This window comes from Macrobrachium rosenbergii, chromosome 17 (genome assembly GCF_040412425.1).
Source record: "Macrobrachium rosenbergii isolate ZJJX-2024 chromosome 17, ASM4041242v1, whole genome shotgun sequence".
Taxonomy (NCBI): Eukaryota; Metazoa; Arthropoda; class Malacostraca; order Decapoda; family Palaemonidae; genus Macrobrachium; species Macrobrachium rosenbergii.
The window spans coordinates 27,124,114-27,196,202 of NC_089757.1; the positions used below are offsets into that span (position 1 = coordinate 27,124,114).

At 35.4% G+C, this 72,089-nt stretch overlaps 1 protein-coding gene across 1 annotated transcript; it reads left to right on the top strand.

Annotated features, from left to right (window-relative positions):
• The first annotated feature begins 4,017 nt into the window (after positions 1 to 4,017).
• On the top strand, positions 4,018 to 40,666 carry LOC136847593 (uncharacterized). The gene is made up of 3 exons (XM_067119311.1): positions 4,018 to 4,218; positions 5,359 to 5,483; positions 40,246 to 40,666. Exons 1-3 carry the CDS (start codon positions 4,051 to 4,053, stop codon positions 40,358 to 40,360), a joined length of 408 nt encoding a protein of 135 aa, XP_066975412.1. The 5' UTR covers positions 4,018 to 4,050; the 3' UTR covers positions 40,361 to 40,666.
• Positions 40,667 to 72,089: the final 31,423 nt, after the last annotated feature.

The following is a 72,089-nucleotide window of genomic DNA, read 5'->3' on the forward strand; positions in this document are numbered from 1 at the left end:
AGGTAAAAGACGACCATGTTATCCCTAATCACATCTTTTGAAAGAAGGAAAATGATCACTAGTCTGGGAAAACAAAAGAGCGGGATAGAACACCAGGGCTGCCCCCTTTCGAACTCAATTTCCTTCCGTTCAGCACAAGGCTGTGATATGTTAAACGAGGAAATCTCATTAAGGAAAATAGAGTCTAAGGTGCGAATTGAAAGTTTTTTGTAATCAGTGTCTATTTTTTGCTAACGTATCCAGTAACGAATGATTACGAAGTTTATACTGATTCCAAATCCACTTATAGCAATTAAGAAACGAAACATAACATGCATTTTCGTTGACTGTAGTCTTCCTTGTATTGATGAGGAAATATAAATTTCTTAATTGGTTACCATTACTTCGCCAAATGATGCTCTCCTTTTATTCTCCCCTTTGTCAAAAAGGCGAACCAAAAGCCTCTTAATTTTCGGACAACCAAGTTACTCTGTTCAGATGAACCGAGCCTTCATTTGCCTTATGACACATGTAAACGAAATAATCAGACAGATAATCCTGCAAACTGTGAACATGAGAGGTAAATAAACTAGTCATTTTTCCCTTCCGACAATTTGGAACTTTTCTCCAGTACTTCAGAAATACTGTAACATTCAACAGTTCAATGGCAGGCCTTTTCTGCAACATACGGTAAGCTTCTATTATTTTCAGCGAAATCATCAGCAGAGCATCCCTGAAGCAAAGATCTGTCGATTCCATCGGCCTTCACGTTAAAAAAAGCTACAGTGTGCACGAAGAGGACGCGAGGGAGATACATTTGTGTTATCTGCGTCGTAAAATCGCAATGCACGTCGAAGTGCAAGCAATAATGTCTGAAAATCTGGGTACGTAAGTGAAAACGCACCGATTCCAAGTCCTCTCAAAGATAGCGTTCTATCTAAGACGCACTTCCACGTGTACCTTTTGATAAGAGCATCCTGCGTCCGAGTTATTCTCAGACACACCTGCTGAGTCCTAATGGTAAACGCAATTCGCATCCTTATTTCGCGGTAGAGTGTCAGGCTGGAAAGAGGAAGATTCGTGGTTGTCATGCAGAGGAAATGACGTAATGTCCAGATTTCCTCCTGGAAACCCCCAGCGTGCGTGAGGTTCCACGATGAATAGAACCAGCCAATCTTAGACTTCCTAAGATTAATCTCCTTCTTGGAAGTTATATGGACTTCAGAGTCGCAACAAGCCCCACGTCATACGCATCTTGACGTCGGAAGCAATACTTTTGGAAGGCGAAGAGCGTTGAAAATTGCACCATCTTTATACAGTCACAGTAACAGTAATATACATCTGAATTTTCAGCTGTACGTTACTTTTGCAAACTATAATTTTGCCGGAGAATAAATGTGACTTGGCGTAGCGGCGAGCTTCTTGTCAAAATGAATTATGGAACACCTTTGTTTTTGTATCTCGGCCACATCAGCTGTTAGTTCTTGGCTTTTCTGCGATTTTGTCTCGCTCAGAGTCAGATTAGCGGACAGACGAAACGCCGGAAAGATAAAATGACACGGCGTTCCTTAAAAGGCATATGTTTCTTTTAATGGTTAAAAATGATTTGGTCCAAGACTCACTTTGTGAATTTGTTTTACGTGGCCCTTATCACTGATGGCCCTCTACCCTGTCTAAAAGTCAGAGGTAAGCCTTCTTGAGACAACACAAAATACTGATTTTATGTGTATTTAAACCGACTAAGGCATACTCAGAAGAACCTGGGTTTTATGTAGTTTTAATTCTTGAACAATTTTATGCAATAAACGCCAAACACTAAAATTTACAATTGGGAGGAGTCGAAGTCTTTAGCCCTTTGAATCCCACATTTTTCAGTGTTAATTAAATAATAAATCGTCTTTACGGTCATGACACACTAAAATTCTTAATCAAGATTAAATGAGGATAATCTGGAAAAGTTGTCAATTTAAATCTTGTACAGAGGAGACTTGTGTTCATCGAACATGAGACTTTCCCAGCAATGTCGGTAACTCAGAAGTAGTATGAAATAATGACTGATAAACAAAGTTCATTTGCGAAATGAACTCAAAACATCAAGAAGAAAACACGACATTACCCAGATGGTTATAAAAAGAAAAACGTTCCAAAGAAAACGACCAACCTCAGAAAAAAAAGTCACACCTTGTTCTTCAACTAGGTCCTTCCTAAAGCTGCCACGATCTATTATTCCAGCTTAAATTGCTCTGCATACAATATCACCTACAACCATTCACGAGGGAAAAGAAAATATCATAGCAGCTAAGCTTTCGAAGCATTTCCTGTCCAGGGAGTAACTGACATATTTGAACACTCCAGTTATTCCATCAACCTAATTTTTTTGTAAACACTAAAAGAAAATACTGTTAGGTGTAAACTGAGTTTACTGACATTGATTCCTGCTTTGTTTTTATGCAGATTCAAACGATCACGGCTTGAATTTACTGTTATGATGTGTATATATATGTATAGCCTATATATACTACATATATATATATATATATATATATATATATATATATATATATATATACAGTGTATATATATATATATACAGTGTATATATATATATATATTTATATATACACATCATAATAATAAATTCAAGCAGTAAGCGTTTGCCTTTTGTATAAAAACACACACACACATATATGTATCTATTTATACATATATATTACATATGTATATATATATACATACATACATGTTATATATATATATATATATATATATATATATATATATATATATATATATATATATATATATATATATAGAGGGAGAGAGAGAGAGAGAGAGAGAGAGAGAGAGAGAGAGAGAGAGAGAGAAATCTTGGTAGTATTAAATAAACGGAAAAATGAACGAGTTTTAGCTTAAGATGGTCATTGACCAGTGGAGCTTTTATAGGACATGATCACACAAGTATACCAGAAAAAACAAAGCTCACTCATCAAAATCTGAAACTACTCTCTTCCACACGTATTACTATGACAGTCATCAACGATGTGAATATAATTTATGAAAGAATCACATTGACATTTATTTCAAATTGCATAAATGGGTTTGCCACTTCCGTTCATCTATCGTCCTTACTAGCATTCGTTACCCGACTCACTTGGCTTCCGTTTACTTATCTTAATCTTACTCTTCAAGTAAGAAGAGGGGTCGTCGAAGAGTGTAAAATGACAGATGACTGATTGAAATGAAGGAAAACAACCAGGTAATTCTCATATCTGCACGTACACCAGACGTTGTGTATCCATCATAAGGATCATAATTGTAGATTATTTTCTGCATCATCGACCTCAATATCATCTTACAATTTTATCACGTATTCTTTTGTTTAATCTTTTTCTGTCAGGTGTATTTTGCTTGTGAATCCGCTGTTTTCACTTTACCTCGAGGCTATGGCTAAGAAGAAGACAGATTTGAGCGTGATATCTCAATTCAAGGCTCTAACGATGCCATACTTGGGCTTTAGAGGACGAAAGTCACGTCCCGTTCTTGGAGGCCGAAGCCCCAGGAGATATACTATATATATATATATATATATATATATATATATATATATATATATATATATATATACATATAAATATGTATACAATTATATATGTATATATATAATTATATATATATATATATATATATATATATATATATATATATATATATATATATATATATATATCCTGTTATTATTTTGTTTTATTGTTTGATCATTGAAGTTAATCAAAGTTAACTCTGGTCAGGTGCTCAGCACTGTAAAGAAACCGGTACAATACAAGTATTATAATGAAACGTGAGCCTTGTTACAATTGCAGACTCATCAGGCATCACCGGAGCTGCTGACGGATAAAGTATATAACAAAATTCGTTGAAATCAATGCAAAATTTTCTTGTCTGCCACAAATAAGGCAGACATTTGAATTTTGGAAAGTATCAGTCAGAACCATCAACATTATTACAAAAATAATCATTTATCCAATATTCTTGCAGATGGTGACCACCGTCGCCGGAGAGAGGTCACTCAACATGCGCACTGCAATACTGCTCTTTCTACACGTCGCCATGGCAACCGCGTCTTCCAACTCCGAGACGTCATTGTCAGAACAGAAGAACATTCAGGTGGGAAAGTCCTCCGAAGAGAGGTTGATCTACTTGCCTATCACGGATGTACTTTCTTACGGCCAAGTTGTTAAGGTAAGAAGTCTTTTCTTGGTGTTAAAAATATCTTTAGTCTTTGAGTTGATACGTATAGAAGAAGAAGAGGACGAAGAAGAAGAAGAAAAAAAAAAGGATTCCGTTACAGACTTGCATCCCTGATCCGATGTAAATATCATAGAAAAATGCACTTTGTTTATAAGTTTATATATATATATATATATATATATATATATATATATATATATATATATATATATATATATATATACTGTATATATATGCATATATATAGGTTTGATTTTAAATCACGAAAAATTAAAAATGTGATGATTATATGAACAAAGTTACAGCCAGTGTTTCCAAGTTTCTTCGTGGGTGTAACTTTCGTTCATTTATATATATATATATATATATATATATATATATATATATATATATATATATATATATATATATATATATATATATATATATATATATATATATATATATATATATATATATGTATATAATATGTAATATATATATATATATATATATATATATATATATATATATATATATATATATATATATATATATATATATATATATATATATATTCTTTCTAAAGAACACTTGCAAAAACATTAACGGTGAGGTACATACAGTTAAACTTCATCATTTCCAACTGATTCTAGTGCCGTCACATCATCTTAACAACGAAATGGTTCAATATCTTGCCATCTCGAGTAGTCTAAAGTGGATGATGTTATTTAAAAGTTCTCCATGTTTAATGTTAAACTTAAATTTTGCTGTGCAAGTAACCAAAAGAAATTTTGTAATGAAAGAGCATTAGAAAAAAATAAAATTTCCAGACAATACCATCTCGTACTTTAGCAAAGAAATAGTATCTGTTACTTTGTATAGCAAGGATTTGTTGCAAGTTCTAATAACGTATCTTGAAAGTAATTCTAAATCTAGTAATTTCTGGTTATCAATAAATAAAAAATTACTGATGTAGACATTATTATTAATAAAAACACTGTTATTTGTATATGTATATACACATAAAAAATAAATAAATAAATAAATGTAATAAATAAATATATATACAGTATATATATTATATAATATATATATATATATATATATATATATATATATATAATTACGATATTTTGTCTTTCTTTACAGTTGGGATTTCTCATCGTGCTGATCACAGTACTGTGGTCACTATGGTACAAAAAATTCGGCACCAAAGGACCAACTTTCGACGCCTCCTATTTCTTTCCCGTTAGAAGGTTTTACAATAGGAATGGGTAAGTATCTCCGGGAAATATTATTATCACCGTTTTTATTATTTCTACTGAGGCCACGTGGGGAACTTTTCCCGTGTTCCGTTATAAAGAAGGGAAGGGACTTTAGGCTAAAAATCTTGCATGTTTTATAAATTTACTTAATTATGATAATGATATTATAAAAATCTAGGACTAACTTTTAATGAAAACAAGTAAAGAATGCGCCTAAGTTTTTTTCGGCGCAATCGAGTTGGCTGTACATCGTATAATCAAGGCCACCGAAAATAGATCTATCTTTCGGTGTTCTCGGTATAATGTTGTATGAGCCAAAATAGGAATTCTTATATGTATGTCAATGCTACAGCTATATTTAACAAACCCACTCTTCATTCGGAGCGGCTGTTGAAAGACAACGCCATATTTAAATGGTTAAACATTTGTTTTACACACACACATATATATAAGTATATATATACATTTACTTGTGTGTGTATATATATATATATATATATATATATATATATATATATATATATATATATATATATATATATATATAATATAAGAAATGCAGACTCTTTGTATGATAAGATGAAAAGATAAATTATAATAAAGATAAATTATAATAATATTCTTCATAGAAAAGGAAGGAGAAGGATAATTATCATCCATGAGAACTAAGCCTAGAACCCCGGTAAAAAAAAAAAAAGCTTTTATGGTGTTTCAGCGCATAACTCTGAAAGATCAGTGCGGGAAAAAACAGGGATACTTAAAAAAAAAAATGAAAACATACAGACAAATGACAGATAATAGGTTAATGATTCCTCGGTGGTTGGTCTGAAAACCACTTAGACCGAATGATCACTGATATAGGGGTAATTGTTGGATGACGGAGCCATGTTGGTAATTCATCCTACGGGACGCATTGACTCTCTCCTCTTCTTTCCACTCAACTGATCGTAGCGGGAGTTTCCGTTTTATTATAAATATACTTTTAGTTTTCTGTAAAAGGAAACTATCCAGATGGCCACTTGTCTGTCCGTTTGCACTTTTTCTGTCCGCCCTCAGATCTTAAAAGCTATCGAGGCTAGGGGGCTGCAAATTAGTATGCTGATAATCTACCCTCCAATCATCAAACATACCAAATTGCAGCCCTCTAGCCTCAGTACTTTTTATATTATTTAAGGTTAAAGTTAGCCATGATCGTGCGTCTGGCATCGCCATAGGTGCCAACAGCACATGCCACCACCGGGTCGTGGTTGAGTTTCATGGGCCGTGGCCGAGAGTTTCATACAGCATTATACGCTGTACAGAAAACTCGATTGCGCAGAAGAAACTACGCCGAATGTTTGACATGTTTTTATCCCTGGGGACTTTACCATTCCAAATTCGCAACTGAGAGGAGCACATTCCCAAACCTTGGGCTGAGAATAGCCACTGTACCACTAATTCCACAACCTTGGGATTCAGTTCCTTTGCCTAGTAGTAGGCAAAAGTGGAGAATGCGTTCATTCACCTGTTTATTTATTTATTTTTTCCCGTTATTTCCTATCAATAACTACACTAGAATTTGATGTAGTACATGTCATTATCCATAATTAAATAACTCATTATCTATTAAATGTACTTATTTCTGTTCTTAATTTCTCCTAATATATACGTATTTCGATGTTGCTTCAAGAGTATTCAGCAAGTTCGTGGACGTTTGGCCTGCTTTACTAAGCCACAACACATTCAATTCTCGCCAGCCATGTCTGCGCAACTAATATTTCGCTTTGCCCGTTTTTGTATACAGTTAGTTTCCTTGCTCGGATGTTTATTTTGGTGATCATTTTGAAGATGAATAGTAAAGAAGTAAAAAATGCCCCGGAGTTTCTTCGGTGCAATCGAGTTTTCTGTACAGCGTATAATCAAGGCCACCGAAAATAGATCTAACTTTCGGTGGTTTCGGTATAATGCTGTATGAGCCGCAGCCCATGAAACTCAGCCAGCCATGGTGGCCTGTCCTATATCGTTGCCAGAAGCACGATTATGGCTAACTTTAACCTTAAATAAAATAAAAACTACTGAGGCTAGAGGGCTGCAATTTGGTATGTTTAATGACTGGAGGGTTGATGATCAACATACCAATTTGCAGCCCTCTACCCTCAGTAGCTTTTAAAATCTGAGAGCCGACAGAAAAAGTGGGGATAGAAAAACGTGCGGATGGACAGGCAAAGCCGGCACAATAGTTTTCTTTTATAGAAAACTAAAACTACAAAATAACAAAAACTACAGATCAACATGCCAAGCCGAAGTTAGCAAAAACCTAATAACGAGGCAAAGGATAATTTTACCATCACTTAATTCTTTGCCTACCTTCATTAACTCAAAACCAAGGAATTATACGTCATAAGTAGGATGCAACGGCAAAATTATTCAAAATTTGCCGTCATTTTTACACCACAGTCTCTCTGGTAACAAAATCAACAACAACAACAACAATAATAATAATAATAATAATAATAACATAATAATAATACATAATAATAATACAAAGTTTTTGATGGTATTGGTTAATTTACCTCATACATATATATATATAATTATATATATGTAAATATATATGTATATACATACATATACACACATATATATATGTATATACTGTATACACACATATATATATATATATATATATATATATATATATATATATATATATATATATATATATATATATATATATAAACTGTAACTGAAACAAACCAATAAACTGAACGATAGAATCCATTAATTTTCACGATGACACCGCTAATAACGGAAAAGGTAAAACATTTTTCAGGCAATAAATCTCTGTTCATCACGGCATCATTTTAACTCATAATTTAACACCAAGTTCAATTATAAACCACGAAAAGGCGTGACCATAAAGTCAACCCGAGTTACCAGCTAACATCCTCCATTAAATTCATCTGATTGTGTTCCATGTTCCATAAAAAGACAAAAAAAAAAAAAAATCACATCTCCTATTCATGCCCTGCTTCCTGAGATTGTACAGCATACGAGGTTAGTTATTTGACAATTTTTTTCATGACACCGACTACAGAAAAAATAAAGTATGTTACAGACGACTACAGAAATAAGAATGTTTCTGACAACAAACATATCAAAATCAAAATTGATTTCTTGGGTCAATCGCTTTCCTTGTAAAAGAATTATTTTCCATTGCAAATGTCAGAATCTAAAATAATAATAAAGATTTAGAGTAGGTAACCTGTGAAAACTAAAAAAATAACCATAATTTTCCAAGGTGCGTCAAGCCTTAGCATGTATTTATTGAACTTATTCGCAAACAAAATCGACCCTCAATGAGGAAATCTTTCCAAACCTGAAATTTTCACGGCGCGATTAAAATAATAATTTCAATAAATCACTATCAACCTTTTTTTTAAAGTAGATTTGATTTACAGTGGCCATCAAAACCCTCCCTAAATAAATAACAACGGGGCTTAACACGCCTTTCTCACCGTCCATCATCGAGATCCGTGGCAGCAGTGGTGTTTAGAGGAACCAGTTTATCATAATCTTTCAACCTACGATCAACAGCAACACGGGATGACAGATGATAATGTTCCTCAGTTATTACTGTTAACACGTTACACCCTATCTGCTGCCACCCATGATACAAGTCATATATAAGTATATATATATATATATATATATATATATATATATATATATATATATATATATACATATATATATATATATATATATATATATACATATATATATATATATATACATATATATATATATATATATATATATATATATATATATATATATATATATATATATATATATATATATATATATATATATATATATATATATGGGGAGAGACAGGCAGAGAGAGAGAGACTAGGGTGGTGGCAGTGTAACAGAGTGAATTGCCAGGATGAGTAAGGTTTCTTTGTAAGAGAGCAATCTTCTAAGAGAATAAGTGAGAGGAACAGTAGCATAAGTAGAAGGGCGACAGAAGAGAACGTCAGGATTATAAGGGCCTGACGTTACTTGGCATTCCAGGGAAGAAATATGGTAAAGTTTTTTTGTTTTTTGTTTTGATTGGGAACGTAAGACAAAGCTTTATAGGAAAACAGCAGTGTGGATTTAGTTAATTTAAAGAAGTTTCTTGGCAAGTTTGGTCTTGCCGAGTGAATATTTATAAAACTGTATGTGGCACAACTTAGAAGATTTTGATAAAATTTATTGGGGATGTGGATGGCAAATTCCTGAGATGTATTCTGGTATTGCACCAGCCCCGGTTTTTTTTGCCATGCCACTAGGTTAGGTTGGGTTAGATTAGGTTTGATTAGGTTAGGTAAGAATTAGGACTATCAAAAGTCATTTGGGTGTGGGAAACATAATGAGATTATTTTCAAGAAAATTCTATGGTTAGTTTTTAAGATATGGCGTCCTGCTTTTTTCAGGGAAAGGCCTCAGTGCTCGGTTACATCTTGGGAAAATGTGACCGGGAGGATAATGGCGGAGTATGGTATTGAAAGTTATAGGTTGAAAGTTATTTAAATGTTTTCAAGATAAAAGCAAAACCTTTTAAAATGCGTAGATGTGGAGTAACTATACTGATGCAAAGGGGGTGCTCAGTGAAAACTTGTCTCCACAGATGTTTAAAATATTAATGGATGGGGTGATGAGAGACTTCAGAAAAGGAAAAGAGAATTGTGAACAAGCTCCTAGGATAAGGACAGTAGTTGATATTTACAGATGGTTCAGTGCTGGTTTGTAATAATGGAGAGAAGGTATATCGACTAGTGAAAGAGTTTGTAAGCGTTTTCAGAGGAAGAAAGCTGAAGGTGAATTTTTTCAGGAGTAAGGGTATAAAGGCAAATAGACGCCACGATGACTGAAAAATGGAAAGGTTAATTCATACCGAGATTTGCGAGTAGATGTGATGTATGCATGCTGTAAGTTGACAGCAAAGTTGAAACACCGAATTTGTGAAGCAAGGCACGCAATAAGACCTTTGTAAATATTTGGAAGCGAAGAAGATGGGTTGTAGAAGAGAACGCTGGAATATCTGAAGTCTTGAAGAAAGGGCGAGGTTAGTAGAGAATTGTGATCATATGGTAAAAGGTTAGCACTGGACAAATGGAGCAGAGGGATTGGAGGTGGTTCTGTCATGTGAAGAGGAGTGACTCTAGCCTGGTGAATAGGGCAGATGATCCGTAAGTTCGTAAAAAAAGCAGCGGAAGGAGACCAAGAAAATGCTGATTGGATAGGATGAAAGATTTTCTGAAATAGAAGGGCCTCAATATCCTAGATGAACTAGACTGTGGTCTCTGAGCAGGCATGGGAAGCGACTGAAGTTGCGGGAATTTTCTGAACAGAATGACCATCAACGATTCAGTAATTCAGGATTTTAATGTAACAGTGAGTTGCCTGGTTTTTCTTTGAAGCCATCCGCAGTTTCTGGTGAAACGACCTATATTGGTGATATTATTTCTCTTTATGTACACACACACACACGCACACACACACACGCACACACGCACATACACACACACACATATATATATATATATATATATATATATATATATATATATATATATATATATATATAAGCGAATCCCACAGGAAAATGACAGGCAGAACTTCAGTACTGAACCTCTGCTTGTCATTTCCTGTGGGATTCGCTTATATACTGAAGTCACGTGCATCTACTATGAGTTTTTAAGCAGATATATATATATATATATATATATATATATATATATATATATATATATATATATATATATATATGTGTGTGTGTGTGTGTGTGTGTGTGTGTGTGTGTATACATACAGTGTGTGCGTGTGTGTGTGTACTTGCAATAATTAGAAAAACTTGATTACCAGGTCACGGACAATTATGATGGAGAATGACAGACAACTGGATGTAATCCAGACTTACAGTTAAATCCATTAGACATGGGATAGATTTGAAATCATCTCTGCAACGTTCCCGGAAGAGAATTTGAACGCACTTTCAAATACTAATGACGAACGTCTCGAAAGGCAAGTCGTTCTCTAAGTGATCACATAGTACTCATGGCATCGTGAATATCAGGTGTGACCTAGTGTGAAGGGGAGATTCAGGTCAGGCCACGAGGTGATGACAGCCAAAGTTACGAGGTCAGGTCGGTGGACAAAAATGTATTGAAATTACACAGGATAACACAGCTTTCACCTACGTCGAAATACTTAAGTACAGAAGAGAGAGAGAGAGAGAGAGAGAGAGAGAGAGAGAGAGAGAGAGAGAGAGAGAGAGAGAGAGTCAAGTTCTTGTTCAAGGTTTCACAAGAAAAAACTATTTGTATCTGATTACCATAAGATAGTTTAGTATAGTTTTCTGGCGAATATTTCTTGTAAGTAAAATCATGCACAGAATTTTGTTCTCATGAAAAAGAGAAGAAAAATGTTTATCTTTCTGAAACAGCGGCAGTCTGGAAAGTTGACATGAATAATACACACGTACGCGCGCACACACACACACACACACACACACATACATACAGTATACAGTATATAGAAATAATCAACACACAATCACGTGTGAACAGAAATAAATTTCTGACTCACATCAGGATCGAACCCAGGCCTTTCAATTGAAAGACCTGGGATCGATCCTGATGTGAGTCAGAAATTTATACATATATACATATACATATATACAATATACATATATATATATATATATATGTATGTATGTATACAGTATATACATATGTCTATGGGCCACCTGTATGAGGGGGGGATAAATCTTTCCACCCTGTTTTCCTGTTCCCTTCTGACAGTCACGTACCTCAATAATCAATCAGTTATTGCATATGAATACTGCTCGGTAACTCGATGGAAAAAGAAGTTCGTATACTTTATAAAATAACCTCCATAAAAAAAAGACCACACTCAGCATTCGTCAAGGAATAAGAATGACAGTCAAGATCATTCCAGACTGTTATTCAAAGCAATTACAGTTCTCTGGCTGTCAATCTGCTTATCTTCCGGTTCAAGAGTCTTTTTGTAATCCCTCTTGAAAAGAAAAGCCATCAACAAAGTGAAAATATGAGAATCGTAGAAAATATAGTGAAGAACAGAAAGCTTTTTTTTTTTTTTTACGATGAGCTTCTTTCTTGACCGATATGTAGGACAAGATTCAGGTGCATATACGCACACACACAAATATATACATGCAAACACACACACACACACATATATATTTATATATATATATACGTAGGTTAAAAACCAGTTGCACACACGCACATATATATATAATTATATATATATATATATATATATATATATATATATATATATATATATATATATATATATATATATATATATATACTGGTTGAGCAGAGAGAGAGAGAGAGAGAGAGAGAGAGAGAGAGAGAGAGAGAGAGAGAGAGAGAGAGAGAGAGAGAGAGAGAGAGAATATCAGTCAGTTCACATCCTGTAGTGAAATCCTTCTTCTTGATAATTCCATGAAGATTACCACCTTTGTTGGCCTTGGAGCTACAAAAAAAAAAAAAAAAAAAAAAAAACATAAAAACTGAGCCCCATAAAATAAATAGGTTCCGCCCGCAAATGCAATCCTCTCATACCAGTAGGTAATCAAAAGCAACAAATCTAAGGTTAGACCGCTGTCTTGTCTCTGTGGTTCCTTATTTACCTGTTACGTAACGTTCGTAACGGTAGACCAAACAGAAGCTTTGGTACCTAACTGTGTATGATTCCGGAAATTTTCGAAGATGGCTGCAGTTATCAACGTAATGCAGTACCCTAAAACTTGGACATGTCTGAGAGAGAGAGAGAGAGAGAGAGAGAGAGAGAGAGAGAGAGAGAGAGAGAGAGAGAGAGATCTGAGGATGGTTGGAGCTATGGACGTCATGCAGTACCCTAGAATTTAGAGACGTTTAGAGAGAAACTTGGGGAGTGGTTGGAGTTATGAACGAAATGCAGTACCTTAAAACTTCGACACGTTTGAGAGAGAGAGAGAGAGAGAGAGAGAGAGAGAGAGAGAGAGAGAGAGAGAGAGAGAGAGAGAGAGAGAGAGAGTTTTCAGTTATCCCACAGTGATATATATTTCTTATGTTCTTATAAATTATAATTTGATGTCAGCTTTTTAAATGGATTTTTCTTCGGCGAATATTATACATTTATATAAGGCTCTTCTGTGTTTTGTACTTAGCACTTATTTTCCTATAATTACTATAATTTTTAATATATCCGTGATATTTTTCTATGGATAATTAAGAAAAATTCGTGTTTCGAATATTTTGGGATCGCCATTGACTTTTTTGAACAATAAATATATTTCTATAAGTTTCTTAAAAAAATTTGTTGCCCTCAAAACCTTAGGACGTTTTTTGAGGCTTAAGAAAACATTTTCCTAAAATGAAATGTGCTTTTCCCTAAAGGGTTTAAACAATTCTTGTTTCCCCATATCACAGAATCTTTCTTTATCACCCGGACCCTGGAAAAATTTATTATTTGCCCAAATTTTGGGACCTTTCTTTTCCAAAAGAAATTAAAGATTTCTTTATCCTAAGGACTTAACATTCATTATTTTTTCCAAGGTCCTTCGAATATTGTCACCAGTATGATAGGATCTAGGAAACTAGACCTAAAACCGTGAGATCTCTTCCTTGCAGACGCTTTTGAACTTTTCCTTGTTTCCCCTAATCCAAAGGTATTGGAACCGCAAATCATTGAATAACCATATTAAGTATTGACAACTGGAATTGCGAGGAAAGTCAGAATCGTAATATTGCGCACTTTGGACAGGTATCGTTACAATGGAGCAAAAATACCTGTATCACATGTTATTCTGACTTTAGCCGCTTCCTTTTTGTAACACTACTTATATGATATTTTTACTTCACAGTACTATGGTTTATAACAAAGTGCAGTTTTGTTAAGAAAACCTACCTTTTACTTAGTTTCACAGCGATAAGATTTACGTTAAGGAGCTCTCATGGTTACGCTATGCAATAATAAGTTAGTCGTTGGTCCACCATCACCGTTAATCGTCTGTTTTCTCAAGAAAATCCCAAGTCATGTCGAAAGTTGCGGATGTCAACCGTAAAACCAAAATATATCTCAAAGACTGTACCCACGTACCTAGAGGAGATAGTGTAGAAGATAACATCCTATCCCAGACAAATGGACCACAAGAACTCCACATTTTTAAGCAGAGAGAGAGAGAGAGAGAGAGAGAGAGAGAGAGAGAGAGAGAGAGAGAGAGAGAGAGAGAGCAGTTCCGCCAAAAGACACTTTGTGTGCTTTGAGTCATCAAGCAGAACTTCAAAATGGTCACTTGCTGAGACCCAAGCGAGAGAAGTAAGTGTGTAATGATCGTAAAAATAATCTTGAACACGTCATTACATCACTCACAACTTGTTTTGACATTATTGCCGACCGTAAAAAAAAAATTCCTTTTTGGAGTACCGCGTTGCTTCGACCAAACAAAGACATAAATTTAAAAGACAATCCTTTAGACACGGGTCTTTAATCTACAGCACAGTATTTGCTTCGGGGAAATATTTCCACTTCACGCCCCTGACATAACGACTGCCAATAGCTTTTGCCCGCGAGAACAAGCGCGTTTGCGGTTAAGGGAAGATGAACGAGGATCTGGGAAGGTGTGTTTTATCCTTCACTACTTCAGAAGTTATCAAAATTACCACTGTTCTTGGGCGCTTTACCAAATGCCTTAGCAGTGAATGACGAAGGACTGGTGTAATCATAAAAACAAGTCATACAGGTAGCAACTGTAAGCTATAAACACTAATCATTATTTTGGTATTACATAAATAAGGTGTTTTAATCATCCAGCGTGATATAATAAATATATGTCATGTATGTTTGCAATTTAAGTAAATTATCCACATTTGGAAAATTTAAAAAATTTGCGTTTGACAACAACATTCTAATAATCTTTGGTGCCAGTGCAGATCGTTTAGGAAAGCAAAGCAAATATTCATGAAATTTGTGTGAATTATCTGAAAAAAATTCTTACTTGTGATATTTACAAGTCATGAAAACGGGAGAGAGAGAGAGAGAGAGAGAGAGAGAGAGAGAGAGAGAGAGAGAGAGAGAGTTGAGAAGCGTGGTCTGGGAGAGGAAGAGGCAAAGCGGCTTGGAGATGACCCATTAAAGGAACAAACTCAAAAGCACTATCATGGAAAAGGCATGGGAGGGGAATTACCCCCGATGTTGTACATTGTTTCCATAGTTGGCAGGACGACTCTCGTGCTTTCTGCATCACGAATAAAAGGAAGTTAAGAAGAGCTTATTCACCTTAATAGCAACTGTATAACAGAGTCAATTTCTTTAGAAATGAGATATCCAGGAAGCTATCACCTCGAGAGTCAAGTTACATAATATTAGATGTCATTGCAATCACGCTCTTGGAGATAATGTGCCCAGAATAACAAAATATTGCCTTTTAGTTTTCTGTAAAGGACAACTATTGTGCCGGCTCTGTCTGTCCGTCCGCACTTTTCTGTCCGCACTTTTTCTGTCCGCCCAGTTCTTAATAACCACTGAGGCTAGAGGGCAGAAAATTGGTATGTTGATCATCCGCCCTCCAGTCATCAAACATAGAGATAGGGAAATATGTAAAGAGGGGAGTTAAAAGATTAAAGAGTGGAAGATCACTACGAGTTGCTAAGCTATAGTTATGGCAGTGTATCCCAGGGGCTGACCAGGATGTGTAAGGCACTGATTTTATTTTGGAGAAGTTACAAAAGAATGGGTGATAAGAAAAACTATTATATCATATAAAGGAAACGTTGCCAGGAGATTGTGTAAATTATACAGACATTCCTGACTGATATAGAGTATCTCCTCGGAGATGCTTTCCCCACGGCTGGAGGAGCACTTGTCTAGTCTGAGAAAATCATGCTCCTCCTAAACTTGAGGCCAATTTACTCATGCTGTCTACCGCTCTGACATCTGGATCTCTTGCCTGTAGTTCGCTACCCCGTCTACGCCTTCAGAGCTAATTGCTAATTGCTTGTGTCCGTCAAAAATGACAGTACATGAAAGTTATCTTCCGAGAAAATTACAGATCACTGTCATCACTTGTCTTTTTGTGGTTCCTGATTTATAATATCTTTTTTTTTTTCCTCTGAGTCTCGTGGGATGAAAAAGTAGTATCTAGCTGTCCGATTCTTAGAGCTTTAATTATTCGGTGTAATTATGAGCTTGTTTGCGTCAGACTTAAACACTAGGATTCCCATATTAATAGACTTAGAAGTCACAGATGTTGAAAGCATAAAACAAATTATCTTTAGCCTGGAAATTAATACTTGCAGTATTAGCAGAGGTAACATGCTTACAGGGGGAAGGGATAGAGAAGAATTAAGGTAAGAAGGGAGAGGAATATTATTAAAGTATTCATGTACTCGGCCGAAAGTAACTCATTAACTTGTCCATGTTCCGTTCCATGTCTTCTCCAATTGAAATATTAAGTTTATGTCAGGAAATGAGGAAACTGAATGTCTTTTGAGTATTTCCTGACGATGCGCTGAATAAATGAAGAAATATACGAAAGAATAAAAGAAGGAAAACGTGAATAAAGAAATAAAGGGCTCCATTAGCACTTTAGAGAAAAAATCTATACAAACTACGAATGGGGAAAGTTTGGTAATAATCATAACACACATACGAACATAAAAAGACGAGCACTGGAAATCATTCCAGTTCTACCATATCCCTCAGACAGGAACCAAGCTGCTAATCACTTTAATTAATTGTCTAATTTGAGGTAATAATTCACGGTTAGGATCAGGTGTGGTGGCGACGTGAACATATCGACGTGATGAACGAGAATTCAGCCATTGTGGAAGAAAATGACTTCCTTTTATCCTCGTTGTGAAGTGGAGCGGGCCAAATAACCAACTAACAAATTGATGAGTATTTCTTTGTTTTTTTTTATTAAAAAATTTATAATTAGTTAAAAAGAAAGTAAATTTCAAGTGCTAAAATGTCATTCATGGGTCCGCAGGCCAGTCAGAGAAAAAGAGGCGTATAAATCATGTTCAGATGTATAATTTTTCAGAATTTTGAAGCAGAAGTGAATATCAGTTTCTTCATTATTAACAACAACGTATGTAATACAAGTTACATACTTTATTACCAAAACATCATGCACTTGAAACGTTACAGCATCAGCTTCCTTGGTATTACTGTAGAACCAATCAATGAATAGTAGTATTCTGAGATTTTCACACAGTAATTCTATTCGCACATAAACGACCTATATTCAGAATAAGAATACAATTAAATGATTGTATATATATATATATATATATATATATATATATATATATATATATATATATATATATATATATGTATAACTGAATCACGAAAATATGGAACGTGATGAATAGATAAATAAAGATAAAATCCACGAAGGAAACGGAAACACTGGAGTGCTGCGAGGCCTTTCGACGGTATGTCCTTTACATATACATACACATATATACATATATATACAGTATATATACTATATATATTTATTTACATATATATATATATATATACATACAGTATATATATGTATATATACATGTATATATATACATATATATATGATGTATATATAAATATATGTATATATATGTACATATATATACATATATTTATATTATAGCCGCTTTTTTGCGTTTACACTCGTCCCATCAGCAGAACGTCGACCTCCCCATGGCAAACTGGACTTACTCATCCCTTCATCTTGCGCATCCACTCACGCCCCCCTGGGACACGCGTTTTTCCATCATCTCAGAACGCTGACTCATATTTTCACTTGTGATACCTCTTGACAACACCGACGTGCATCTATATCTCTATATTTGTCACTCTTTTAACTCCTTCTACACTAAATAATTAACGTAAACCGTTTCCCTATTCTTTCTATGATATTCAGCAATTATGGTTTACTATCATAATGCTTACTTGATGAAATATGCCTTCATAAACTGTAACTTTTGTTTCTCTTGACACTTCCTTATTATGTAATCTTTAGCAGATCTCACGCTGCCATTCTTGTTTCACTTATTCCGTGATTCATTTGCAATTCCCTCTAATCTTGCCATCGTTTAATAATATACTTTAATATTCCCGCCCATCACTACCTCCTTTATTAACCACTTATTAATAATCATTAACTCATTTTTAAAGTATTTACATACCATAGAAACCTTCCTCTCGCTATCCTTCACTTTCAACTTTCACCTTGTACATTCGTTTTCAGACTTTCTTTTTGCCACTCTCTGCAATTTCTCTTCGCAGTCACCTATTCACAACATATCAATTGCAAACATCAGCCACTTCATGTTGCATTCGAGAGCCCTTCTCTTGCCTCATCATTTTGCAGTCGAAGTCATGTGCTTCCACAGGTTTCTGTCTTCGCAGTATCCTCTTAAGTAAAAGATAGTCATGTTTCTGACAGATACTTTCTTAACGTAAAGCTTGGGAAGAAGGAGGAATTCGTAAATTATCAGTGTAAAATACAGTTTTAGGCGTTGAGTACGCAAATCGTAGACCGATATAATAATTTTAGAGTAAAATTTAGGTTTAGCCTATAAGTACGCAAATCGTTCACCGATATATTAAGCGAAGAAAACAGTAACCCTTCCCTATTAATTTAAAAATCCTTTTTACCCTGACACTACGTGATCATTGTCTTTCAATAGGGACTACGTCATGTGACTCGCTTCTGAGCTGTTCAATAATGGTCAGAGTCAAATGACTCAGCGCCCTGGAAAAATTATCAGTCTATGAATGACGTCACGGGATGCTCAAGATATTGGGGTGGGTAACGGAAGGTTCGCCAACCCAACCGCTGAGCAGCGCCAATACGCCAACAGATTGTACGCCTATTCCACTTCACTAATTTTCTCCTATGACCACCCCCAACCGCAAGGTGTATGACTAGAAGAAGAAGAAGAAGAAGAAAAGAAGAAGAAAAGAAAGGACGAGATAATCTACAGAAAACATCTTTGATTAGCAAACCGTGAAATGAGATTGTCGCGAACTGGACCGAGAGATGGATGCCAAATATATTCTCTGGGTCTTCACAAGAGTGTTGGATTCTGTCGATAGCCAATTGAGCCTTGGATAGTAAAATATTCTTTAGCAGTGGTAAATGGCACACACACATACATATATATATATATATATATATATATATATATATATATATATATATATATATGTGTGTGTGTGTGTGTGTGTGTGTGTGTGTGTTTGTGTATGCGTGTGTGATCTACGAGCCAAGTCTCCTGATTGGACATCTGCAGAATCCAAGGATCCTTAGTGAATATTAAGAGAATATTTTCAGTGTGTGTTTATACATATATATATATATATAATATATATATATATATATATATATATATATATATATATATATACACATATATATACTATATATATATATATATATATATATATATATATATATATATATATATATATATATATATATATATATATATATATATATATATATTTATACACACATGTATTACAACCTTCCAGTACACCGAAACCATCTCGACTTTTTTTTTTTTTACGCACACGCGTGATCAAGGTTTCCCCAGATCCGCCGCTAAGAGTAAAAACAGAATACTGAAAATGGTCCACGCACGAGGGGCCACACGAACTCGCTTCCGTAAGCGTCGCGGCCGAATTCGGCGGTCCTGATAATCTCCTACGTGATTGACGGAAAATCCGGAGGTAAACATACCCACTTTACTAGGGCAGATTCTGAAGGATGTAACGCTCGGGCGATGAGCCTATTTGTATAATAAAAATCAACAATTATAAAAATAAACTGCATTATTTATAAGTGATGAAAGCAAAGACCTTCGATTCTTCCAGGTGTTTTAACCATGGTCTAAAGATTACTATATAGACCTTGGTTTTAATGTTATTACTGTTTTGATCTCTTATAAATAATACAATTTATCTATCTAATTGTGGATTTTTATTATACAATGGTTTTTCACGACGTTGTGAAATTCCTGGCATAAGTCTATTTATTCCGCCTGAGGCCTACGCATTACCAGAAAGAAACTCAGGGATGCCTCTATTCATATTACTTTTAATTACAGCTGGTTGGTTTTAAGCTTCCTTTTGCTGTCTTAGGAAGAGATTTTAGTGGTAATAGTATGACAATGTCTGTTACATGTACAACCTAGTAGGCCACAAGTAGAAAGTCATGCAATACAATGGGAAAATAAGTTATTTTTCGCCACGTCTGTCAACACCGGGAACAAAATTAATAACAGCTGGAATATTATAGTTAAAAATAAACAAATAATGAAACAACAATGGCATTGATGAAGTTTATATAAAAAAACCAAACTTCGTTGTAGAAATGCAAAATTTAATCTTAACCAGTTTAAATGGAAAATCAAGAAAATGCGCAATCTACAATTTTAATACTGTATATCAAATATCAGACTGAGTACTTTAGTATATAAAAACACAATGCCGTAATAGTTATTTAACACAAGATGTCCAGACGGGACGTACAGAGCGTACGTACAGTAGCTCTGTCATAAGTAGGTTGCACACGTAATTAACGCCACGCATCATAATGTACGTAATATTTAATTTTCCTCATTAAATATTGTATCTTCACTTTCAGGTTATTGTTTGGGAGTAGATTTCATATTAGTTTGTGCCGTAGCTATGGAACACCTTATTCGTTTCTAGGTCTATCGTTTCTCGTTTATTTCCATGACAAGACAATTTCAAACATTTATTACTAATAAATATTTGAAATTGTTGTCATGACGTAGTGTCTGACCTCAACTGATTTTTCGAATCTGACCTCAACTGATTTTTCGAATCGTATCTTGATTTGTTCAGAATTCCGAAGGTCTTTAAACTTATTTCTGTCTTTGTCTAAGCCTTCTTTGTATCCATTTCTATTATTGTATGATTTTTTCTTTACTTTAAATTAAAACACATTATTCACATTTGGTTTGGGAAAAGCTGCCTAGCATATAAGCCCGTACTCTGGTGCTAGAAAATTAGGATTCAGTATTAAGTAAGCAAAGTATCATTAAGTATTTTTTCAAAACATTAAATAGAAAAGAAAATTTTACACTGTCTCTTCAGTATCAGATTATCTCCTAAAGATCCAGGTAGACTGATCCACAACTGGTCAGGTGTATCGGGCAGAATTGATCTAAGTGGCGTGATAGATGATTTCCCAGGTAAGAAAACAAGAAGAGAGCAGATCTGTTTTAAGACAGATCTCTCTCTCTCTCTCTCTCTCTCTCTCTCTCTCTCTCTCTCTCTCTCTCTCTCTCTTCCTACTGAAGTACTGAATCACCTAAGAAGATTGGAGATTCATTTAATCAAATAACTAGAAAAAAAATCATCTTTGACCTCAGAATATACCAAGAGCGTGTGACAAAACTCCATTTCAAAATTAAAGGCGCTTTAATTCTTTAGACAAACCTACAAACACAACAAACTTGATTACTCTTGGATAAGCCAAATGTTACTAACTTTCCTTTGGCAGAAGTACAAGCGAAAAAGCAATGCATTACTACCCTAATACGAATCTTCCTGCATTTTAATACATTTTTATCTATTTATTAATTTTTTTTCTTTTCTTAATAAGTGGGATCTCTTCTTTCTGTATTTCCCTTTACTTCCTCTTATTTCTTCCTAATGAACACCATGTTCTATGGAAGCTTGAATTTCAAGTCAATGGCCTCCGTGGGCTTGTTCCATATGAATAGGTTTCATAATAATAATAATAATAATAATAATAATAATAATAATAATAATAATATTTTCCTCAAGACTGGAATTTTCAATTTTATCTTAGGAGGATTGTTGAAGGGGATGCTTCTCTATACCTGCGCAGTTATGACGGATATTCACCAACATCGATAGACACTAGAGGAGGGTTTTCTCAAGTTCAAGCATTTGCAGATGTGTGACCTCCAGTAAACGTCAAGGGCCGGCGGGGCATAAGCCCCAAGTGTCCATTTTTTTTTTTAGGTCTGCAAAAAACCTAGTGCTTAGTATGGCTTTATGCTGGAGCCGAGCTTTCTGAGGAGAAAACGGTTATTAATAGAAGTACAATATATATATATATATATATATATATATATATATATATATATATATATATATATATATATATATATATATATATATATATTTACGATAAAGGTATCTTATGTCCGATTTTTCCATTTTTTCAATATGTCTCTTGACTATACATTATGAAAACCGCAACAAATCTCCAATAAAAACCAAAGAAAAATTCCTTCGAAGTCTATTTCAAACAAAAAAGAGGCAATAGCTACTCATGAATACCTACTTAACAGCCCTAGTTTCGGCAACCTCTGGAGCGCCGAAATACTATGAAGACCCACGAATAGCAAGTCATTCTACGGGTATTTGTTTCCTTACCGCCATTTTCGCTTCGTGTCCGTTTTGCGCTTAGTCGGCGAATTCCTGCACGTGTTACCACGGGCGGGGGTAGTGCGTACCATGCGTTATACGCGTATGGAGTTCGTTCTGTTCAAGTTGGTCTGCGACAGCGGTTCTCACCCTTTTTTTGGTCTATGCACCCTTTCACCATACGTCAGATTGTAATTTCCCCGCTTTCCAAAATTTTCTGCCCTAAAAGGTACATTCTAACTAGTACGCATATAATACTAAAAACTAGGTCACAATCCCCCCCAAACTGAAATTCCCGCCCCCCCCGGGGTAATTCCCCCCTGATTGAGAACCACTGGTCTATGAGGACGTCTTGCAGAAGTTAGTTGGGCTGACGTATACGGGGGTTGGCGGTGGAGAGTTAATAACATATAAAGGAGACCATCTCCACCATTAATGTTGGTTTTAGACATCGTTTATTGCTATGATTAGCCCATAGTTGGGTGATCTGAACCGGAGGAGAAGGGGAAGCGGGGGAGGAAGGGCTTTTGGTTGGTCGGACCGCTGAAAGCCAAGTATGATCGTAAATATGGCAATTAGATATTTTAATGGTTTCACTGGCCTCTGGCATGTAGAGTTCGGTCGTGACACGCTTGGATAGACATGAGCCTACTTGGACAACAGCGGATATTTTAATGGGGTTCAGTAATTATTTAGTAATGTACAACATTTACACATAATCTCTCTGTCTGTCTCTGTACACACACACATACATATATATACATATACATATATGTATATATATATATATATGTATATATATATTATATTATATATATATATATATATATATATATATATATATATATATATATATATATATATACATATATATACACATATATATGAATATGGTTATCAGTTCCATGTCCGACTCAACCCTGACCGTGACCCTACAGTCGACTATCAGTAATTTCATTCGCTAACTGGCACATTATGTTTCAATGGACATACGGAAACCAATGGTAACCGCTGAGAGAGAGAGAGAGAGAGAGAGAGAGAGAGAGAGAGAGAAGCAGCACCTGCGGCTGGAGAGTCAGAAAAATCTTCCTTTCCTTGAGTTCACGGAGGCTATTTAAGACATACCAGAGCGTAAATGTAAAGTTTTCCAATGATTTAAAAACACTTACGTGCCATATGGTGATAACTGGGCAATTTAAGAGAGGAACAGAAAGACTGCCCGACTTCTTAAAAGGGCTGAATTGCCTCCGTTACGAATTTCTTCAGCTGTATTTTCACCCTTATATACGTGTGTTTGTCTGTCTGTCTGTCTGTCCACAGGATATCTGTACTTCGAATTGAATTGAATTGGATTGATTATAGAATCTAGGACAAAGGCCAAGCACTGGGACCTATGAGGTCAATCAGCGCTGAAACGCAAATTGACAGTAAAGGTTTGAAAGGTGTAGCAGAGGGAAAACCTCGTAGCTGCACTATGAATCAATTGTTAGGAGAGGGTGGAAAGTAAGATGGAAGACAGAGAATGTGAACAGAGGTACAGTAAAAGAATCGAAAGAGGCTGCAGCTAGGGGCCGAAGGCATGCTGCAAAGAACCTTAAGTAATTCCTACAGTGCACCGCACAAGGTGCACTGACGGCGCTACCCCCCTACGGGGGATATCTATATCTCAAAATTTTAAATGAATTCAATTAGATTTTACAAGATAGGATCATTTTTGCCCTACGATACTACTCTGCTCTTCCAGAAGAGACCGGCTTTAAATTTAGTGTAGAATATAAATTTTTGATGATCTTTTGTGAGAATTTACGAATGATAATTGTAACGCTTATCCCAAGAGCCAAATTCAAATCCTGATTATATATAAATATATGTATAGATATATATATATAAATATATATACTATATATATATGTATATGTATATATACATATATATATAAATATATATATATTATATATATAAATATACATGCATATATATACATATATATATTATACATATGTATAAATATATATACATATATTTATATATACATAATATATATATGTATATATATGCATGTATATTTATATATATATAAATATATACATACTGTATATATATAGTATATATATATTTATATATATATATATATATATATATATATATATATATATATATATATATATATATATATATATATATATACATAATATTTATATATAATCAGAACTGAATTCGGCTCTTGAGATAATCGTTATAATTATAATTCGTAAATTCTCACACAAGATCATCAAAAATTTATATTCTACACTAAATTTAAAATATAATATATTTTCGAGATCTTGAAGCCGGTCTCTTCTGGAAGAGCAGCGTAGTACTCGTAGGACAAAAATGATCCTTATCTTCTACATCATATACTGAAATGTCTTCAAGAGTAATTCTCCGCTTTCACCCAACTTATAATCATGGGCTTACTCTAACCACCCCGAAAATCCCCGAAAGCATAATTAGCCGGAAATATGGGAGAGAAAATTCGCCATATGACTTGGCCGTATTTCTATTACAGTGACGTCACGAAGCCAATACGTTGCTATTTTGCGTGTGTTTATTTGCGTGCTGTAAAAAATTTAACGAGACCCATATCGACGATTTGACGGTAATGTTTATGTGGTTGACCCAAATCTGTGTGTTTTTTTTTTTTTTCAGGAACATGTATCACCCACATGGGGACACAAAAAAAATGAAAAGGGAGTAAAAAATGGCAAATTACTCTGCCTTGTTAGTTAGCTACACCAAGCCGACCACAAAACTCCATCATCCGCGCCTTGTTAGACATGTTCTTTTCATCTCTCTCTCTCTCTCTCTCTCTCTCTCTCTCTCTCTCTCTCTCATCTTGTTCATAATTGCACCACAGAATCAATTCCTGGGCCCTACGTAAATAAACCACTCTGAGACAGCAATTAGTTAACTAATTTCTTGTAAAAATATTGACGATTTTGTATCCACCATTTTTGATGATTATTCTGACAGACAAAGGCAACATATTTATGTTAAAATGGTATACCATAAAAAAATTGCCCTGATTAAAGTTACAAAACTTGATTCCAACTTTCTACACATCTTTTTAGCTGAATTACGAATGTACAGTATTTCTTGTATATATGGGTAAAGCTCGAATATACGGCAGGTATGAAGAAGCGATGAAAACACGAATCGAGTGATTCATAGCGACTGAAAGCAAGTACTACCCAAGATTTCTGGCGTGTTCATATGATATATCAATTTGTTATATTTCAACGTAGCCCATTTCACGTATTTTAGTGTGCAACGGTAACGTACAAGACCAAAACTTCCCCCTTTGTCACTTTCATTAATTAGATGATTATCCATCGACCTTATTTAACACTGAACAAGTACAAAACGCGACGAAGTTTCCTCGGCGAAATCGAGTTTTCTGTACAGCGTATAATGCTGCATGAAACTCTCAGCCACGCCCCATGAAGTTCTCAGCCGCGGCCCACGAAACTTTCAGCCACGGCCCGGTGGTGGCCTGCGTTGTTGGCGCCTGTAGCGGTGCCAGACGCACGATAATGGCTAACTTTAACTTTAAATAAAATAAAAACTACTGAGGCTAGAGGGCTGCGATTTGGTGTTTGATGATTGGAGGGTGGATGATCAACATACCAATTTGCAGCTCTCTAGCCTCAGTAGTTTTCAAGATCTGAGGGCGGACAGAAAAAGTGCGGACGGACAGACAAAGCTGTCACAAAAGTTTTCTTTTACAGAAACCTAAAAATCCTGGCACTACAACACGATCAAGATTCACATCTAACCTTTGTTGCTAGACTGACAAACGACACAGACAGACAATGATGAACATGTTCAACTACTAGAAAATATCTTTCAAAAACAGGACTAGACAATCACATTACCTTACAATTACTAATCACCAAAAATCAAACCTGCCTCTTAAATTTATGGCATAGCATCTGCGTCTTCTCATTCACTAGGAAACATGGCTCGAATATCATGTCCTGTAGCAAAGAGTTGCTAGAATAAGTATCCTTCCTTTAGGAGTTCACTCTTATCGATTAAATGATAGTTAAGTCTGATTCCCTTTCCTTCCACCTTATTCTTGGCTTTTTTCTTTTTTTTACATTGGGGTGGAAAGGGGTTTTGGGCGTCGCGTCCCATCGGTCTCCCAATTCAAAGGGAATAATTTTTGTGAGAACCAGGAAGTTCAGTATTGGATTTAAATGTAACATAATGTACCTTCAGTGTTGAAGCTTGTGGTAATCAATTTTCATTAAGAATTTGTTCAAGTGCAATCACAATGCACACACATAAGCACACACACACTCTCTCTCTCTCTCTCTCACACACACACACACACACACAACACACACACACACACACACACACACACACACATATATATATATATATATATATATATATATATATATATATATATATATATATATATATATATATATATATATATATATATATATATATATATATATAATATACATATACTGTATACACATATCGCTTTTTTCAGTAAGAGAAAGCGAATCAAATTCCTACCAAACAAACTAATTCAGAGAAATTACCGCTGGTAACACGTTCTGGATCTATCTGATCGGAAATCGGAAATGTCAAGAGTTAGAAAACGCCTTCCAATTGTTCTTGACCAACACGCTTTCAAAATAAATTCTTATACGGAAAATATACGTCCAGTGAGACTCTTTCCAGTCGAGTGCACTGACTGGAATGGTCTCACATGTAAACAATATGATCTGAGAGAGAGAGAGAGAGAGAGAGAGAGAGAGAGAGAGAGAGAGAGGTTCCTCTTTATTAAAATAAATTCCATTTTTCATGTGGCATCTCAGTGGAAGGACAATTCTGCTTAATTCAGTAATATTGGAGGCGGTGCCTTTTTCATTCACTGACCCGTCGCGGATCAGTGAGTTAAAAATTAGTTACACTAACAAGTGAAAGATCGTTCTTTTGGCTAAATCGAACACTTGATACTTAATAAATAAGAGGTTAGGAATTTTTTCGTGAGCAAATGTAGGCTACAGCCAGCAAACGCGAATGGGCAATCAGTTAAGTAGCTTTTGTGGAATGGGCAATCAGTTAAGTAGCTTTTGTGGAATGGGCAATCAGTTAAGTAGCTTTTGTGGAATGGGCAATCAGTTAAGTAGCTTTTGTGGAATAGGCAATCAGTTAAGTAGCTTTTGTGGAATGGGCAATCAGTTAAGTAGCTTTTGTGGAGTGGGCAATCAGTTAAGTAGCTTTTGTGGAATGGGCAATCAGTTAAGTAGCTTTTGTGGAATGGGCAATCAGTTAAGTAGCTTTTGTGGCTGAACGTAAGTTATGGAACTGAAATGATGGAAAACGAGATCAGTTTAACACCGTAATACTCAAAATGACGTTATATATGCTACAATTATGATTAAACTGGAATTCCAGTAAGAAAATCCCTCATTAGTTAGTTACGAATTTTATAGTTTACTCCATGAAGAGGCATTCTATAGCATCTCATTTAAACCTGAAAACGTGGAGAATGTGAGTTCTCTTTAGTTATCAGATTTGATGAGCATTCACATTTGTTAAGACCTTCATCAGTTAATGGTAGTATTTTTGCAGTGTAATTACTCTTCTGCACATAGACTTATAGAATGCATTGCAGAAAAAAGCACTTCTCTTTAGTATTATCAAGATTACAAGCTTGTTGGCGCGCGTACGCGCGCTGGAACTCGGCGCTGCTGTTTCCCCTACCCTCCCGATCCCCTACCTACCCCGCCCGCAGTCTCATATAGATAGACAAAGAGACAGACAGACATATCCGCTTTGAGAAATCACAAGTCTGAAAACATATCAGGCGATTTCCTCTATGGCCAAGTCATTCTACACAAAATGAAAACTGCGTCAAAAAGAGACGTCTTGAGACTTCAGGACCGGAGGCAGAGTCTTCGATCCATTTCGGTGGTAAAGACGAGGTATAAAAAAAAAAGGTGCTAGGTGAAACTCTTCCACAAGATATGGAACGGTTTCTTAAAACGCCTCAAGGTTTATCACAACTAAGGATTTTAAGAGTCAGCAACAAATGCGCTAAGAGCTCTTTCGACATTAGAAACCCAATGCCACAGTCACAAAGGATCTCAAATGTTTTTATAAAAATTTTTATATATCTGTTTATTTATTAATTTGTTAATTTATCTTTTTTTTTAATAAGTGAGCTCTTCTTTCTGTATTCCCATTACCTCCCGTTACTTCTTTTTAATGAACACCATATTTTTTGGAAGATAGAATTTCAAGTTGATGGCCTCTGTGGGCTTGTTCCATATGGATAGAGTTCATCTTCTGAATAATAATAATAATAATAATAATAATAATAATAATAATAATAATAATAATAATAATAATATAATAATAATAATAATAAGGTAAATTCCAACATCTAAGCATAGAACATATCTAATATGTCTTTACAAACGTATAATTAGCAGGTAAATCCAAATACTTGAGTATAAACATTGGAGGCTGGCCAAGACGATGGCAGTGGGCTGTAAAAAAAAATCAGCACAGTTCTTTGACCTGGTCCAGAACAGATACGATTAAAATAATTGTAGCTCAACAACAGTGACAAGAAACCTGCGCACTCTCTAATTTCGAGGCCCTGTGAAGATTTAGAAAAGACTTTCCTCTATGGGAAAAAAAAAAAAATAAAAAGAAATACAGGTGGAAAATCTGGTATGATTTGGGTTAACCGCATGACAAGAGGAACGCGTGACATCTTTCAGTCCTCTCTACGGGTAGCGTTTGAGTGACGTCACCAGGGATTGAGGTCTCAGTATGGGGTTTCAGATTACCTCTACAAGAACGAGGTGCGGCCACGGCCCTCATCAACGGCATTATAGACTTCGATGACAAATATCCTCTGCAACTGAGACACAATCTGAACGAAATCGACCGCGTAATGATCGTAAAAACCGCTGGAGTGAAAGAAACCAAATCTATGGCTACCTCATCGATATACATCAACTGGTGCTATAATGGCTTCTGCGAATAGCTTCTATAATCTTTACTTACAGGAAATGACAAGAGAATAGAAACGGACTTTTATGAAAAGAATAGAAACTCACTTCTAATGGTTTAAATTCTATAGAAACCGTAGCCATATCATGAAGAATATTTTCAAATATTCATAGACGTCATTTCTCATCCCCTTGATTCTCCATTCTAAATCTCTTTACTTAGCGACTTTTTCTCTCTTTAAGTATTTAAACATTCTATTCAGTGATAGCCTGTTGTTTTTTGTTACACAGGCAAGCGTCCGCATATAATAATAATAGTAATAATAATAATAATAATAATGATAATAATAATAATAATAATAATAATAATAATAATAATAATAATAATAATAATAATGTTTAATCAAAGCAAACTTTATCCAACTATATCTCCAAATGAACTGACTATTAATTATTGTCTTTTCCTGAAACATACGAAATGCATCTAACATGGTGCGCCGTATTAGACAGTTCCACATCCATCCTGTTGAAAGGCAAAGGAATAATCTATTTTTAACAAATCAATTTACGAAATAAGATATTTTGAATTCTTGCATACAATGCAGAAGTAAGTTTGGTGTTTTCCTCAACATCTTAAAATTTACAAAGAAACAATAAATCGAGTTTGGCAACATAATTTATATATGTATATATATATATATATATATATATATATATATATATATATATATATATATATATATATATATATATATATATATATATATAAAGACAAATCCAGGAAGGAAAGAGAAATACTGGAGTGCTGAGGTTTCAACTGTCGTCCTTACTGCTAAGTAAAGGACGACAGTCTTTATTTATACATTCATCGCGTTCCATACTTTCGTGATTCGGTTATGCATACATACATCCATATATATATTTGACCACCGCGTATAATTATACGACACCGAAGCCCTTCAAAAATCCTCGCCATTACAAAGAAGGAGCAAAAAGCTCAAATTACACTCCTGCCAACATCCCCGAGCTTCGTCGTCCATGGTAATTACAGGAAATGTCCCCAAATAGTAGCACAGAAGCAACATAAAGGGTCTGAAATATGCTCTTTTAACTGTGGATATGGTTCGGTTACAGACAGCATAGCTAAGAAAAAGAGAGAAAAGGGGCTTTCAAGTGGAACTTTAGGTTTTTGTATTTTTGGATTCTCCATTTACTAAGCTGAACGAGAAACACAGCTGGTTTTTATTGTCAGAAATCACATGAAGCACTATGATCTTTTCCGTCCAGTGTTAACTCTACTACAGTAAAGTGGATTCCAGTAAATATAAGTTCCAGTTTATGGGGTTCCAGCCTGTCTGGATTTCCGTTTCTGTGTGCCATACTTCTGTTTGCAGTCCATCTGACGATGTTTCCGTCTGATCCGTCTGGGTTTCGTTTCTGTCTTTCTGTCTATATTTGTAGCCTGCCAGGTTCACCATGACATCAGTCTGGGGTTCCCGTCTGTCGACATTTTGGCCTCATCTGTCTGGGTTCCATCTCTGTCTGTCTGTATTTCCAGCCCGCCAGGGTGCAACTGACGTAAGTCTGGGGTCACTGTCTGTTAATGTTTTCGTCTCATCTGTCTGGGTTCCGCTCTGTCTATATTTCCAGCCCGCAGGGTCCTCTTAACGTCAATCTGGGGTTCCCGTCTGTCTTTTTGTTTTAGACAGTCCACAAGTATCTCTTTCGAGAGCGTCTTCCTCATTACCTCTATCCTGCAGCACCAAAATTTCACGGGTGAGTTGATGGTTTCAGTGGTCACGCAATCTACGTCATTGTAATTACCATAGAGATTAAACAAAACAGGAAACCTTTAAAACCGCAAATTCTACGGCAAAACCTGCAGGATTCGGTGTTTCTCTTTAAGACTTATTAAAGAACGGATGACTTCATTACGTACATGTAATTAAGACATTTAAATGCATAGCATCCTGGTTTTTCCCCGTAAGGATAATTATTACATGGATATCCATTAGTCATCTGTTGTGTTCTTGCATGGAGAGTTAATTATGGTATTCTCTGCCTAGAACAGTTACAAATACACATACAAATTATACATAAACAGGTCAAATGCAAATCGTAGAGAAAATAATAAGTAAGTTTATATTTAAGAGTCGCAAGTCACTATCTTAGCTGACTTCACTTGAGGTTAATAATATCAGTACAATTAAAACCAAGTAGGTAAAGGAAAAGAATGAAATAATTTAAACCCTTTTTTCCAGCCTTTTATACCTATCAAAAGCAGATAATATCGGGAGAGACATGAAAGTTTTAAGCGTTCCACGCAATTCTGTGTTAACAAAGGACTAAGAAAAATTTTAGAGAGAGAGAGAGAGAGAGAGAGAGAGAGAGAGAGAGAGAGAGAGAGAGAGAGAGAGAGAGAATCAATGCACCCAGTAGTAGTAATAGCACTTGTAAGACGACAAACCATGTGAGGAAAAACCAGACTGCATAAAGACTATCGTTAAAATCCTCTTATCATCAGGTCTTGGGATTAGAACTTCTGATTTATAGATCTTGATGACCACTACTACCGATCAACGCTGCTACTCTTGTTCTGCAACTGGATAAAGAAACACGAAGGAACTAGAAAGTCAGATACGGTCTCATTCAAACTCTAATCAATTGTTCTTGAGCACATAGCACAATAAAAAAAAAAAAAATTTCTAAACGTCCTGCCGACAGACAGACATATAACGTCCCGCTACTATTACAGGTTACGGTGTCGAATTCCAAGAAATAATCTGTCATTACCCTCTGTAACTATAGAAAACTTATATATCAACTTTTCTTCTTATACGTGGTCAAACCTGTACTGGCTTCTTTTGCTTTTTGTCCTATCTGTATAACTATGAACGCCTATCCATACGCTTAAACACTATGAAAATACGCCAGAAATGATCAGGTTAGCATTAAGCTTAATAAAATATAAATGAACAGCAAGTAATAAAAACAACGATGGTGGTAAACTGTCTCAAATCACAATCTCCAGACTTCAAAATTCACAAGAGTTTTCTTTGAGCTACCCTCAAATTATACGTCGTAAAACCTTGCCACTGATCCCATAGCATTCGTAATCCCACTGTTGTCAGTCATCTGCGTTCCAATTATCCCAACAATTTTCTCGCAGACGTGTGCTGATATCATATTAAAGGAATGGGATGATTCAAATGAGTCATCCCCGTTGCTTGGAATATTTAATCAAGCCTTTGAGAAATGCTTATTAGCACACTACTGCTATATAATTCTGTGATATGTATTATGAATGCATGATTCATATGCAAGAATACGCTGTCAGGGAATGCGAATAATGGGAGTTTTGTTTTTTCAGAATATATAATAGTATTAACAATAAACACCATAGTAAGGGAAAAGGGAAGACAAAATAATGTACAAGTATATTGCATTGTTAACATTTATATCCTAAAATTATTCCCTCGTTATACTGGCTGTGATGGAAACACTTAAGAGAAGGTATTCACGTTTGTGTACTGACTTCCTGCCAGGTATAGACGGATCTGTTTTATCAGGCACACCAGTTATATTCATAGCCACATTTTAGCCCTCCTGTCCTCTGAAACTTTTACTTTTGGATTTTGTTAAAAGATGTAATGAACAGCTGTATTTCCTGCTAGTTTTCTTTTCTTTATTACCTCTCGACTTGTTCTTCCATCTGTTCTGTGCTGAAAAAATTGCTGATGTATAATTTGACAAAACAATAACGTTACTCTAAATAGCTGTAAAAGATGTAGTTGCTCTTACACGGGATGATGTACAGTACAAGAAATAGCAATCACTACTGCGGACTAAGAAAAAATGGAGATTTGGCAAAAATTGGGTGATCGTGAAATTGTCGTAAATAGGTCGGGTTAGTTGTCCGATGTATTTTAGCAAGTAGTATTACTTTTCCTCTATGGTGTTTTGCATGAGACGCGGTATTTACTGGGCTACAGACCACGGTAGTAGTTTCAAATTTACCGCACTATTTTAACTGCAAATAATTTAAGATGGCATTTATTCTATACAAATATTAATATTAGAGAATTAAGTACAAGGCCTGGTGGATTCAACATATACTATAGTTACCGATGAATTTTGACAATCGTTTTCTATTACTACTGGCGCTTAAAAGAAAACTATTCATATTTTAAGGCTGACTTGCACTTTTCAAAGGGCATTTCTTGAAAATCGGACGTTCACAGAAATTTGCTTAGCCACTGGTGTACAGGATGTTAAAAATGTACCATTTTTCCAATATTCAAAATGTACTGAGTACGGATGTTTTCACAGTACGCAATTTAAGTCATTCTTATCGTCTTGTAACAAACTAGCTTCAAAAATGTACAGAGTACCAGGAAATACATCGAACCACCAAATGAAAATTAATGATAAAATCGGTAAGAATACAAGTTAATTAAATTGAGGTGCTCTTTGTTGGTAACGTTGATTAAAATATGCAACATTATGACAAAAACTCTTACAAGAACAGCTGTGACTATAAATTCCTGTCTTTTGAAAGAGCTCTTTACTGAAAGTCAAGAAAATTATAATTACGAACGCAGTAATAAGGGAAGCAGAAAGATATATATTACTAGATCTAACTTCAGAAAGGATTTTTATGCTTTGTCATTAAATTCAAGAGATTTAAGGTAATTATCAACTGCAAAAAGACGTTGAAAAGGAGTATGCCTTCGCATGTTAAAGTTCAGAAACTATTTACTCAATATACATTATGCCAGAAATTAGCGAAGTATCAGTTGAGATCAGTCTCAGAATAAATTTGATATCTGATTAGAAAACCAGAAATGAAAAATAAAAACAGTGTGAACAATTTCGCTAAATAAAAATTAACAAATGTTAAAAAAAAATTTAGGCCTACCACGTAAGAATTTAAAAAATCGCAATAATAGCCTTGTCAATCTTAACTTCAAACGAACAATAATACAATTCATTCCGGAATTCAGAAAGATTTTAAATTAGACTACAAAAATGGACGATATATGGGAAGCAAAGATGTACTGTACATCACCAGCATACCATAAAAGAAGGGCAATTTAAACTATCATGAAAGCGTTTTAAAGGGTGCAACAGCTTTAAAAAAAAAAAAAAAATTATGAAGGGGTGCCGAAAAGAGACATTGCTGATGGGAAGTTTCGGGATACTGTAATCATAAAAACGAGATGATAGTAAGTAAAAAATGCGCCGAAGTTTCTTGAGCGCAATCGAGTTTTCTGTACAGCGTATAATGAAGGTCACCGAAAATATATTTATGTTATGGTGGTCTCGGTATAATGCTGTATGAGCCACGGCCCATGAATCTTTAACCACGGCCTGGTGTGGCCGTGGTGGTTGTTTGTCCTATATCGTTGCCTGATGCACTTTAACCTTAAATAAAATAAAAACTACTGAGGCTAGAGTGGTGCAATTTGGTATGTTTGATGATTGGAAGGTGGATGATCAACATACCAATTTGCAGCCCTCTAGCCTCAGTAGTTTTTAAGAGCTGAGGGCGGACAAACAGACAACGACGGCACAATAGTTTTCTTTTACAGCACACTGAAAAGAGCAAGGGATTAATAAAAAACCGTGTTCTAAAGAATGAGATTTGGACGATTAAATTCGAGGAACTTAACAGAACAAAACAATAAAAAATTCCAAGGGAATGTAGTACAAATACTGTGAGGAGTATACGACAAATTTTCAGAAGGTATTACAAAAAACTTGGTAGATTCAAGAAAAAAAAAACTTTCTAAAACTGAAAATGAGGACTTACTTAAAAAAAAAATAAAAAGAAAACGGAAGAAAAACCACAGACCAAAAAAATCACAGGCCAAAAGACAACAGTTATCTCCCATTCGTTCGGCTATATGGTCCAAACCACCAAAGCAATGACAGTGCAGTTGCCTCAATATATCACATGCACCCCATACACAGCAGGTGAGGCGAACCTGACGAAAACCAGGCGGAAAAAAAGCAATTTTTCTTCCCCGTAAATTAATGGTATGACCATTCAGTCTCCCCCTATTAAACTGAAGAGCTCCCATGCACCTGCGGTTCCTCAATGCAAGATTACTGCTCGGAGTTTACCTTGGGACATTCAACCGTAATTATTTACGTGACTTTGCAATAATGCACCGCAATTTTGGTGAACCTGGGTTTTGGTGTTTGCTGGGAAATGACAATCGGAAGCGATTTGCCATACAACATTTGTTAAAATAATTACTGGGTTTCTCTTCTTTTACGGCATCTGCTGAAATTTTCTCTTGCAGTCAGTATTAATTCTCTTTTAAAATCGGTAGCTTTTGTTTATTTCTTTCTTTTAGTGCATCTGTATATGTATGTATGTACGTATGTATGTATGTATGTATATGTATATATAATATAATATATATGTATATATATACGTATATCTCGATAAATACATAAATAATTAAATATAAACAATATAAATAATATATATATATATATATATATCTATATATATATATATATATATATATATATATATATATATATATATATATATATATATTATATATGCCACAAATATCATTTTTGCTTTACCTCGGGAACAACTCACACCTACCGGGAATTATAACTGATAATTGCTTCCGGCTCGGCAAGGATACGAACCTGAGCCTTTAGTCTAAAAACAACGATAAGCAAATCCTAGCCAGGCCAGGGCACAAACACTTATTATTTTCCTACTCTTCTAAACCTTCTGACTTCCCTTATAAAGCGTAGCAACACATTTTAGTACTTTTGTTTGATCTTTATTCAGTATTCACACTGCATTTTCAGATAGAATTTTCCTCTATAATTCCTTACACACCTAAATATTTTGATCCCTTAGATGGCCCTCTTCTCTCCCAAATCCTCTTGTACAGGCATTCTAACATCTATGTACTTCGCCTATGGCAGTGGTTCTTAGCCAGGGGTGCTCGCACCCCTGGTTCCTAAGGGGTGCGAGGATGCCTACGAATAATTAAAGCAAAATATATTTTTATATGGGCATGTTATTTTTTTCTGGAAAAAATAAAATAAAATAAAATAAAATAAAACAAAATAATAATAATAATAATAATAATAATAATAATAATAATAATAATAATAATAATAATAATTATTATTATCATTATTATTATTATTAGCTTTTTTTATTTCAGCAATTCAGGGGATGCGAGAACTGACTGCTCATTTGAGAGGGGTGCATACATTGAAAAAGGTTAAGAACTGCTGGCCTACGGGGTTTCATATCCCATTTGCCCGTCATCCGCTGCATATAATCCTAAATACCTGCAAAAATGAACTGTGCCCATTATTTTACCATTAACACTGACACCCAAATATCTTCAAAACCCTCAACATTGTACTGTCATAAATTTTAAGGGTCTTTAACTAGATAAAAGAGAGTCACACATCTTGTCTGTTTTCCTTCAAACTTCTTAAAACCCAATTTCATGGGAAACACTTGATAATGTGCAAACTCCTCCTTGCTTGTACCCACAGTGCTTTTCATCCACGAATTTCCTATTGTCTTTCTTTTCTAACCAAAACGATAAGAAACACTATCTTTAAGTATACAGATAATCGTGTGGTTATAACCCTTACATTCATCTCTATCACCTTTCATGAAAAACAAGTAAAAATGCGCCGAAGTTTCTTCGGCGCAATCGAGTTTTCTGTACAGCGTATAATCAAGGCCACCGAAAACAGATCTATCTTTCGGTGGTCTCGGTATAATGCTGTATGAGCCGCGGCCCATGAAACTTTAACCACGGACCGGTGGTGGCCTGGCCTATATCGTTGCCAGACACACGATTATGCCTAATTTAACCTTAAATGAAATAGAAACTACTGAGGCTAGAGGGCTGTAATTTGATATGTTTGATGATTAGAGGGTGGATGATCAGCATACCAATTTTCAGCCCTCTAGCCTCGGTAGATTTTAAGATCTGAGGGCGGACAGAAAAAGTGCGGACAGAAAAAAGTGCGGACGGACAGACAAAGCCGGCACAATAGTTTTCTTTTCACAAAACTAAAACTAATATTTCAATCAGCCATTCCTTTGGAACCTTTCCGTCATTCACACACTGTTTACAGAAAAAAGGAAAACGCTTAATCACTCTACCAATATCATGCAACAGAATCACTTGTAATCCTATTACCTCTCCGCACCTTTCCATATTGCATCCAATTAATCGCCCTCATTAGTGACTCCAATCTTAACAATCACTCCACTATCATTTTCAAATTCTCTTTACCCATTTACGCTTCCATTATTCAGACCTACCTCTTCTCAGTCTTCTACATTCGAAAGTTCTTTAAAAATAACCACCTCATAAAAACAGCACATCACATGAATCTTTTATGCGAAGACCCATTTGCTCATTAACTCCAGTCTCTGCATTTACTTTCCGTAGGTGCAATTTTTCCCCCTAAAGTACTTGAATAGATTTTCTCCAAAATATTAAATTTATTCCACCGTTTTTTACTCACTTTGTACTTGTCTACTCAATTCATCCTATTGCAAAACACTATATATTCTTTTCATCTGTCCCACAAATGAATTTGAAATCATATTTTTTCCTTCACCAAAACTCTCTTTATTATTCTTACATTGCACTGCAATTAATAATTTTTCCTTCTTATGCATCGGTGCCCACGAGCTCTCTCATCCTTGAATCTTGCACAAAACTTATCCACTCATTACACCTAAAGTGTCCTTAACCGTGTCTAGTGTTTATCTACCTTTTCCTTGTATGCAGTTCTCTTTTTTATTATCAAATATAGTTGCCTTGAGTACATTTATAGGACCGGATTGAACCTTACCTCAAAAAGACTCTACCTTCTACAGTATTTTCTGTTTTGCTTCAACCAGACAATGATCAATTATGCCTTCAGCAACTCGTCACCATTATACATAGCAACTTAACCCTTCCATCTACTTTGTGCTTAACATAAATTAACAAAATAGTTTTCCCTCACAATTATCTTCCCAAAATATCATCATAAGTCCCGTTTTCCACACAAATTCCTCTCAGAATACCTTGCTCAACTCTATCCATTGTCATTTACTCCAGCTGGTCTAAATCCACCAGTTATGCCGTGTAAGTTTACATCATCTAGGTTTCCATTGTTTCTCCAAGTGCAACCAGGCGCAGATTAAGACTTTCAGAAACTTTCTCTTTCGCTCACATTATTTTTCATCCTAGGAATATTTATAATTAATGCTACAAATTCTTCCCCTGCCACAGTGAACATGACCAACACTATCCTTGGACTAACAGTCCATTCTCACAACATCTTAACACGAGAAGTGCAACTACCACCTTTCTTGGCAGGCATCTCCTAGTCACCTCAGACACGATTACTCTTCGTCTTTCGCAGTCTAGAACATCCTTCCCTTGCACGCTGGTCTCATCAAGTGTAACGATCTTTAGCCTTTACTCTCTTTAATAAATAAGCTCTCATTCATTTCAATGTCCTTTAGTACATACACGAACATTAAAAACTGCAAAACTTGATAGTTCATTTTTCTAATTTTTTCGCAGCGAGTGATTAAATAATATATATATATATATATATATATATATATATATATATATATATATATATATATATATATTCTCATAACTCTCGAATCCTTCTCGTGGTCAGGTCGATAAAGTGACTTCGTTCTGTTACTCCAGATGCTGGTTCGAATCCTGCTATAGATGTCAAAATTTCTTCATACTCTTACATTTGGAAATTATAATATATATATATATATATATATATATATATATATACATACATATATATACATATATATACAGTATATTAATATGAATGTGAAATATTTTCTGTTAAAACAGAATTCCATCAATTCACTATTTGCCTGATGAGTGAAACAGTTGGTCTCTGAAATATAGCCTTTATTTTCTACATTTTGGCGTTTTTATGGCCTCCTTATATTTGATATATATATATATATATATATATATATATATATGTATATATATGTATATGTATAATATATATATATAAATATATATATATATATATATATATATATATATATATATATATATATATATATATATATATATATATATGTGTGTGTGTGTGTGTGTGTGTGTGTGTGTATACTATATTATAGTATACAGGATTTCATTCATTATGTAAGTTACTTCCACATATTCCTTCCACTAATTAAAATCATTTACATTTCAGGAACTCTGACTCCTGGACGGACGACTGGTATGGCTGGGTACCAGTCCTTAACGACCTAGTAGACGGCATCGACAAGTACAGAAACATCTACCAACTGGCCTCAAATTCTCACTAGAGAGGGAAGACACCTGTCAGTCAGTCATCCATTCCAGGTGACTGAATCTAAAACTAACACTCACTTCAAAAACTCACTCCAAAGGAGGAGGGGGAGCCAAATGCCTGATAAAATACTCATGATATATATATTTAAGCAACAGTGTGTTCGCATCGTTACTTTTGGAGGAATATTTTTCTTCGTTGATATTTATTCCTATTTATTCTAATATTATCGATACATTGTAAGCTAAGTTATATTGACAGTAATTCTTGAAATGCTGATTTCATATGATTTACTGTGCCAGATTATTATTGTAATAAACTGTTCTCGTAATTATGATAAATTTCTTAAGTTTCCTTCAGGGAGAGAGAGATGCTCTGTTTCTGCCGAATGTTAGAAGAGGACAAGCAAATAATTAAGTACTCTTATATTTTGTCAATGCAAGCACATACATAAATATATGTGTATATATACATATTTATATATATATATATATATATATATATATATATATATATATATATATATATATATATATATATATATATATATATATATATATATATCTGTGTTGTATTGGAAAAATATGAGAACTTTATATATGTATATATACATAGTATATGCATATACATATACATGTGAGCGTGTGTCTGCGTGCACGCGCGTGCATATTTCCTCCTCTTTTTCAATGCATCCCACTTCTGAAGCCCAACATCATGGATTTGCGGCAACGAAGGTGCAATAGTCAATACTATAGACGCAGACCCATAAATAGTCATTCAAAATTAGACCACAGACCACGAGTTATTAACTAATTCGATGTTAATGGTCCCAAGCGTTCTACTGCAAAAAATAAAGAAAAATTGATTTTCATCACAAAATACGCGCTAAGAACTCAGTCTAAGGAAAGGGGGGGACAAATGTCCCGGTCACTTCAAGAATCTTCCTGAGAGCTACAGTAGGTTGGATATACTGGTGAGTGAACTTGTTTTCTTATACACCGAAATAAAACACTGCAGTCTTCACTTCGGGTTACATGCAGATTACTAACACCAAATCAAAAATTTGAAAAAAAAAAAAAAAAATAGAAATGGGTGGTTACAGAGATGAAATAAAACGAAAATCACTGCCATATGCGTAATAAGTGCTGAACCAAGAGAGGACCCGCGTACGATAAACTTCCCCGTTCTTACTGATTGATAATTTTATATACCTACACAGAAGGCTCACAAACCGCAATCCTTTTTCATTTAAAGCAATTTTCAGTGGAGCAACATTTTCACAAGCGTAGTTATAATATTAAATAAAAACAAGAACGTAAAATAAAAATAAAAATTCATAGGAGGATGAGTCTTAAAATGGAGAAAGAAAATACACAGTTTTGTAACTATACAAATATATTCAGGAATAAATCTCTACAGAGAGCTTTCGAGAATCTGAACGATTCCCCTTTCCAATCGCACACATTCCCGAAAGATCTCTGTAGCGATTTTTATTTTCAAAAATATTTCTACAGTTACATAACTGTGGATTTAGTTTCTCCAGTAATGTTACATAATAATATTTCATATAAGCAACTTACGAAAGACGCAAATAAGAAATCATTGAGGATGAAATCCTTTCACGTCAAATATTCAGACAACCGCTCGGGTAACCAACAGGATTACTTTTGGAATCTCGTGTTATTAGACTCCTGCACATAATGAAAAAAAAAATAGCGCGTACATAATACCGAAGGTAATAATCCTGTCGGAGTACCATCCCCGGGGGAAATCTTCGAGGACGGGGCGACTCGAAGGGCAATTCTCTGCTGCAGGAGAACCGAGAAACCCACCTTTTCCAACAGAGGTCTTCAAAGACAGACAGATTCGTAGCAATTTCCAACAAAGGCGTCTTGTGCTCTTTGATAACCAGGTCGTCAAATTTACGTTAATGCGAGTGATATAACAGTTGGCGGAGGATATTTAGAGATAATTTATTTATTTATTTGTTTATTCTGTTAGTCATTGGCTCAACACCTCAAAGGACCTTCTAATTTTCTGAAAGATCAATGTCCTCTAGACTTATTCCTGAAGATATTAACGTGTGATAAAAATAAATTAGACGCATGCATCATTCATTCCACGGTAAAGAGCACGGTTTACGAATCAAATAAAAGAAATAGGCTGATAAATTACAATTTTCTTCACATAAACCTTCCACCACGCAATAAAATATTCAGAATACGATGAAAAGCAATCAGAGAAGAAGCTCTCAGCAAAAGGAAAGTGCAACTAACAACATGAGTCGAGATAAAACATGTAGGCAACCTTTGATAGAGCGTTGTTTATCTTGAAACGCCAATCAGAAGACGAGAACCATCTGAACTGTTTTTTTTTTTTTATTAAGAGCCAAGTGAAAGGAATAAACATACTGAAATACGAAGCAGCTGTACTTGAAAGGGTGGGTTGAAGGCAGAGGTTGAAGTAAAAGAACACAAGAGATGGAGTAGGGGAGAGGGCTGATGGATGTGGAGAGAGAGAAAGAAAACGGGGTTAGCAAAGTATCAAAGAAAATGGGCTACTACAAGGTCGAAGGGAGGACCTAGTCCGAGATATAAGGATGAACAAAGGTTTGAATGGCTACCGACAGAACAGAAAGCCGCTTAAGGATATGGTGGGAAGTTCAGAGTATGATAAAATCCAAACGATGACAAAAAAAAAAAAAAATCTTTCTAGCTTATTTCTTCTGTTGTGAAACTTGACGCGATATGGTCTATGTCAACGCCCGAATTTTTATTAACATGTTTCGTAAGAAACTGTAATAACTTATGGAAGCCTGCAACGAAACCTAGCACTGCTTGTAAAATATTAAATATTTTTTGTGTGATCGCTACAGACGATCTGTTATTAATTATTATTTCATAAAGACAGAAGTATTTGTGTACATACATGTCACACAGACACACACACACATACACGCACCATATATATATATATATATATATATATATATATATATATATATATATATATATATATATATATATATATCTGAAAATAAAAAGGCCCATAAAACACTGTATGACGTTTCAACCATATATTTGAGAACTTCCCTCTGTGACCCTGTTCACTGGTAAAAATATGGACGGATGATAGATGTTGTGGTATATATACAAAACACATGTAGGTGTGGCAGCAAGTCTCGTTGGCATGCAGGTGGCCACTGACCCAGGAAGGATGGAAATTAAGGTATTCCCTTGTGATTTTTGGCTTCGTTAGTTCCCGTATGGCGATGCGTCTGGTGGTCGTATTTTCTGGAGCACCCTCTTAAGAAGAGGCCTGAGGAATAACCCGTCGATGTCATCCAATTTCCAATGTCCTCCTGACAGGTTCATATTGTTGGTTTGATTGATGATAGCAGATTCCAGCATCTTCCTTTTGTACGGACAACTAGAATCTGCTATCATCAATCAAACCAACAACATGAGCCTGTCAGGAGGACATTGGAAATTGGATGACATCGACGGTGCGCCAGAAAATACGACCACCAGACGCATCGCCATACGGGAGCTAACGAAGCCAAAAATCACAAGGGAATACCTTAATTTCCATCCTTCCTGGGTCAATGGCCAACTGCATGCCAACGAGACTTACTGCCAAACCTACATATGTTTTGTATATATTCCCTTGCATCTATCATCTGTCAATATTTTACCAGTGAACAGGGGCACAGAAGGAAGTTCTCGAAATATATGGTTGAAACGTTCATACAGGGTTTTATGGGCCTTTTTATTTTCATATTATACTGTTGTATTACAGTAAAAGACATTCGTGTATATATATATATATATATATATATAATATATATATATATATATATATATATATATATATATATATATATATATATATATATATATATATATATATATATATATATATATATATATATATATATATATATATATATATATATATATATACGCTCTCCTGCTTGTATGAACGGAAAATGAAATATCACACATAAAAATGCCCTCAGATGTCTTATGTGATCTGGCTAGGCGACGGGAACAGTCAAAGTGAATTAAAATTGGTCGAGGAACTTGAAACATATAATAAATCTCAGGAGGGCTCGGTGTTCGATTTCTGGCTTTGGGGAGAGAGAGAGAGAGAGAGAGAGAGAGAGAGAGAGAGAGAGAGAGAGAGAGAGAGAGAGAGAGAGAGAGAGAGATTCTCTGATTTGTCTGTCTGTAATATTTGGATACCTAATTTCTCCCCGAATAAAAGAATACATTAGCAGCAAATAATTATTACTGACCAAAATTTCACATGGAAATATAAACAACTTTCATGAAGGTATATATATAGTTAAAAACAACAACAACAATAATAATAATAATAATAATAATAATAATAATAATAATAATAATAATAATAGGGATAAGACAGCAAAGATAATAACAAGCTAACCTGCACCTGTTAACAAATGTGCATGGACGCATGTGTAAGACTAGTTACAAAACCATGCTGTGATAAAACAGAGAATTCCAAGTTCGGAGAATCTTACACAAGCGAGACTACGCCTAGACAATCTATTCATAAGTAGGCCCTTGAGAATGGAAGCTTAAGGCACAGCAAGTTAAGCTACAGCAAGGTTAAGGAAGTTAAAAAACCGGAATTTGGGCATTGCAAAATAACGGTTGATGTGATTTCGGATGCTAACCTTAAATATACCTAAGGTGAAGTCCCACAGCCTCGCTAAATACAGAAAACATAAATAAACCGACAAGGTAAAATACTCATCATATACAAAACATAGGCATATAAACTTATAAATTAAGTGATAAATATTAGAGATGAAAAGCCGAGTGATACTGATGTGAATACAAAAATCAACAGATAATTAAGAACACGAGAAAATTATGCACTGCAAAACAAAACAACTTGATGAAGATGATATCTACAGAAGACTTTGGAAGTCAAATCGTTCACTTACATTTTCTGGAAGGCAGCAATCTTGTCATTTTCTCGCAAAGCTGTGAAGAAAGAAAAAAAATTATATTTTTCTCGCAAAGCTGTGAAGAAAGGAAAAAAATTATTTTTTCCTCGCAAAGCTGTGAAGAAAGGAAAAAAATTATTTTTTCCTCGCAAAGCTGTGAAGAAAAAAAAATTTTTTTTCTCGCACAGCTTGAAGAAAGATATTTTTTCCTGCAAAGCCGTGAAGAAAAAAAAATGTATTTTCTCCTCGCAAAGCTGTGAAGAAAGAAAAAAAATTTTTTTCCCGCAAAGCTGTGAAGAAAAAGAAAATAAATTATTGCTTTCTCGCAAAGCTTAAAAAAAAAAAAAATTTACGAGCCTTCGTTCTAAATTTCTCTTGGATAATGAATCTTTCGCGTAAATCCAGAGAAGGTCCCAGGTGCAGGAATCTCTCAGTGGACAAAGCCTTTAAGACAAACTTGAAAGAATAAAAACAAGTAAAAAAATGCGCCGAAGTTTCTTCGGAGCAATCTTGTTTTCTGTACAGCGTATAATCAAGGCTGCAGAAAACATATCTATCTTTCGATGGTCTCGGTATAATGCTGTATGAGCCGCGGCCCATGAAACTTTAACCACGGCCTTGTGGTGGCCTGTCCTATATTGTTGCCAGACGCACGATTATGGCTAACTTTAACCTTTAATAAAATAAAAAATTACTGAAGTTAGAGGGCTGCAGTTTGGTTTGTTTGATGAATGGAGAGTGGATGATCAACATACCAATTTGCAGCCCTCTAGCCTCAGTAGTTTTTAAGATCTGAGGGCAGATAGAAAAAGTACGGACAGAAAAAAGTATGGACAGAAAAAAGTTTGGACGGACAGAGAAAGCCGGCACAATAATTTTCTTTTACAGAAAACTAAAAAGAGCATGCTTATTATTGTTTAAAGATTGCATTTCTGGGTCTATTAATGTTACATTTCCTAACCTAAGCTAATTATAAGATGACAAATGGCTCCACTACCTGGGCAGAAGGGGGAGGGGGATCACCTACTCCCCTGACCCCCTGGACCATTAGGTACCCACCACAAAGAGCATTCAATCAAACACTCCACCTTCATTGGACAATGAGAGAGTTCCAAAAAATGTATCCGAATTCCAGCCTTTCCTCTAAGCAGGCATCAGTTTGCTTTGTGGTTAAATTTAACTTATTTTTCCTTTCTCTCCTTTTCCCTTATTTAAATCAGGCTTTGGGGTCAACAGAGGCATTGGGTTGCCAGTCTTTTCAATCCTTGCATAAAAAATTTCACACACCGACTGAGTTAACAGTCACTAGACTTTTTTGGGGAAGCTATGTGCGTCGGTGCTTTGCTGAAGTGTAACTGAAATACTCACCAGAAGTCTTTAAAAAAATGTGAATTGCTTTGCCGTCCTCATTCACTTCTAAATAAAACAAGTGAAAAATGCGCCGAAGTTTCCTCGGCGCAATCGAGTTTTCTGTACACCGTATAATGCTGTATGAAACTCTCGATGTGCTGCAGTATGAAACTCTAAGCTACGGCCTGGCAACGCTCAGTTGCTCCCCAGATGCGGGGAAGTGAAGATGCGTCGGCGACGACTCCAGCATTGGACTCGGCGACGCCAGCCGCACGATCCAAGGCTAACCTTAACCTGAAATAAAATAGAAACTACTGAGGCTACAGGGCTGAAATTTGGTATGTTTGATGATTGGAGGGTGGATGATCAGCATTCCAATTTGCAGCCCTCTAGCCTCACCAGTTTTTAAGATCTTGAGGGCGGACAAAAAAATGAGGATGGACAGACAAAGCCATCTCAATAGTTTTCTTTTACAGAAAACTAAAAAAGGCAAGTTTGTCTTCTTAACAAGAACGTTGGTAAACATTCCCATACATTATTTTCATTGTATCCAGAATCATTCACTTACTAAACCTCTGTCAGGATTTTCTCTTATTATTGAAGTCTAGTTCTCTTCCATAATCACCGTTAAACGTTTACAAAATGACATATATTAGCATCCATTATGCACCTGTCATGTTGAATTTCTTCACTGAATACAACAAAGACTTATTATGAAGACTTCAAGCACGTGTACATTAACGTCAAAATATCGAAATGGCAAGAATTCTTCGCTAAAACGAAATGGACAATAAAACAATAAGAAGGGTCTCTTAAGAACTTCTCTTTGGAGTTGAATTTTTTCCAATTCAGTCGTTTCTTTGATCTTTCATAATACCTTTCATGGCTTCTGTGCCTCGAAAGAGCCTGTTCCCCAACTGGAGATTATTATTTTCCAGGATGCTCCTTTCTTGAGAGAGAGAGAGAGAGAGAGAGAGAGAGAGAGAGAGAGAGAGAGAGAAAAGGCCCCGAGTGAGTACTTGGAGAATTATTGGAAAGATTATGAAAGTAAGAGAGAGAGAGAGAGAGAGAGAGAGAGAGAGAGAGAGAGAGAGAGAGAGAGAGAGAGAGAGAGAGTATTTTGAGAATTATTGGAAAAATGATGAAAGGAAGGCATTTTACAAGAATCTCCATTAACTGAGAACAACACAGAAGCGAAGGTATAAGCTACGCTCTTTCGTACGTGAATAGAAAACAAGGGAATAATCTTTTCTTATTTTAGTCTATTGTATTTTTTCTTTACAGACATAGATATGATTTCAAGACTTCAAGACTTTTGTTTCTTTGGGCAAAGCAAAGTCTTCTGTGGTAGTTTCTCATCATTGATCAAAAAAATTTACTTCTTTGGGCAAAACGAAGTCTTCATTGGTAGATTCTCATCACTGATAAGAAATGTCTCTGGGTTTATCAACCTAAACCTTTTCAGTGGTTTCTAGTACCGTCCACTAATAAATTCCCAGATTGTAATTCACAAAAACGATTTTATTTCGGAGCATTCCATATATTCCCATTCTCCATTGCAGTGTACTTATTTTGTGAATCTCTTGAAAGGAAGGAAATTCCGACAAGCAATTTCTGGTATTGGTTCTCAGTCTTTCTATCTACCGAGTACACCTAGACTTGCTCAAATACCCACAGCTTTACCAGACCAAAGACTGGAACCACCACTGACCAGAAACAAAATATAAACTTAAAAATAATAATAAATTATAAAACTCTATCGTAATTAATCCTAATTAACATGTTAACACAGTCATAAATCTATTACGGAGTAAAGCAAAAACAGTATAATGAGTGAAAGTTCGTCCAAATAAAGTGACTTTTATAAAGTACATCTTCGAAACCAAGATGGAGAGACAGTTTATCGCTGTTCAGTTCCACGAATATTTCGTCATCGTTACCAAAGGACTGAAAGAAGTCGTTTCGTATTACTGTAAATGAGATTTTGCCCGAAGTCTTTTTTTTTTACAAGTAAAAAAGGTCTTGGTGTTCTAATATTACCTAAGAGGTAATCACTTCACAGTTATATATATATATATATATATATATATATATATATATATATATATACATATATATATTTATATATATATATATATATATATATATATATATATATATATTATATATATAATATATATATTTACGTTGAGTTTGATTTTCAACCTATTTTACAATATCTCTTGTCTGTTTAGACATGAACACATTTTTAATAATAATAATAATAATAATAATAATAATAATAATAATAATAATAATTATTATTATTATTATTATTATTATTATTATTATTATTATTACAACAACTCATTCATTAAGTTTAAAATACACTACCGTGGTAGTTCCATGAATATTTACCAAAACGAAGCCAGATTTTGATGAACGCAGGATTTTGCTCTCGACATTAAAATACGAACTGCATTAACATACTCATCAACTGCATCAGCCTCAAAGGGAATGAATCCTTACGGCAAATACGGGGGAAAATCGTCAAATGGACAACGCAAACACGGCGACATTAACATAATAAATATATGGCATTATGACGTTCCACTAGCGCTCGATGGAACAAGTACCGGGCTGCATATTCCCCAACATTATGGTTCGGCCAGACGAGTGAGAACGGGCGGGCGCTCAGTCTGTTACGTTTTTACGGCAATCCCCAACGGGCTTGTACTAAACACGCCGGTGAAAGAGTATGGTTAGTTTTTAAGATATGGCGTCCCGCTTCTTTTCAGGGAAGGTCCCGATGCCACCGGGCTGCTTTTAAACTGGATCCCATGAAAAGGGAAATTAGTCTTAATTGAGCGGGCATTCATATTCGTCCTATTAAATTGTCTGTCCCTTTTGAGAGAGAGAGAGAGAGAGAGAGAGAGAGAGAGAGAGAGAGAGAGAGAGAGAGATTCCAGTACAAAGATAATGGAGCGACCACACAGTGATCAGCTTCAAAATACGATTGCGTAACACCGCTCTCTCATGAAATGTTTTGCGACTGAAAAGCGATTTGAAATTACATTTAAATGATAAATGATCCCCTCTTCCCTTATTCTTGTTATGGATTCGAATTCATATCAAAATCGAACTAACTATCCCTGCGCTTAAACGCCATCCATCCACAAAATCTCATCAAATACACTGAAAACTTTATTTCTGGACAAACAGAAATATACATGGGGATTATACAACTTACCATTCAACAATGCAGAGGTAATTAGAGAAACATTTACGTTATCTTCAGAATATAATTCAGTATCTCTATCTATTTTTATTTATTTGCGCACAATAATGATTTAAATAATTATCTACGATTTTATTCTCGATTTGTTTGTATCTGTTACTTCAAATATTTTACAATGTCCATACATCAATTTTTATTTACATTTTGCATTCGCATTCTATATTTGACACATTTTACGTATATCGCATTCCACAAATTTCATAAACAGTCCAGGTTTTAATCAACGTTCGTTGTCTATATTTATCTTTTGAAACGGAAGGGCAGTTGAGATAAGGCGGGCAAAATTCGTCATATAACCGACCAAAATACGAAACGAATCTGCAACAGCGCAACCGAGAGACCCAAAACGTCGAACTTGGAATATTATCCAGAAATACAAGACTTGGCAACGCAAAACTAAACATACGATAAAGTTGAATACCTGGAAAAAAGCGAGAGCTCTTTCCCACTTCATCGGTCTGACAGAAATAGAACATTCAGCTTCGAACCCATCGACCATTTTATTCATTACTGGCTAAAAATATATATATAACAGTAAATAGTAGCGAGCCTGACGGGCAGTTTGGCATTGGCAATTACAGGTTTCGCTTTTAACAGTACGCAAAAATAAGTATGCAGAATTTAAAAGCGTGCCAACTTATATATGCAAACCTTTGCCTATAGAGAACATCATCAAACTCTACTTATCTGTTGTATGGGAAAACTAAATACCTAAAAAATTAAATGCCTGGACAACTAAAGGCCTCAACGACGATTACCACAAGCAGGAGCCAAAAATAAAGCTGTAAATATCTAATAAAAAAAAAAAAACTACGGAAAACTGCCCACTCTATTAACCCAGATCAAAGGTAAACATCCATTTCCAGGGTATGACGAATGGGATGACGTCCCAATATAAATATACAGCGCAAAACTTTCGACGGTACAAAAATAGTTATGAAAATACTTCGCCGGAAGGGTTAGAATGCTGTTAAGTCCAAAATAGCCTCCATTACTCTTAATATATAACGTGACCCCAAAACAGCTCAGCTAGCACACTCGTAATGCGAAAAAAAAATAATTTAGATTTTTACCATGATCCTGGAACAGTTAATGCATTCTATAAATTCATATATATATATATATATATATATATATATATATATATATATATATATATATATATACAGTATATACTGTATATACAGTATATACATATATATGTATATATGTATGTATATATATATATATATATATATATATATATATATATATATATATATATATATATATATATATATATATATATACATATGTACTTGCTGAAAGTTTAACAGAACCAAATATCATTCATTACGTGAGAAGCATATAAGAAAAAGATTAAAAGACAGCACATACGAATAACAAGCAGTAAATGGATAAATTATCGATAAATAAGTAGCATAAAACCAGATAAAAAACTAAAGCATGCTTGAGTGCGCCCTCGAACCAGGAACTCAAACCTGACACTTCAGAGGAACATGATACAAAGGCTATGACACAGACCAAGGTTTAAGACGATGGGCTATCACTGTCACATGACAGGTGCCAGATGCCACCTACAGAATCACAGATACAACTGCGCCACAAGAAAACTGAAATGGATAATTTCTGATGCTAAAATAAATATTCTAAGTATTAATTTCTGTAAAAAAAAAAAAGAGTAAAAATTGCTCCGAAATTTGTTCAGCGCAATTGAGTTTTCTGTACAGCGCATAATCAAGGCCACCGAAAATAGATCTATCTTTAGGTGGTCTCAGTATAATGCTGTATGAGCCGCGACCCATTAATCTTTAACCACGGCCTCTAAGGCTAGAGTGCTGCGATTTGGTATGTTTGATGATTGGAGGATGGATGGTCAACATACCAATTTGCAGCCCTCTAGCCTCAGTAGTTTTTAAGATCTGCGGGCGGACAGAAAAAGTGCGGAGAGAAAAATGCGGACGGACAGACAAAGCCGTCACAATAGATTTCTTTTACAGAAATCTTAAAAGGGACGCTCACGAAAAATAAATGGATATATAAAATAAATAAATAAACAAACAAATAAATAAAAAATAAATAATAAATAAATAAATATTAAAGTGGATGAAAAACAAAAACGGTCAAATATGCAATGGGGCCACGATTCATTATCAGCATCATATCTTTGTATGAACAGATTACAGATTACTGGAGCGTGACGCAACTTCCAAACGAAAGACTGGACTGAAAAGGCTCTCCGTTCTGGGTACGTGGATTTCAACTGTTTTCAGCGGACAATAATGAAACTAGGAGTTTTATTTACTTGCTGTTGCCATTCAGAATTAACTAATGTCTCCAAATACATTTTCTGAACACAAACTAGTTGCAATGACAGGAATCCATGAGTGACCGTCGCTTTTCAAGCTATACAGTTCAAGTAACTCGGTTTCCTATTATTACAAAACTTATATAAACGTATAAATCTCTCTCCCACTCTCTCTCTCAAAAAATAAAAATGCTTATGCATTATCTACGTCGACGAAGTATCTCTGGTATTTTTTAAAGGTTTGCCTCTAATATTTACTAGTTTTGATTTGACTGACTTGAATCTAAACTGACCTTACCGCCTGGTTTAGTTGCTTTAACTAAACTTCCAATCTTACAATAAAACTAACTGACGAAACTCAGAGAAGCACAAACGCTTGCTTTGCTAATCAGGTGCCGGGTTATTCTTCAAATTCATAATAATGTATGAAGGGGTTTTAAGAACCTGTTAGCACTGACTGCAGTAATCTCAAAAAAAAAAGGAAAAAAATGCGCCGAAGTTTCTTCAGCGCAATCGAGTTTTCTGTACAGCGTATAATCAAGGCCACCGAAACTAGCTCTGTCCTTCGGCGGTCTCGGTATAATGCTGTATGAGCGCGCCCCATGAAACTTTAACCACGTCCCGGTGGTGGCCTGTCGTATATCGTTGCTAGACGCACGATTATGTCTAACTTTAACCTTAAATCAAATGAAAACTACGGAGGCTAGAGGGCTGCAATTTGGTACGTTTGATGATTGATTGGTGGATGATGAACATAACAATTTGTAGCCCTCTAGTCTCAGTAGTTTTTAAGATCTGAGGGCGGACAGAAAAAGTGCGGGTGGACAGACAAAGCCGGCACAACAGTTTTCTTTTACACAAAACTAAAAATAAGAAAATAAAGTCAAACCTGTCACCACAACTGTCAAAACTGAGACTATAGGCTATAACAGTCATGACTAACATGAACTTTGATTTGCAAGCTTTACTAAGAGGCAGCGACTAATGTCAACTACATCTGATTTGTTATAACTGAAAGAGTGAGGCCGTAAGTTCCCATTCTGTTGTTTGTAATAAGTTGTTTTCATGTTGCACCATGAATCAATTGTTTGGAGAGGGTGGAAAGTAAGATGGAAGAAAGAGAATATGAAAGGAGGTACAGTAAAAGGAATGAAAGGGGTCGCAGCTAGGGACCGAAGGCATGCTGCAAAGAACATTAAGTAATGCCTACAGTGCACCACATGAGGTGCACTGACGGCACTACCCACCTATGGGATTCAAAAGGTCATGAACTTGCCAGGCAAACTAACGCAAAAATGTCTGTACGCAACGATATATGAGTATCGTTTAAGTACGAATTTTTATTGGTATTTTCTTCGTTTCGACATTTCCCAGCTCAAATTAGCTGCCACCTACCTCCCAAAATTTCGCAGTGAGCCAGGGGACAGGCAACCCAATGACCTTATCTAGAAAGGACCGAAAAACATGAAGGACGAAAGAATAAGCGTGAGGGCTTAACCCCAAGGAGATGTTAGGATTGACTCAGGACTGACTCCTCGACAGGATAGGAGGTTGCAAGAGTCAAGATGAGAGTTCTAGAGCCTGACGAGACGGGGAAAGAAAAGTCAATAAAAAATCATTCAAACTGTGCAATATAAGGGCCACCAATATCCTGGGAATTGAAGAAAGATGGTCTGTTGAGCGCTACGAGATAGCTAAACTGATTCAGCACTTGTTAAGCATTCTGATATTGTGTTTGTCTTCTATTAAACATGAGGAAAAGAAGGCGGAATAAATTCATACGTGCTGTGAATAAAAAAATGAACAAGTAAACAATGCGCCAAAGTTTCTCTAGCGCAATCGAGTTTTCTGTACAGCGCATAATACTGTATGAAACTCTCAGCCGCGGCCCATTAAACTCTCAGCCGTGGCCCATGAAACGTTCAGCCACGGCCCGGTGGTGGCCTGTGCTGTTGGCACCTACAGCGGTGCCAGACACATGAGTACGGTTAACTTTAACCTTAAATTCAATAAAAACTACTGATGCTAGAGGGCTGCAATTTGTTATGTTTGATGATTGGAGGGTGGATGATCAACACACCAATTTGCAGCCCTCTAGCCTCAGCAGTTTTTAAGATCTGAGCGCAGAGAGAAAAAGTGCGGACGGACGGACAAAATAGCCATCCACGATATAACAAATACCGTACATCAAATCAGAAAGCTTATCGTTCCTAATACTCACCCGGGAGAAACAATATGCATTGCATTCCAGCTTCTTTGAAACTTTTAGCAAATTGCCTGCATCAACTGATCCTCCAATAATGAAAAGGAAATATTTTTCATTTTAATTTTTCTGTCGAAACGATAATTTACACGTTCACTTTTCCTTTGTTACGGCAACGTTGCCTTTACTCTCTCTCTCTCTCTCTCTCTCTCTCTCTCTCTCTCTCTCTCTCTCTCTCTCTCTTTCCAGCTACCTGAGTGTGTTTTTTATGAAAGGTCAATCTCGCGTAATTCAGCTTTGGCTTTGCCGGTCATTTTTCTAGCCCAGCTTGTAATGGATCTATTATACTATTTCATACGTTTTCGCAGCTGACCTTTCACGATCTAATTCCTCCCTTATGAAACTTTCGCCGACGGTTGAATCTTATACGCCATTTATGCCTACACTCACATTTAACATTTTCGTTTGACGAGTCTTGTATGCATGGCCATACAAAGAATATGCATAAACTCTCATCATAATAAGAAACAACGATATATATATATATATATATATATATATATATATATATATATATATATATAAACCACTGTAACATTATGTTAATTCTTACACCCATGACATATTCAGCAAAGTAACAAACCACCTGGTTTAAAATCAGATCATGCAAGTACTAACCCTTGGCAAAGGGCGGCTCATAAGAGTGGAAACATTTAAGGGACATAAAAAGGCCTGACGTGGCCCTCGGGATTCAGTCCGTCTAACTAGGACAAAGTAACAGGCGAAATTTCATACCCTGGTCAACATGTATCATGGCAACATATGGAAAAATCCAGCACTCGAGACAGGTTGAGAACAGATGGTTAAATTCTTCTCCAGCTGAAGTTGATTACCTCAAGAGTTCATCGTCAGTTTCAATTCCAAATGAAACGAACTGAATGGAGGGAATGGGGAACGATTTCGTAATGGAGAATACTGACGATTTTCGTTCAACTATTTCTCAGACTGACAGAAGGCAACCATGACCTAAGAACACGAAAAAAAAAAAAAAAAAAAAAAAAAAATATATATATATATATATATATATATATATATATATATATATATATATATATATATATATATATATAAACATTTTAACACACGCTTTTATTAAAATGAACTAAAAAGTGGAAAATAAACCTCTTGAGATTTACCAGGATTTTCTTACAATTAATCATGTCTACAAAAATAAAAGTGTGGGCGCCAAGCATGGAAAGAAGCGCTACAAGAAAAGATATATATATGTATATTTTTATTTCTTGTAGCATTTCCTTCCATGTTTGGTGCTTACTTTTTATTTTTGTAGACATGATTAATCAATGAAAATCCTGAGTAATCTCAAAGATTTATTTTTTCACTTTTTAGGCATTTAATAAGAGCGCGTTTAAAAATTTTTTTTTTTTTATGTTTTTTTATTTTATACTTTTCACTTTTGACAGAAACTGTAACCGATTTATGATTGGAGCTAACGATATTGCTATCCTGTCGAGCCAAAGAAGGTTTGAAAAATCCGAAGAGTTATTTACCTAGTCAAAGAAGTTGTTAAAAATCCGAAAAGATTCATATGAGATACTGGGAGAAGTCACTATAGAGTCACTAGAGGTCACTACTGACCTACTGATCACGTAAGGTTGTACTGTCCCCGGGTTTGAGTAACCATGCAAAATTTCAAGTCCATCGGACGAAGGTAACAGGTCGAAAATTGAGTTACAAAATTTGAGGACAGACAGACAGAGAGACAGACAGACAGACGCAGAAGTCAAGTTAAATAAAAGCATGGGAAAAGAAGATTTAATCCAGTTACGACATCAGAGTAGTCCTCGATTACACGCACACAAACACACACAAACACACATTTCTTTCAAACATAACAAATTTTTATCTGAATAATAAACGTTTTTGTTTTTTTGTGGGACTAAGATTTATGGTTTCCCGTTTAATGGGGAACCAAAAGAATTATATTGGGCTCATGACTAAAAAAAAAAAAAAAAATTAATAATAATAATAATAATAATAATAATAATAATAATAATAATAATAATAATAATAATAATAATAACGAAGAAGGTTCATACTTTCTGAATGCAAAAGATGGACTGGAACAATGGTGGGAATGGGAAAACCAGTGCCCTTCAGACAGGCCTACATGCGCTTCCAAAATTGATCATTTTGCATAATTTAACGAAAGAAATATTACGATTTGTTAAGGCGGACTCCCTCGTAGGAGATATCTCACAGTTGTAGGTCACAATCACGAACAAGTCACTTAATTAACGATAAGCATTGACTTAATATAAAACATGTATTCTTGAAGGAGTTGGTCCAGTGGTTCTTAACCTGGGGGGCGTCAACAATTTCCAAGGGGGGCGCGAGCCCTAGGGAAAAATTAAAAATTCCCTATTTATATTTGTTGTTCTCTTAACAGAAGTCGCTACGAAGCAGTGTCAAGTATCTCATTAATTCATTCCAAAAAGAATGAATTAATTTTTTTTTTATTTTCCTTTACATCTGGGAGGGAATTTTACTCACAGATGCAAGGAGGGGGGCAAGTGGAGGGAAGGACCAACTCTTAGAGGGGGCGTGGTAATAAAAAGGTTAAGAACCAATGAGTTAATCATTTAAACATGCATATTTGCAGATGTGAGGCACAATTATGATCAAACGAAAAATAGAAAACATGATTTTCACAACGATGAAAACTAACGTTGTATTGAAAATGTATTTTTGTAGTCATGTGTCAACACCACGACCAAAAGCAAAATGGAAAATGCGTGATTTTAATAACAATAAATGAAGGGATTATATTCAAGATAGACTCTAGCAAACATGAGTCACAATCATGAATACAAAACATGGAAAACATCACTATAATTACGACATACGCCCACGTCGTACTAAATATATACACTTAAAGTTACAATCATGGTCGAATGCATTATGGAAAGCATAATTGACACTGTACTAAAGATGCGGTACCGTTAACTACCGTCATTGTCAAGCGAGTGATGAAGAAAACACTTATCAAATTCTATAAGTAAATGAAGGTATTATCAAACAAAGTTGCAAGCTTTTATATTATCCCCTTGGACCTACCCCTGCATAAATCATGAGGAATTATTTCCAATAAAAATCAGCCTGTCAACGAAAAACTTCATTTGTTCAATTAATTTCAACGTAGTATTTGCCGAAACGTCTGATAGTTCAAGTTAGAAACAATACAAAATGAAAAAAAATACTTAAAAATTACAATCCAAAGGACATTAGAAAGCAGACACTTCCACTATGAAGAAAATACAGATTAAAACATCCTAAGTCTAAATGAGGATCCTGGTCTTTTTCAAAACCTATTAAAACTCTCTTTGGACCAAAGCCCACTTCTCAAAATTCCATTGGAATCCATGATCCATCTATAACTCTTCATGATATTTTGTAGACAGTCAAATAGACAAACATACACGCTTGATTATAGATTCTCAGATCAATACATGCTAGCACAGCGGCCAGGAAAATAAAAAAACTACTTGAATTGTAATTACTGATATTCCGCTAGTATAGTGGTTAGCGTAGTGGAATGCCACTCATATGTCGCGGGTTCGCGTCTCCCCCAGGCCGATGAAAATTCACTGGCTTTGTATCACGCTCAGTTACCGCTGCGGTGTGGGGTCTGCGGTGGGAGGATGAAACCAGCATTCTTTGGAAGCTTGAATTTCAAGTCAATGGCCCCTTTGGTGTGCTTGTTCCATGTGAATAGGTTTCATCTACTGAAATGATAATGATAATGATATAATACCATATACCAAGTCAAGGGAATTCAACACCAGTGCACATCAGTCTGGCCGAAATTCTTCTCGACAGACAAAGAGTAAAACAAATAGAGCAAAACTGCTGACTGCCTTTCCAACCAGAGAAACTTCTTGAACGCAAAAGAAAAATAAATAAATAAATAAAACAGTGAGACCTCTTGTCAGTGGCAATTCACTGACAGCTAGAGAACCCGACGTCGTCGTATAGCTGGGCTCCGCCTCACAGCAGCTCTCGAACAATTTCATTTAGGGTCCGTCTTGGAGAGGTTTGTAAACAGTCATATGAAAGAGTACAAACAATCTTCAACTTTTATCGTCTTCGTGATTGGGGGGAAAATGGAGAGACCGAAGTTTTTCCAATGAGAGAAGTCTTTTTGTCCACAAGTTTCGGCGATAGAGGAACTGGAGAATAATTGACAATCATGGTAAGATTTGTCGTTAGGGGAAATACAAGACTGAATTACAGTCATGTTTAATAAATTAATGGGGATGATATTTCCTCCGCAGATATCATTTATTTTGTAATTGTTATACTGAGCGTTTCATAAAAATAACAGCATCTCGCAACTAGTACTATAACAATTCAGCATTTATATTCAAAATTTTCCATCTGTACTTGATATAACGCAGAACTGTAGTATTTATTTCATGGCCACACAAGAGGTTAAAATTGTATTTACCCACCTCTGGAAAAAAGTTGCAAAGGTACCTTATATAAAAAAGGAAAAAAACTAGAGTTGAAACAAAATAACAACGGAATGGGCTTTCTGCAAATACGAGGGGGCGAAAAAGTCAGCCAACAGGATTAACTATTTTGGAGACGTTTAGACAAGATAAAAGCAAAGGGTAAAGAAATGAAGTCTTTGGCACAGTACCCCGAGAAAATCGGGGTAAAAGCCTTTCTCAGACTAACATTCAGTACTCAATCTTTCCTGACATTAGCTGACCTTTGGCAGCCAACCTGAATAATTGAAGCCGACTTAAATAATACATCTAAATACCCGTTTTCCTTTTATGAATAATTCCATGACATGGTCTCTGATTCGTTAATGGTCATTTTAACAGGCTTATCAAGGATGGGGGAAGATATGCTACATGGATAACGGTCCAAATCCTTTTAGCAAAATTTATGAGCGTAGTTGGCGGGGAAGTAAAGGATTACTCTCCTTTACTTTAAGCTTTAATTGCATGGTTTGATAATCGAGTTCTTTATATGATCAGGAACTATGCTATATTGATCTATTACTCCAAAGATAAAAGAGTAGGAAGACTGATATCCTGGTATGTTATGTTATGTATGTTGCATTAACTATCACACGAACGTCGAGGTACGATGCGAAAAGCTTAGAATGCTCTCTCTCTCTCTCTCTCTCTCTCTCTCTCTCTCTCTCTCTCTTTATATATATATATATATATATATATATATATATATATATACATACATATATATATATATATATATATACATATATATATATATATATATATATATATATATATATATATATATATATATGTATATTTCATTTATCAATGCCCTTACCAGTACAAATGTAGATAACAAAGCAAAAAAAATATATATATATATAACCAACACTACATTCGTTAAGTAGGTTTAGCACAGAGTTTCATGTGTCTCCAGGGGAGTTTAATCAGCACTAACCTAGTTGGTGATGTTGTGATTGCATGTAATAAACACGAATATATATTTGTAATGCGTGTATGTATGTATATGTATATATATACATATATATATATATATATATATATATATATATATATATATATATATATATATATATATATATATATATATATATATATATATATATATATATATATATATATATATATATATACATACATCCATTTATCTTGAAAAATACCCACTCAACTGCACTATTTAGGCACCTCGTATATATGTAACTAAGAATAAATTCATTCCAGCACTTGAAATGTTAGTCAGGTTATTTTCCACCGAATGCTTTCGAATAATATGTATAATTGTGTATAATTGTTTCCTACAACGGGACTGACTCATTAATTAAAATTTTTCAGTAGCTTATTTAATGAATTTACATATAAGGCACGACTCAGTCTTCATAATGACAACGTATTCTGCGTTTCGAGATAATTTCATACAATTCCATTCAATAAATGCAATGTTTTTACTACATTAATCTTATTAGAATGGACGCAGCTGACGGCTATAGTATATTCAGTGAAGTAAAAGAATTGAAATCATCTTACAAGATTTTCCACTTTTAGGTATAAAGTCTTGCATATAAAATTAATTATGTCTCTAACTAGATAGTTTCACACAATTACGTAACATTTCATTCACAATGTTTTTACTAAATTAATCTTGTTATAATGTACATTACTCACAGATATATATTCAGTGAGGTAAAAGAATTCAAATCATCTCATAAGATTTTCCTCTCTTAGGTATAAAGTCTTGCATCTAAAATTAATTGTATTTAACTTAATCGTCTGAAATACACCCTATAATAAGATTTTTTCTTTTAATTTCTTGTGAATGGGTTTTTCTTATCTGAAAGACTTAAAAGTCGTTCCAGTTTGGGAGGATCACGGTAAAGGATTTCATGTTACTGATAAGGGATACTTCCTACAAGGAAGAAGGAAAGACGGTTATCGGAACGCGATAAGAAAAAAAAAAAAAAGCCAAACAATGCACCGAAGTTTCTTCGGCGCAATCGAGTTTTCTGTACAGCCGCTGTAACGTATAACCTAGGCCACCGAAAATAGACCTATCTTTCGGCGGCCTCAGTATAATGCTGTGCGAGCCGCGGCCCATGAAATCTTAATCACGACCCGGTAGTGGGGTGTCCTCTATCGTTGCCAGACGCACGATTATGGTTAACTTTAACCTTAAATAAAATAAAAACTACTGAGACTAGAGGGCTGCAATTTGGTATGTTTGATGATTGAAGGGTGCATGTTAAACATACCAATTTGCAGCCCTCTAGCCTCAGTAGTTTTTAAGATCTGAGGACTGGCAGAAAAAGTGCGGATAGAAAAAGTGCGGACGGAATAAAGTGCGGGCGGACAGACAAAGCCGGCCGGCTCAATAGTTTTCTTTTACAGAAAACTAAAACGGTTTTGAAGGTAATGTAAAGAAAAATTAAGATAAAATCAGAAGAAATGGGTTGGTTGGTTTGCATATATTCAGCCTCCCATAATATAATGGTGGTTCGTAAGTGATAATAAGGCGCTGAAAAGCATAAGAACTGTATGGACCTTTGGATTCAGATCGACCAACTGAGATGCAGGAAATGGAAATTAGTAGTAGAAAGTCTCAAAATAAAGTATAATGCAAACCTCGTTTGGAAAAACTATTAAAGCGCCCATTAGAAGAATGATATCTTGCTAACGTAAACTGACGAAATAAAAGTGACGTTAATAAAATTACCATAATTTTGCTATTAAATATAAGCACATTTTAGAGCGGAGTTCTTAACCTGGGGGTCGTGACCTCCTGCGGGTCGTTTGGGGTTTCTCAGGGGGTCACAAAGGGTTCGGGAGAATATAATTTATTTTCATATATTTGGATCAGCCAGTTGGGCTTTTACCAGTTTGGTGAGTGCAACTTGTTACCTCCCCCTGAGGCTTTTGTTCGTGGCATTTTCAATAAAACATGGTCTTCCTATCATTTTGTTTCATCTTACCTTTTCACGAGGTTCATCATTTCAAAATTTATTATAGGTGTTACGGTAATATCCAGTGTTACAGTTAAGTATACCTTAGTTTAACCAGACCACTAAGCTGATTAACAGCTCTCCTAGGGCTGGCCCGAAGGATTAGACTTATTTTACGTGGCTAGGAACCAACTGGTAATATCCTGAAGAGTCTCGGGGGTAATTGGATGAAAAAGGTTAAGAACCACTGTTTTAGAGAAGGAAGGTGGGATATCATCAGCTATTGCATGTGACACAGACTCAAGACTAAACGGCAGAGACCCCGGAAATTAACTTTGTTTTCATTAAAGTTATTGCAAGATTCTGACGTTACTGAAAATATGCATATGCTACGAAAATACACATACGAATAGTTCATCAGAATTTTTTTTCGGTAGAAGAGATAACTACTTTTATTTTTGTATGTTTTATTTGCCTTTACAAAACGATAATAGGGAGAATCAGTTTTCTTGTGAGTAAGATTCAGAGAAATTTTCTTCTCTCAGGCGAGTACTAGATTAGTTATACCGTAGTCTGTTTCTTAACCTATTGGAATATTCTACCCTAAAATGGAAAATTAGAGTATCTGCAAAATTTTCGGAATTGAGATAGTATGCCACTTATTGGGCTCGTGAAACACTAATACACAAGTTACTGCAGTTTCAGAATGGTTCTCCAATGCTTTCTACGAGTACTTAGGGGGTCCCATTTACAGTATCTTCAAAATCATTAGTGAGGCAAGGGAGTATCTACCATTTTTCTCATTTCTGTATTTTTGCAGATACTGCAGTCTTCCATTTTAGGGCAGTATTGTCTCCTGAAGACGAGTGACACGGCATTTACTTTTAACGATCGGCAGATGTATTCAGACTAACTATTGACATCCATATCTTGTTTCACAAGAAAAACCATATATTTTCATTCTGGCTCATTAGTATGCTACTACGGAAGCTTACTGATTTCTAAACACAAAATACATAACTGAAATTAGTTCAATCCTAGCACAGAAAGAAATAGGAGGTAACGTTTGGAAATGCAATATCAAAATCCATTCTTATTTCTAACAGAGTAAAACCTGGAAGGTTATTCCTGATATATTTTCCAGTGTTTATAATAATGTAATTTCAAGTGTAATTTGTAAACCGAAGGGCAATTGTGAGCTTAGAATTACATCTTCAAATGTCACTGCTATGTTGATAATGTTATTCAGTAACATAATATCCAACTGCTTTCATTCTGCATTTTTGAAGGTACAGCGATTAGCCATTGTTCTGAACGTGCTTTCGAAAAAAAAAAAAAAAATAAATAAAAATGTATCGCCTCTGGTTCCACGGAAAGTCTCTTTAATCATTTCAGAGTACAAGAATAACTCATTAATGCCATCATGACCTGAAAGTGCGTTGAATTAATAATTCAAAGTAATTTTATAAACAATGACGATTTATATTGTAGAAGAACAAAAGTCACAACGTATTTCACTGGTCGTTGCTATAATTCCATTTTGCAGATGAGAAGTCATGCTATTACTTTTCAAACAATACTGTTTGCATCTTTACGGTGGTGAATGATGAATTATGGATCTTGAATCTGTTGGTTCTTTTTATCCAGCTGGGACTGGCTAACCTTTGGTAAATATACCCAATATAAATCCGCCTTGAAGCAAACCTACGCACATTTGAACATTTAATTAGTTAAGAAGCACTATGTGATTTCGAAATAAACGAGTAAAATGTGCGCCAAAGTTTCTTCGGCGCAGTCGAGTTTTCTGTACAGCGTATAATGCTGTAGGAGCCGTGTCCCATGAAACTTTCAGCCACGGCCCAGTGGTGGCCTGTCCTATTGCGTTGCCAGACGTACGATTATGGCTAACTTTAACCTTTAATAAAATAAAAACTAATAAGGCTAGAAGGCTGCAATTTGGTGTTTGATGATTGGAGGGTGGATGGTCAACATACCAATTTACAGCCGTCTAGCCTCAGTAGTTTTTAAGATCTGAGGGCGGACAGAAAAAGTGCGGACGGACAGAGAAAGCCATCTCAATAGTTTTCTTTTATAGAAAACTACAACATGGATGTTTTGAACATCATTATCCCACTTTCACAGGGACTAATATCTTTCAACAAACTCACTAATAATGAACTTCCTGAGAATGATAAAGGCGCACTTCTGAGAAGAACTGTGATGGTAGAAAATCCTAAGCCACAGTTGCATGTCATCTGCGAATGACCTCTTGATGTTGAATTGAACACAGAATTCAGGCCAAAGGCCTAGCACTGGTACCTATGACGTCATTCAGCGCTGAAACGGAAATTGACAGTAAAAGGTTTGAAAGGTGTAACAGGGGGAAAACCTCGCAGTTGCAATATGAATCAATTGTGAGGAGAGGGTGGAGAGTGAGATGGAAGAAAAAGAATATGAGAGGAAGTACAGTAAAAGGAGCGAAAGGAGTTTCAGCTAGGGGCCGAAGGCACGCTGCAAAGAACCTTAAGTAATGCCCCTCTACGGGGACCTCTTCGTGTTATTCACGGTGAATATCTAATAAGTTTTAATGTCCTTACGCTTCGTTGCCCTTAAATTCTTAGTTAGTTATGTAATTTTAGCCGCATCTTCTTCCTATTTTTATATACTGTACTGTTAGATGGCTTGATTGATCGAGGCCTAACACATTCCCTTTCCGAGAAATCAATTACGTAAGTTTTACTGGATTGTGATATGATTTTTAGTTTTCTGTCCGCCCTCAGATCTGAAAAACTACTGAGGCTAGAGGGCTGCAAATTGGTATGTTGAGCATCCACCATCCAATCATCAAACATACCAAATTGCAGCCCTCTAGCCTCGGTAGTTTTTTTTTTTAATTTTATTTAAGGTTAAAATTAGCCACAATCGTGCTTCTGGCAACGATATAGGACAGGACGCCACCGAGTCGTGGTTAAAGTTGCATAGGCGGCGGCTCATACAGCATTATACCGAGACCACCGAAACATACAGTAGATCTATTTTCGGTGGCCTTGATTATACGCTGTAGCGGCTGTACAGAAAACTCGATTGCGCCGAAGAAACTTCGGCGGATTTTTTTACTTGTTTTAAGACAAATTGATTTTCATACTGCTTACAGTTTAACAAATATTAGATAGGGTTTAAACATTTCTTCTAGCTTTACTGTTATACATCCTACTTTTTATAAGTGCTTGTTATATGGTTGAACTGGATTCTTATTAAAAGCTTAAAAACATTTCATATAACTAGTAACTACTAAAGGAGCATAGTATCCATCCTGTTTTTATAAATTTAACTGGGTTTAGCTCAATTAATGGTGGTATTTATATAACATTTTTTAAGCTGCTTTAATATGATAACTGACTGATTGTTTACTGAACTGTAAAGTTTCTGTTTGCTTCTATATCCTTTGTCTTTATTATTCTTTGATGTTTTATCCAAGATTTCTAGTAACGACGTATAGTAATGTTTTCAACCATGAATGAAACTAACGTAACGGATACATTCAAGACACACTCGTACGTCAATGTTTAATGTGATACATCACTTCAAGATTATAAAAAAAGTAGCGTTTTATAAAAAGCTGTACACGACTTAATATCACGTTACCATCGATATGAAATAAACATCGCTACCACGGCTACTGCCACACGTGTTGAAATAAGATACCTTTTCGAAGTCTTCTTGCGCAATAAGCTTCGTATTTCACGTCACGGAATCCACCTTCTTTCTTTTTATCTTTAATTTTTTTTATTGTAGGAGGGACAAGAAACGCATCACCCATATTACGATTTCAGTAAACCATTTCCACTCCGATTTCATTGCTTTCCGTAAGAAAATCATTTTTGGTTTTTGGTTTTTGCTGACGGCGAAAGGGTAGCGGTATGAACACGTCGACCTGGAAATATTAATGAAATGAAGATCAATGATATTAAGAATGTCAATGAAGATCATTAACATTAAGAATATTAATGAAGATCATTAATGTTACGAATATTAATGAAATGAATATTAATGGAATGAAGATCACGTCGACCAGAAAATATTAATGAAATATTAGTGAAATGTAATGAACTATTAAAAGTATTCATTGCTTAACCGCTACTGATTAATGCTTTACTATTAAAAAAAAAAGTTTCATCATATTGGTAAATATTCAGAATTATAAAAATACCTTGAGCATATAAATCCCATTCTCAAGAACATACGTAAAGTCATAAGGATATTTTCCGGGTTAGGGCGGCCTTTGATCATGTAATACTGGTCTCATCGACAAAAGAAGGCCCCTCACGAAATTTCCTTGGCTAGGAAGCACCTGACTAATGCATTCCCAACCAGTTAAAGTTCTCAGATATTTTCCAAGTTAGGATATATCTTGATAGTCCCAGAGATAACAATATAGATTAGGACCTCAGGACACTTTCCTGGTTAGGACGAATCTTTATCACGTCGTCCCGACCTTAAGGACGCTGATAAAGCCCTCACATATTCTCTTATTGAGGAAGCGCTGATCATGTAGTCCCACACGTATGCAATATATTTGGTTTTGTCAAGATATTCTGCTAGTTCTCATGTGCCTCGATTGTTGTCTATCATCATGATAGTCTTTAAAACATAACAGACATAACGCTACCAGGAGCGGCAAAATATAGATACTAGTTAATGTTAAAAAAAATTACGAGTGTCAAGCAGGAAGTTCTTGACCTCTCAGACAATCACTTGAGTACGCACGAGAAGTCAATAGCTTACTTTCATTACGTTGTAGGTGAGGAATTTTCATGAAAAAACACAAAGCGTACTAAAATGAAGGTGGCACCACGATTAAGAATTTGCAAAAGAAGGTTGTGGCCTCATATAGCACAGGTCATAACGAATCCAAAATGTTATGGAGTATTTGAGGAACCAAGCTGCAACCTTCTTCTGGGACATGACAGCGGTGGTTGATCATCAGTCGGCCTTACGAGACCAATTTTTCTCCTCCATTAAGTGGCCTATTTGGATCATAAGAAACTATTATTATTATTATTATTATTATTATTATCATTATTATTATTATTATTATTATTATTATTATTATTATTGTATTATTATTATTATTATTATTATTATTATTATTCAGAAGATGAACCCTATTCATATGGAACAAGCCCACAAGGGCCACTGACTTGAAATTCGAGCTTCCAAAGAATATGGTGCTCATTAGGAAGTAAGAGAAGGTAAAGGGTAATACAGAAAGAATCTCACTTATTAAAAAGAAAAAAATAAATTAATAAATAGATAAAAATGTATTGAAATGCAAGGAGAACAGCATTAGGGTAGTAAAGCATCGCATCTTCGATCGACCTTTTGAAGTTCTAATTCCACGACATCCTCAGGGAGACAAAAAAAAAAAAAAAAAAAAAACCAAACCCAGGAGGTCAATACTTATGGGAAATTTTCAAGAACACTTCCGTAAGGTTCTGGACAGAGAAGACCTGCATAACTCCACACGGAAGGATGGACTGAATGCTGAAAATCAGCATAACAGCTGAAGTGAGATGGCGCGAAAGAGGCTGGCGTTTAGAGGTCTCTTGTCAGCAGTAATGGGGTCACAATGAGTTCAGCGAGTCAGCAAGGTGAGTGACACATTCACCTACTTCGGGAACTGGTTTCTTCATATTGATCTATGTTCACTGCAGCTCTCTAATACTGAAATCCCGAACTATTTACGTGCGTTTTTAAATTAGTAACTGAATACCACTGATCAGCATCCGGTCCTTATCCGACATTGCGTTCAATTTAACCATACGAAAAGCAGGTCTCTTTTATCAACTTGAAATTACAAGCAATGTTTCATCATCGTCAACACTAAAACATTTAGCATTGTTATTATAACTTTATGGAATGAAAATTGCGTGGGTCTGAAAATTTGGTTTCTTTTACTTCTTGAATACAAACTTACAATCATCAACTAACTTACCCCTTCAAGGAGAGAGAGAGAGAGAGAGAGAGAGAGAGAGAGTAAAAAATCGACATATTTCAATTAATAATGCTATCACTGCTATTGCACAGTTGCAAACACTACCTTCATTTATATTCATAATATTTGCGGGCTTGGTTTTCAACAGCGAATTCCACGATCTTTATACAAGAACGATAAAGCAAGATCTCCCCTTTAAAAGTGAGCACCGAGATTGGAAAATTAATTGATCGCCAGTCTGATTAATCAGTGTACAGGGATCCGCTTCATTTCCAGAGTCAGGAGCATTTTTAGTTTATCTTGTTGAAATTACTACTACTACTACTGCTACTACTGCGCTATCAGCGGCATTTCTCCTGAAATCTATTTGTTTTTCGACTGGAAAATGAGTCTCTCTTCCGCAAATTTGAACCATCCTGGTACAGAAATTCGCAAGTTATTTCCTGAATGATCATCGAAGTTAATGGGCTCAGCAGCGCTCAGGTTAAAAACCAAAAATGACTGTTTGAGAGTCCTGGCCAGAGGACACTGAAAACAATGTTGCCAACATCGCTTCATGATTCTTAATTCATTATTACTAGCGTAAAATAAGTATACCTTGAGGACAGTTGTAACAGATGCCCTCAAATCTAGTTGGTGTAACGGATTCTTTTATAAAAGAAATATCCTGGCAGGGGCACAAGACATAAGATTCTCTTTTGTCAAACATCAAAGCACGTCAGGGTGAAATTCTCTCATTGCATTGCTTTGAAGACTAACGACTTACGGCTGAGGATAATATTCCTTTTTTTGGACTATTCATATTCACTAATGTGCAGTTCCGCCTTTACGGCCAGCGAGGGAAACATTTGACAAGTTAGTGCATCTAGAAGATTGCATATGACATTCAGTTCAGCCGAGCGTTTTACCTTTTCTTTTTTCGTTTTTTTTTGGGGGGGGGCTCAAATTTCGAATTTCAAAGAGAATGAATACCAAAGAGATGGGAAGAGACATGACCTCTAATGTAACGTGTAACAGAAGCCATTTCTGAGAAAGTGATGTTGGTATCATCTACTTGCGTTTAACTGAATATCAAGGCAGAAAATTAATATTTGTCATGTTGCGTCAACTTTTTACAGAATTATAAATGCGTTCAGATTACAGTGATAAAATACAGGTACAGGATCTCTGAAAGAAAAAAATGGTTGTTATAAGTAGAATAAATGACTATAAACATGCGGAAATAAAATTCCTGCTGATATATCGAATTTACGTTTAGTAAACTTAACGGAATTAAAAAAATGAGAGAGAGAGAGAGAGAGAGAGAGAGAGAGAGAGAGAGAGAGAGAGAGAGAAAATAATGTTAAACATTTTATACAAGTTTGTATATTCATATTCTAACTCTCTCTCTCTCTCTCTCTCTCTCTCTCTCTCTCACGGCCGCACCAGATATACACTGGAACACTCACTGCAACCATATCTCTTTGCGTGCATCAGTGTATGTATACACACACACATACACACAGAACCACACACGCGTACACACACACACACACACACACACTCCACTATCCCCGCACAGCTCTTCGAATGAATGGAGATAAAAAACCCTTTGAAGATTGCCGACACGGGAGTAAAGTGACGAATACTCCTTTTCACAGGAAAACTTTAATTGGGCTGGAATTTAAAATCCCCGAACAATTCGGACATTTCCAAACGGTAAAATGCGACGCAAGTTTCCAACTCTGCTGCTCAATTCAGTGGCGGTGACATTCCAATCTGTCAGACGGGAGGATCAAGTGATTAAAAGGAAATTTTCTTATCAAGGCAAAGGAAGTCACTGTCATTGACTCATACATACATACATACATACATACATACATACATACATACATACATACATACATACATACATACATATTACTACAACAGAAGTGAGGGCATTTACCTATCAAGGAAGAGGAAGTCACTGTCATTAACTTGTACACACATACATACATACTCGTACAGTACAAACATATTATTACCGCAGAAGGGAGGACATTTACTTATCAAGGCGGATGAAGTCACTGTTATTAACTCGTACATACATACATACATACATACATACATACATACATACATACATACATACATACATACATACATACATATTATTCCCACACAAGGGAGGACATTTATTTATCAAGGCGGATGAAGTCACTGTCATTGACTCATACATACATACATACATACATACATACATACATACATACATACATACATACATACATACATACATACATATTAATCCCCCAGAAGGGAGGACATTTACTTATCAAGGAGGATGAAGTCACTGTCATTAACTCAAACATACATACTTACATGCATACATATTATTCACACATGAGGAAGGACATTTACTTATCAAGAGTGTGTAATTACAGTCATTAACTTGTATATACATACATACATGCATAGTATTACACCAGGAATGTTGAATAAGCACAAGGGGAGTTGACCTGCTAAGTGTGTAACTAACATCAAGCATCAAGTAACAGAAGGAATATTATTGAGATAAAATGTTAATAGTAACGTTAATCTTTCGGCAACACAAACGAAAAAGTCAAAGTTGAAAGCCTCAGGTGTTACAAACCAGTACTTCTACCTAGAGGATATACCCCAGTTAATTTGCATAGAAATTCATCAAACAAGAAGACTTCTGTCGACTGAAAGTATAACATTTACACTTTGGCAAAATGCATATAACAACAATCTGAAACCGGATTCGTAAGAAAAAAGACAAAAGAAAAAAAAATCGGATCAGCACTGGGAACTGGACCCTCGGATCAACACTGAAATCCGGATCCATCTCAAAAGGTAATCATTCTAAATCATTTCATTGAAATCTGTTACCTGAGGTATCTTCTGAAAAGAAAGTTGTAAACAGAAGCTTGAGAATTTCACCATCAAATTCAGGAAATTCAGCTGTCTACCAGATTATCTCTGTTAACAGACAATGAAAAACTGTATGATCTTTGTATACATATAATGCTCTCAATAGTTAAGTTCCCACTGCAGAGACTAGTTTCCTGCATTGCAACGAAAAGATACTTTGAGTATGGACTTTATTTATGGCCCTCTGAATAGTGCCTGAATTAAAATCTAAGACGGAAAGCCGAAAAAAGATACAAGATCTTCCGTATCGTTTCTTATGAAATCCAGAGAAGACTCCTGTAAACGACTACAGAAATATCCCAACATTTAAAAATTCCTCGAAAGAGCATTTTTAGGTGTTTGTTCTGGCGCTCCATGAAGCGAGACGCTCAAGAACAAGAACAACACCCCAGTGTTCTTCCGCTACAAAATAAATAAGTAAATAAAAATAATAAAAAATCACGAGCATGCATTCATGAGGGCTTCAGAGGCTGGTAAGGAAATCTCCTAAGCGTCTGCATTCTCACCAGCATCGTGGAAAAACTCCTTATTTTATGCAGCATCAGGTTCCCACGCTGTTTAACGCTATTTCTAGCTAGTGCTTTGCTCAAGTGAGCGAGACGGTTTATGGCGAATTTCCCTAGGACACTGTATATATATATAGGAAAAGATTTCCAGATGTAATGATCTACATTCCTGTGAAGTTTTAGTCTAGAATTTTCAGTCATTATCTTCCAGGTAAGCAGTACCAAGCAACGTGAAAAGAAACTTATCTTCCGTATGCAGTGAAGTTTTTTGCCAATTCGCACGATAATTCATTCCAATCACTGCAGTGTCCAAGGTGATATTTCGATTATTCAGCACAGCCAACAACGTGTTGTTCTTCCTACACGAAGTTTCATGTAATAAATGACGTAGGATCGTGTGTAGGGCCGTTTTAACACCGTACGCAAAAAGAGAATGAGTTTATTTGCTTATTATACCATGTAACGTCTCCAACCATATGCATGAAGGGGCGGGGCAAATGAGTTGGTTTCTGCTGGCTTAAATCGTTGCATTAAGCCACTACTGAGCATGCGCGGACTCGGCTTCGCTTACTAAGGAAAGAAATGATCGATTTAGGTTTTCAATGTAGGTTTTATCGAGGTAATAAACAATTGTATTAATTATTATCATAAATTATGATCAAAATTCATGTAAATTCTGATAAAAAAATGATGTTATAGGGGATTTAT

What these genes read in the sequence shown, in the direction of transcription:
- LOC136847593 (XM_067119311.1), top strand. Translation starts at nt 4,051, where the DNA reads ATGCGCACTGCAATACTGCTCTTTCTACACGTCGCCATGGCAACCGCG. An exon ending in CTTACGGCCAAGTTGTTAAG is followed by an intron (nt 4,219 to 5,358) that starts GTAAGAAGTCTT and finishes CTTTCTTTACAG; the next exon opens with TTGGGATTTCTCATCGTGCT. An exon ending in AGGTTTTACAATAGGAATGG is followed by an intron (nt 5,484 to 40,245) that starts GTAAGTATCTCC and finishes TTTACATTTCAG; the next exon opens with GAACTCTGACTCCTGGACGG.